Source organism: Pelobates fuscus, chromosome 2 (genome assembly GCF_036172605.1).
Source record: "Pelobates fuscus isolate aPelFus1 chromosome 2, aPelFus1.pri, whole genome shotgun sequence".
Lineage (NCBI taxonomy): Eukaryota > Metazoa > Chordata > Amphibia > Anura > Pelobatidae > Pelobates > Pelobates fuscus.
Window position 1 is genome coordinate 356303771 of NC_086318.1, and position 72089 is coordinate 356375859.

Genomic DNA, 72089 nt, shown 5'->3' on the forward strand with positions numbered 1-72089 from the left:
TAAGTGGGAAGGCGTGTAAATTTGGAACCCACTAGATTTTTTATAGTAATCGACTAAGAGGCGTCTGTGTAAATTCGGTCCTCTAGCTCGCTATATGTGGTGCTTGGGCAGTGTGGCTAACCAAAACGGATGTAGATAGTTTTAGGTAGTCCATTCAAGGTACTGGCCAATAGTTTAGTTGGGAATTGTAAATGTGTTAAAGATTGTTTAGTAAAGTGTATATCTTGTTAGATAGCGCGAGCTCAGCCGTCTAGCGAGAGTGTTAATAGTGTGTTGCTGTATTATAGTGCACGGTACCATAACCCTGTATATTTACTGACACTGTATATAAGTACTAATCATTGTCGTCTATTGCATGTTTAACACCATAACCACTAATAATTGTATTGTGACCTTAAATTGTGCTTTGACCTATGCTAACCGTACTGTAACCGCTATTTGTAAAAGACGATGTTACTGGGGTGTGTTATAGACGGGTAATTCATATATAGAGAATTATAGCGTGGGTGACTGTATAGTTTCGCCAAAGGGCATAATATTGATTATATAGTGACTGGTGTAACAGCTGTGTGTGTACGGGAATTCCCTGAGTGTTTATTGTGTTATTGTGTACGTTTCACTTGGTAACCGTACCACGTGGTGCTGTTGCCAGAGGAAACGGGTGTGACTGTTGAATAGTACGCGTGCATAGTATTCGTTGTCAACGACGTTCCATTGATAAGTATGGGCGCGTCGGAGTCAACGATTCCGGATCCCTTAGGTTGTATGGTGAAGAATTTTAAAAAGGGATTCAAAACATGTGATTTTGGGGTTAAAATGTCTCCTGTACGTTTGGTCACTTTGTGTACTAGGGAGTGGCCTACTTTGGTTGCGGCATGGCCGCCACGTGGCAGTTTGGATCCAACTCTGGTACAGCACTTACACGTGGCTGTATCGGGTAGGCCTGAACTTTACGGGCAGTTTCCTTATATTGATTGTTGGAGACAGGCCGTAAATGACTCGCCAAAATGGATTCAGACATGCCACGAGGAGCAATGTCGCCTCATGGTGGCTAGGACTTGTTTGTCCACTAGGACTGGCGTTAGGCCCATTTTGGACACGCCCCCTGAGTCCGAGATCCCTTTGCCGCCCCCTTACTTTCCTTTAAGAGGAAGTGACGCAAATGCAGGAAGTCCTGCACCCCTTCCCTCATTGCCCTCATCCACTTCCGCTTCCTCCTCCAGTACAGAATCCACCCCCTCTCGTACTAAATCTCCCCTTCCGGAACCAGAGCCAACCCCCATTAGATCTGAATATCCTGATTTGGCGCCACTTCAGACTTCCGGTCAAGCTTCTTCTAGCTCGGCTCGAAGTGTTTTATTTACTACTTTTTCCCAAAACCAAGCTCCCACATCCTCATGCTTTATTACCCCCTGACCGGAACCTCTAACTGACGCCCCTCTACGTAGCCCCATACTAACCCGACAACTGACCGGTACCCAACAATTAAAACATTATCAGATGCCTCTTCGTCTGAATCCCGGGTCAGCCTATATCGATGCCGCAGGTCAAATGGCACATGCTGACCCAGTCTTCGTATATGTCCCGTTCACGACAACCGATCTCTTGAATTGGAAGACCCACAATTCCTCGTATACTGAGAAACCACAAGCTATGACTGATCTGTTCACCTCGATAGTTCAGACACATAACCCGACATGGGCTGATTGCCAGCAGTTATTAATGACTTTGTTCAATAATGAGGAAAGGACAAGGATTAACCAAGCGGCCATTAAAGCGCTAGAGGATAGAGCCCGTGCTTTGAATCAAGCCAATCCAGCAGCATGGGCCGCAACACATTATCCTAACACCGATCCCGAATGGAATGTAAATGGTGCTGATATGGTTCAACTCAGAGCCTATAGAGATGCTATAATTGCTGGCATGAAAGCCGGAGGGAAGAAAGCCATTAATATGTCGAAGACAGTTGAGGTGATTCAGAAAAGTGATGAAGCGCCCAGTGTCTTTTATGACCGATTATTGGAGGCATACCGCTTGTATACCCCCTTTAATCCGGAAGACGCAGATAATTCCCGAATGGTGAACTCCGCCTTTGTCAGCCAAGCTTACGGAGATATTAAGCGCAAGCTACAAAAGTTAGAAGGGTTTGCAGGTATGTCTATCACCCAACTAATGGAGGTAGCGAATAAAGTATACATGAACAGGGAAACAGAGACTAAGAAAGAGGAAGAGCGTAAGATGCGTAGAAAGGCAGATATGTTAGCGGTAGCGATCGCAGGCGTAGATAGACGGGGCCCAGATAGAGGCGATAGTAAGTGGAATGAGGAACCTCTAAGTAGAAATCAGTGCGCATACTGTAGGGAAGAAGGGCATTGGAGAAATGAGTGTCCGCGAAGAGAACAGTCTGAGAGAGACAGACCTAGGACAGGTTATGGAAACTTTAGAGGCAGAGCGAGAGGTAGAGGAGGCCCCGGAGGGAGTAATGGTAATAGAGGGAGCAATGGGAACAGAGGAAGTGTTAGGGAAGATAGGTATTTCCCAGCAGCGCAAAGGTCCCGCGATAGAGAAGGTAGGGACTTTGTAGGATTGGCTGACACGGTCATGGAGGACTATTGATACCGACCGGGCTCCATCCCCCTTGGTCGAGCGGAGCCTATGGTCGATGTATCAATAGGGGGAAAAAGGAGTGCGTTCATGATCGACACTGGTGCTGAACATTCAGTGGTGACTAATCTAGTTGCTCCTCCATCTGGAAGGACTATTACTGTGATAGGAGCAACTGGAAGAAGTGATGAAAAACCGGTTCTTAAAAGTCGACTCTGTACATTGGGAGGCCACGTAGTAAAATATCAATTCCTTTATATGCCTGAATGTCCAGTCCAATTGCTGGGACGTGATATGCTATCTAAATTACAAGCGCAGATTACGTTCCTACCAAATGGAACAACATCCTTAAAGTTTAATGGACCTTCAGGTATTATGACATTATCCGTACCAAAGGAAGAAGAGTGGCGACTTTATACAGCGTTGACTAGCCAAAACCCTAGGAGTGATGAGTCCTTATTCAACATACCAGGAGTTTGGGCAGAGAACAACCCACCAGGACTGGCCCGCAATATTCCACCTATTAAAATCGAACTAAAACTTGGGGTTTATCCAGTGAGCCTAAGACAATATCACATCCCGCAGAAGGCTAAGAAGAACATACAATCATATCTGGATAAGTTCATACGGTATGGTATCCTAAAATTCTGTACTTCCCCCTGGAACACCCCATTGCTGCCTGTTCAAAAGCCCGGTACAGATGAGTATCGACCTGTGCAGGACTTGAGAGCAGTCAATGATGCGGTTGTTAGTATACATCCAGTTGTACCCAATCCATATAACCTGCTTGCTTTAATTCCGGGCGGGGCTACTTACTTTACAGTCTTAGACCTCAAAGATGCCTTCTTTTGCCTCCGAATTGCCGCAGAAAGTCAATGTATTTTCGCTTTCCAATGGGAGAACGCTGTAACGGGCTCAAAACGCCAAATGACCTGGACAAGACTGCCCCAAGGGTTTAAAAATTCACCTACCCTATTTGGTTCAGCTCTAAGTCAAGATCTACTGGATTTCGAGTCCATCCCAGGAGAGTGTGTATTGTTACAGTATGTAGATGACTTGTTGATAGCAGCAGTTACAAAGGAAATATGTCAGCAAGCAACGCACGATCTACTACACATTCTCTGGAAGGCAGGATACAAGGTGTCTAGAAAGAAGGCTCAGTTGTGTTTGCCAACTGTCAAATATCTGGGATTCCATATCTCTGAAGGTCAAAGAATGATGGGGCCAGAGAGAAAAGAAGCTGTGTGCCAAATACCGATACCCAAGAATAGAAGACAAGTGCGAGAATTCTTGGGGGCAGCAGGCTTCTGTAGGATATGGATTCCCAGCTACGCGATACTGGCAAAACCTCTGTATGCAGCTATAAAAGGTACAGAGCACGACCCCTTCTTATGGACTCAAGAACAGCAAACGGCATTTGAAGATGTGAAGAGGGCTTTGATGAGTGCCCCAGCATTAGGTCTACCTGATCATACACGACCATTCTACCTGTATGTACATGAGCAAAGAAGAATGGCTGTGGGAGTATTGACACAGTACTTGGGATCATGGCAAAGACCTGTTGCCTACATGTCTAAGCAACTGGATGCAGTGGCCAGCGGACTTCCACCCTGTCTAAGAGCCGTAGCTGCAGCCGCCCTGCTAGTAGCTGAAGCCGATAAACTCACTCTGGGTCAAGAACTTTATGTACGAGTCCCACATGCAGTACAGACGTTGTTGGATTACAAAGGAAATCATTGGTTTAGTAACAGCCGTATGACCAAGTATCAAGCAATGTTGTGTGAAAACCCAAGAGTGCATTTAGAGACTGTAAACACCTTAAATCCAGCTACCCTTTTGCCACAACCTACTGAAAGTCAACATGATTGTTTGGAAGTAATGGATGAAGTATTTTCAAGTAGACCAGATCTTCGTGATTTTTCCATCCAGAACCCCGATGTTCAATATTACACCGACGGCAGTAGTTATGTGAAAGTAGGGATCCGCTATGCAGGATATGCAGTAACAACAATAGACAAGGTGATAGAAGCTCGGCCACTGGCAAAAGGAACATCAGCACAAAAGGCAGAATTGATAGCACTGACACGAGCGTTACAATTGGCTGAAGGTTTAAGAGTGAACATCTACACGGACTCCAAGTATGCGTTTTTAACCACCCATGCCCACGGAGCTTTGTATAAAGAAAGAGGACTATTGAATTCAGAAGGCAAAGAAATCAAGTACGCAGCTGAAATCCTACAACTATTGGAAGCAGTGTGGTAGCCGAAAGAAGTCGGTATCATACATTGTCGAGCGCATCTGAGAGGAGATGGTGATGTAACTAAAGGAAATCGGATGGCAGACAGTACAGCTAAGCGTGCCGCTGAATCAGGAAGACAGGAGTATGTGGGGCATATAGCTGCTCTTATACCAACTCCACTGTCTCAATGGACTCCAGTTTATACAGCTCAAGAAGAGGAGTGGTTAAAGACTGAACCTGGAAAGTATTTGGAGAACAAATGGTATCAGTTAGAAGATGGAAGAATAGTCATTCCAGCATCACTAGCGGTAGAAATTGTCCAAAATTATCACAACGGGACACATTCTGGGAGAGACAGCACAGAAGAATCTCTCAGAAAACATTTCTACATACCAAGATTGTCCAACTTGACTCAGGCCATTGTACGAAGATGTGTAACGTGTGCTAAAAATAATGCAAGACAAGGACCAGTAAAGCCACCAGGAGTCCAGTTCATGGGGGGACTCCCCATGTCCGATTTACAAATTGACTATACAGTGATGCCTAAATCGGGTGGACATCGTTACCTGCTGGTAATTGTGTGTACCTATTCAGGCTGGGTAGAAGCATGTCCTACTCGTACAGAGAAAGCAGGAGAAGTTGTGAGATTACTGTTACGAGAAATAATACCCCGATATGGACTACCCTGCTCTATAGGATCGGACAATGGTCCAGCTTTTGTTCATCAGTGCCTACAGCAACTGACTCATATGCTTGGTATAAAGTGGAGGCTTCATATGGCATATAGACCCCAGAGTTCTGGTAAGGTAGAGAGAATGAATAGAACTATTAAGAATCAGTTGGCTAAAATGTGTCAGGAAACTCAACTTAAATGGAACGTTCTCTTACCCATAGCTCTATTGCGAATCCGCAGTACCCCTACCAGAAGGATGGGCCTCTCTCCTTTTGAAATCATGTATGGGCGACCACCTCCCGTACTTGGTAACTTAAGGGGGGATTTGAGTCAGTTGGGAGAAGGAATTACCCGGCAGCAGGTTGTAGAGTTGGGTAAGACTATGGAGGAGGTACAGAAATGGGTACAAGATAGATTACCTGTGAATATTTATCCCCCAGTTCATAGTTACCATCCAGGAGACCAAGTGTGGATTAAAGAGTGGAATAATGTACCGTTAGGGCCCAAGTGGAGAGGTCCTTATGTTGTTCTTTTGTCTACCCCTACAGCGATAAAAGTAGCCGAAGTGACTCCGTGGATACATCACTCCAGGGTTAAACCAGCAGCAGTCGATTCTTGGCAAGTTACAGCAGATCCAGAGAATCCCTGCAAGATCCGGTTAAAACGCACGACTCAGTCGGAGTGACGAGGAACTTTGTGGATTACAACATTTTATTGTTTCAGAGATTTGGTGCGTGAGTGAGAGGGCCATAATAAAGCCTGTCCGCCCACCGACGTATAGTATATAAGCCAGGGAAAGTCTCGAAGGGACTCCTGTGAAGACGAGCAGAACTCCATTCCCTGCAGCCCTTACATCCTGGAAGCTGAGGTGCCTTCGCACGGACGAAGACTGAGGATGACGACGAAAGATGTGTTCTTAATAATGTTTTTATATGTGTATTTTTATATTCAGGAAGGTAGAGGTACCGACACTCCTAGCTGTGAGGTATGCATTAAGACTACAAGAACAGGTAACCATATTTCCCAAACCCTAATTTGGCATTCACAATACGAGTGCAAAGGAGATGTATCAAGATGTAGATACCTTAATATAGAATATAGTGTGTGCCATTTAGGAGTAGGAGAACCTAAGTGCTTCAGTCCAGAGTATCAACCCCGTACAATTTGGTTGACTCTCAGGAATGGAGATCCTCAGGGGACCCTAATTAACAAGACAGTATTAGAATCCGTATATTCTTCGGGTGTTCTGCTATTTGATGCATGTAAGGCGATATCAAGTGGTAGAAAGCCGTGGAATGTATGTGGGGATCTTAGATGGGAGAGGACATATGGGTCTAACAATAAATATATTTGTCCCAGTAGTAAAAATAAATATGTGAGTCCTAGATGCCCAAATAGAGATTATAACTTTTGCCCATATTGGTCTTGTGTGGGGTGGGCAACTTGGGGACAGACAGTAGACAAGGACATGATAGTGACTAAGTTGCCTACCAGCCCATATTGTAAGTCTATGGAATGCAATCCAGTCCATATACTTATAAATAACCCCGACAAGTTCTTAGACAAGTATGGTAATTTATTTGGGTTTCAAATATATGGGACGGGTTTAGATCCTGGGACAGTATTGTTTATAGGGATAGAGACTGATACGGTATCCTCCCAAACTCATCAAGTATACCATTCCTTTTATGAAGAGATGAGTATAGATAATAAGATCCCCCATAATGCTAAAAACCTGTTCATTGATTGAGCCGAAAGTATTGCCGGTAGTCTTAATGTTACCAACTGCTATGTGTGTGGAGGTACTAACATGGGAGACCAATGGCCTTGGGAAGCAAAGGAGGTAATGTCCGGTTCTGAGGCAGTTGACCAATTAATATCTACACAAGCCGATTATCATATGAGTGTTAGAGGTAAATCTGAGTGGAGATTAAAGACCTCCATCATAGGTTATGTTTGCATAGCAAGGAAAGGAATGATGTATAATACTTATGTAGGAGAATTAACTTGTCTAGGGCAAAAAGCTTATGATGATGATACAAAGAATACAACTTGGTGGTCGGCTTCAAATGTCTCAGAACCATCTAACCCGTTTGCTAGATACGCCAATTTAAAGGATGTGTGGTTTGATCTATCCATCACATCTACCTGGAGAGCCCCAGCAAATTTGTACTGGATCTGTGGTAAGAAAGCCTATTCGGAGTTGCCACAGGACTGGGAAGGGGCATGTGTGTTGGGTATGCTCAAACTATCCTTCTTCTTGTTACCTATTGAAACAGGTGAGACTTTAGGTGTTAAAGTATATGATGTGAATCATAGGAAGAAAAGGGGACCCATAGAGATAGGTGCCTGGGAAGATAATGAATGGCCTCCCCAGCGTATTATAGATTATTATGGGCCAGCCACGTGGGCAGAAGATGGTACCTTTGGTTATAGAACCCCTATTTATATGCTCAACCGTATTATAAGATTACAGGCGGTGGTTGAGATCATTACTAACGAGACATCACAAGCGCTCAATCTTCTAGCGAAGCACAATACCAGGATGAGGACAGCAGTATACCAAAATAGATTAGCCTTGGATTACCTTTTGGCAGTAGAGGGAGGTGTATGTGGGAAGTTTAACCTGAGCAATTGCTGTCTTCAAATAGATGACGAAGGGCAAGCAATAGCTGAGCTTACTAGCCATATGGTTAAACTAGCGCATGTGCCTACTCAGGTATGGAAAGGGTATAATCCAAGCAGTTGGTTTGGTAGCTGGTATGAGTGGTTTGGAGGGCTTAAGGCAGTGGTAGGTGGAGTCCTACTGATTTTAATGTTGTGTCTACTCCTGCCGTGTCTTATACCCTTAGTAGTTAGGTCTGTGCAAAGCCTGATAGAAAATATAGCAGAGAGGAAGGCTGCTGCACAGATAATGGCAATTTATAAATATAAGGCTCTAGATCAAGGAGAACCAATGCAGGAAGATGAGTGTTGAAGATTCACATCATAAGATAAGTCTGGTCTGGTTCAAGGTAACTTGCGGTGTATGCAAACTAAGGTTAAGTGATGCCTCAAGTAATTGTGAAATATCAAGAGGCATCAAAGGGGGGAATGTGGTGGAATCTCGGTAAAAATAAATTTAGTAGGCCGAGATTACCACGTGGCATGTGTACGTGCATATTCTGACGTATCGATCAGTTGGTTGCACGAGGCAAGATACGATCAGTAGTGTACGGAGCATGTGCAAGAATACAGGATGTAGTATTCCCCTCCTCCATTGTGCTGGACAGGCCATGCGGTCAAGCAGGAAGTTAATTCTTATTTGTATTGATTGGTCAAGAGAATGTGCGGGTGGAGCTTAATATGGGAGGAGTTATGTGCCTATATAAGGAGCCTGCACTATTGTCCGGGGCTCAGAACTTGCTGTATTTTGGTGACATTAGTCCCTCTGAGTCCCGATCGGTGATCCAATAAAGAATCTCTTCCTTCCTGAAGAAACCTGTGTCCATCTCTCTGTGCTTGGCTTCCATCAGTTTCTCCGGTATCCCAATCACACACACAGGTACAGGCAGACAGTCAGTCACAAACACAGTTACAAGCAGACAGACACACATGCTGAGTTACAGGAGACAGTCACACACACAGGTACGTACAGGCAGACAGTCACACACACACAATTAAAAGCACACAGTTACAGGCAGACAGTCGCGCACACACACACACACAGTTACAGGCACACACCGAGCTACAAACAGACAGTCACACACGCTCAGTTACAGGCAGACAGTCACACATACACACACAGACACTCAGTTACAGGCACACAGTTATTCAGACACACACGGTTACTGGCAGACAGTCACATAGACACATGCAGTAACAGGCAGACAGTCACACACACAGTTACAGTCACACAGGCAGACAGTCACACACAGGCAGACAGTGACACACACAGACAAACAGCGACACACAGGCAGACAGTGACGCAATGCAGACAGTAACACACACACAAACAGTGACACACAGTCAGACAGTGACACACACAGTCACACACACACACTAGCAGACAGTCACACACACACACACACACACACACAAAAACACACTTACCTCTTTCCATTATGGGCTGAAGGGGGGAGTGGCAGTGCAGCTCCTGGAGATTAGTTAATTAATTGTTGGAGGAATAAGGGTACATCCCTGTGAACAAAAATCAATACGCCCTTGGATTTAGTTTCAGAGAGGGCGTGGAATTGGCTGGGAAAATATTTGGTGAAGATAACTTTTTTTTACATGTTTTTCTGGATTTTTTTTTTTGTTATTCTGTCTCTCACTGTTAAAATACTACCATTAAAATTATAGACTGATCATTTCTTTGTCAGTGGGCAAACATTCAAAATCAGCAGGGGTTCAAATACTTTTTTCCCTCACTGTAATTACCTAAAGGATGGAAAGGCCATATCTGGCCTAAATGTCAGACAAATCATGATGGAATATTTCCGTCATGTGTCCTTAAGGGATTAAAAGCCCATATATGGACCTGCACCAGAAAAGAACAAGTATCAGTACTAGAATCCCAGTCTTTAGAAACAGAGGCGGCTCTCTAATTAGGCGGTTTAGGCGGCCGCCTAAGGCCTCGCGCTGGCTGGGGCCTCGCGGCCGCCTAAACCGCCTGTGGGCAGAGTGTGTCAGGTCCTCGGTCAGTGACCGAAGACCTGACACCAGGGGGGGGCCCGGCGGCTTGCCCGGTATGCCGCCGGGTGCGTGGCCCCTCCTTGCTGCCCGGCCACCATCGCAGACACTGGTCTGCAGCTCCGCAGTGTGCAGAGCTGCAGACCATGTGACTCGCGAGAATTGGCCAATCAGAGCGTTGCCGCGGGTTACCACGGCAACGCTCTGAAATCTCGCGAGACTACACGGTCTGCAGCTCTGCGCTGCAGACCGAGAGCAGTGGCCACCGGACCACCAGGGAGCCCACTGGACCACCAAGGAAATCAAGGTAGGCTCTCCCTCCCCATCACCCCCCAACACACTCAGCCTCACCACCCCTAGCCCCCACCACCCTCACCATCACTCCTCACCACTACCCCCACCACCCTCAGCATTACCCCCCTCAGTCTCACCCCAGAACCCCTCAGCCTCACCTCCCACCACCCTCAGCCTCACTACCCCTAGCACCCACCACCCTCAGCCTCACCCCGCCCCACCACCCTCACCATCACCCCCCACCACCCTCAGCCTCACCACCACCCTCACCATCACCCCCACCACCCTCACCATCACCCCCAGCCCCCCTCAGCCTCACCCCCCACCACCCTCAGCCTCACCACCCCCCACCACCCTCACCATCACCCCCACCACCCTCAGCCTCACCACCCACCACCCTCAGCATCACCCCCACCACCCTCAGCATCACACCCCCACCACCCTCAGCATCACCCACCACCCTCAGCATCACCTCCCCCCACCAGCCTCAACCCCACCACCCTCACCATCACCCCCCACCACCCTCAGCCTCACCACCCCCACCACCCTCACCATCAACCCCACCACCCTCAGCCTCACCACCCACCACCCTCAGCATCACCACCCTCCACCCTCAGCATCACCCCCACCACCCTCAGCATCACCCCCACCACCCTCAGCATCACCCCCACCACCCTCAGCATCACCCCCCACCACCCTCAGCATCACCCCCACCACCCTCAGCATCACCCCCCTCACCACCCTCAGCATCACACCCCTCACCACCCTCAGCATCACACCCCTCACCACCCTCAGCCTCACCACCCCCACCACCCTCAGCATCAACCCCCACCACCCTCAGCATCAACCCCCACCACCCTCAGCATCACCCCCCCACCACCCTCAGCATAACCCTCCCACCACCCTCAGCCTCACCCCCCACCACCCTCAGCATCAACCCCCACCACCCTCAGCATCACCCCCCCACCACCCTCAGCATAACCCTCCCACCACCCTCAGCCTCACCCCCTCTCACTCTCACATTACCCCCCCTCTCACTCTCACATTACCCCCCTCTCACTCTCACATTATCCCCCCTCTCACTCTCACATTACCCCCCCTCTCACTCTCACATTACCATTACCCCCCCGCTCCCTCTCACCATCAACCCCCCGCTCCCTCTCACCATCAACCCCCCGCTCCCTCTCACCATCAACCCCCCGCTCCCTCTCGCCATCACCCCCCCTCTCCCTCTCGCCATCACCCCCCCTCTCCCTCTCGCCATCACCCTCCCTCTCGCCATCACCCCCCCTCTCCCTCTCGCCATCACCCCCCCTCTCCCTCTCGCCATCACCCCCCCTCTCCCTCTCACCATCACCCCCCCTCTCCCTCTCACCATCACCCCCCCTCTCCCTCTCACCATCACCCCCCTCTCCCTCTCACCATCACCCCCCTCTCACCATCACCCCCCTCTTACCATCACCCCCCTCTCACCATCACCCCCCTCTCACCATCACCCCCCTCTCACCATCACTCCCCTCTCACCATCACCCCCCTCTCACCATCACCCCCCTCTCACCATCACCCCCCCTCTCACCATCACCCCCCCTCTCACCATCACCCCCCTCTCACCATCACCCCCCCTCTCACCATCACCCCCCCTCTCACCATCACCCCCCTCTCCCTCTCACCATCACCCCCCTCTCCCTCTCACCATCACCCCCCCCTCTCCCTCTCACCATCACCCCCTCACTCCCTCTCACCATCACCCCCCCTCTCCTTCTCACCATCACCCCCACACCATCACCCCCCTCTCACCATCACCCGCCTCTCCCCCCCCCCCATACACACAACACACTTCAAGCAGCTACCCCATACACATAGGGTCTCAGACAAAAACGCAAACATGTCCAGAGACATACATTCACACACACAAGGATACTCTTTGTCAGACACACTCTCAGGCACATACACAGGTAGACAGTGCATCAATGTGTATATGTGACACTTTTTTTTGTTAGTGGGGCCTCATGTTTGCGTTTCGCCTAAGGTCTCATAAAGTCTAGAGCCGCCTCTGTTTAGAAACACTCTGATCACCATAGCAACTTAATTAAAATTAAGCTGTGGTGGTGCCAGGAGATCAATGGCACTTCTTAACCGAAGGGGTTAAACCATTAACGGTACCTATTTTTCTGAATTGGAATCTACTGTGCTTCCTCTAAATGAATTGAATAAACCGAATGCGGCTGGGGACAGGAGATGTGGCGCTCGAGAGCCACCTTTTTGGGATGTGGAACCCATGATATAAGTGGAATCACTAATGACTGCTCATCAAATTAATGAAAATTAAATGCACACTTGAGGTGTAACAGCTTTTTACTTCTACCTCTGGTGTTACCATTGAGCACTATTTTTTTTTTTTTTTTTAGCGGCAGTACTTAATCTTGTTAGAAAATGCAACGTGGTAACCTGTGGTAACGCTCTGAGGCACTATATTAGTGCTGGTAGGGAGATCAAGTAGGACCGAGAAGAGGAGAGTGGGCTAGCCGGTGAGGGAGAAGTTTGATCTCTACACTGGCCATGCCGTCCTGAGGAAGAATGAAGAATCCAGCCCTGTATGTATGTACATATTTGAACACACATCTACATTATATGGGTTTCTAGCACGTAGAGTCTCTCTCTGGTGTAAGAGAAAATGCGTACAGTAGAAAAGGGGGTAGCGCATTGGTGTATTTTCAAAGGTAGAAGTAGTCTTGGTGGTAGTTGAATATATAAAAGGGAAAAATACTGTATATTTATAGGGTAATTCAGAGTAAGAAGGAGTGCATTGATTGAGTATGGAGCCCTGATAGCTTTACTTTGTTGCGCCTGGTCATTATAAATCAACCCTGAGGGGGGCGTGGTCTGGACGCCAGCGAAGATGGCCGCTTAGAGCGAGTGCTCCGCACCCCGGCGACCAAGTAAAGCACTGTAATCGGCACCAGCCGAGACCCTTGAGCTACAAGTTTAGCCCTGAACTCCCCTTTTTTTGCGGCCGATGTCTAACCGCAAAAAGAAAGGCACCAGCGACGCTCCGTCCGTGGTGGACATGTTTGCGGCCCAGAGGCCTGCCACACGTGGCCCGGCCGCGACCACGAGCCCGAGCTCGTCTAACCGCGGGGATCCACCCCGGACACAAGACAACCCATCGGGGGACTGCTCCGGCGCCATCCTCCGGTCCATTGCGGACGTCAAAGGCTATCTGGCGAAGAAATTAAAAAATCTGCCACCGAGGTCAAAGCGGAAATTGCCGCCATTGGAGCCCGTACAACCCAGATTGAACAGCAACTGGGCAGCGTGGTGCAGGCACACAACCAAGCAGTCACCTTCACGAACTCCCTCCTCACCAGAGTCACAGATCTCGAATTGGAGCTGGAGGACGTCTCTAACCGCTCCAGAAGAAACAACCTGCGCATACGTGGCCTACCCGAGGCGGTGGAGGACGCAGACCTCGAAGAGGTCCTCCTCGCCTGTTTCCAGAAGAGCCTCCCCGACATCCCTGCTCATCAATGGCTGGTTGACAGAGTACACAGGGCCCTGAGGGCCAGGGGACCGAAGAACAGCCCGCCCCGCGATGTCATTATGCGGTGGCACTATTATGCGACCAAGGAGGCCATAATGCGCCACAGCAGGACGGTGACCTATGAATACCACGGAACCAGCTTTCAAATCTTCCAAGATGTGGCCCCTGCCACTCTCCTTCGTCGCAAAGAGTGGAAGCCGGTCACTGACCTGTTGCGAAGCAACGGAGTGCGCTTCGCCTGGGGATACCCCTTTAAGATCCTGGTCTTCAAGGGCCCTAAGCCAGCGGTGCTGCTCCCGACGACAGATGTCACCGCCTTTCTCGCCGACCTGGGATTGGAATTGCCAGCGGACTTCCAGGCCCCGCAGTCCCACGCGGGCCGTTTGGCCAGGCTGGAGGAGACCCACGGCGCACAGAATTCTTAGTGGGACTAACACTGGTACCGTGTGGGCCCGGCTGTGGACTGTGAGCAGGCCTGTACCGGCGGTTGGACGCTTTTGATGAGTATAAGTGCACACATCTAGTTTACACTGCCCTGCTTTTATTCAAGATGTTCTCAAACAGTCACCGGTAACACTGCGCTATGATAGGATGCATTGATATGGGGATGGGGGGTGGGTGGCTGGGCTGGAGGTCCCAGACACTTAGACAGCACGAATCCCTAGCATGAGTCTAGAGAGGTGTAGGGGGGATCACGGCACTACTTGGCCACCTTGCCCTTTACTATGGCATCATATGATCGGGCACACTACGCAGGGAATGCTATAATAGGCCAGGTGAACCAGAAAAGGAGAGGCTAGAGGTGATGGGAATGGCAGTGTGTGGGCTTGTTTAATGTGGCACGGGGACAACGTATTTGCATGTACCTAAAGATGCTTGGACTGTTGTGGTGCTGGTGGGTGGCATGGGGGGGGGGCCCTTGCTCCTTGAACATATCTACTTGTGTGTGTGTAACTTGTGTGTAACTTGTGTGTCTGCAAACACCCACACTACGTACTGAGTATATAGACACTGACTCTGAGAATTCACATCTGTAATTTAGCCATTTTAGCTCCCTTTCCCCCCCCCCTCCCCCCCCCCTCGGGGCGCCCTAGATATCGCTGCCACCCGAGCTCGAGGGTTTGGGGTCCTGGATTTTTTACGCTCTCAATGGGTCTCGCCGGGGTGCTCTTCGGCTGTGTTTCCCCCCCGTCTTGAGGTGATTCCCTCGACGCGGAGGTGACCCACCCACAGAGCTCCTGGCACGGCCTAAGACCAGGACTGATATTGTTTATTGTACTATTGTCTATTGTACTATTGTTTATTGTACAGTTTTTGATTTGATTTGTTTTGGTGTTGGAGTTGTAGGTATTGACGTTAACCCACTACCTTAACTAAATATTCTCACCGGGCGCGTCTGCGTGGCTGCGTAGTCTGCGCGGCTGGTTTTCCTTTCTTTTCCTTTCCCCCCTCTTTATTTCCTCATACTCGGACCCCTCTACCTACCCCAGCCCCCCCCCCCCTACACCCAGACCAAACCTACTGCGGGAGGCGGCACCGCCAAATAAGCCACACTAGTGAGACGGGAGAACGGGAGACTGCGGTGTTACCAGACACTCTGCTCCGCACCACCATTTCACATAATGACACTCAAACTAACATCCCTGAATGTTAACGGGCTCAACAGCCCAAATAAACGTAGACTCCTCTTCCGCGAACTCAGACGGCAAAAAACTGACATCGCATATGTCCAAGAAACCCACTTGTCACGCACCTCGGGGCTACGACTCACTAACCATGTGTACAACAAGGCATACGCTTCGAGGGCACTGTGTAAGAGGAATGGGGTAGAGATACTGATCCATAAAAACTGCCCGTTGACTGTAACCCAAACCTATGAAGACGGCGAGGGCCGGTACGTGGTCCTTTCGGGCACGCTTCACTCCAATACTTACCACCTAGTGAACGTATATGCCCCCAATACTGCCAGTAGGGAATTCTGGACTGACTTAGAAACCTTGATCATGGGCCTTCCTAAAGGTCTGCTAATACTGGGGGGTGACCTGAATGCCACGCCGTGCCCAGCACTAGACAGAGGGGGAGGCCTTCGTTTGCCTAGGTCTCAAAATAGGGGAGGTCAGGACAAACTCTTACATACTTTTCTCCAACACACGGGCCTACTAGACCCGTGGAGGCTCCATCACCCGAGTGTGCGAGATTATACCTTCTATTCGGCAGTACATGCAACATACTCCCGTATAGACATGTTCCTGGTCAACCCCTTAGCCATGTCGTGGATCACAACCTCTAACATACACCTCATCTCATGGTCTGACCATGCTGACATTGCCATAAACATCAAACTACCAGGCCCGCACGCCCCCTGGAAATGGAGGCTAAACGCCTCGTTACTCAGACACCCCCAAACCAAAGAGACACTACTGACAGAGATTACTCGTTATTTCCAGGAAAATGATACCCCAGACGTCTCCCCCACCACACTGTGGGCGGCCCACAAACCAGTAATACGGGGTTTGCTAATTAAGACGGCCACACACTTTAAAAAAAAGAAACTTGAGAAGCTAGCTGAGCTACAAAGCCTCCTGCGCAGGGCCGAAATGAGAAACAAACAGGGGCCCACCCCACTCACGATTAGAGAATTAACAGACATCAGGCACCAACTTAGGGAGCTTATGTTAGATGATGTTAGCAGAGATATGGTCTGCACTAAGCGTTTTTTCTACGAAAACTCAAATAAAATGGACACATTATTAGCGCGAGCCCTTAGACCTAAGCGTACGACGTCTAATAACTCAGCCATTAAAGACGCACAGGGACGTATTCTCAACAACCCTAAGGGCATCAGTGAAGAATTTACCAAATTCTATACCCAACTGTACAATCACTCCCCGGCCCTTACATTTGAGAACACAACTCACGTAGCTCAAATAGCAGAGTTTCTGCAAAAAGCCAACCTCCCGCTCCTACCGACACACAGCACCGCACCCTTAGGCGCACCTATAGAAACTGACGAAATAGACAGGGCAATCACAGCCCTTAAAGGAGGGAAAGCCCCGGGCCCAGATGGGTTAGACGGCTCCTACTATAAAGCCTTTAGAGAGCAATTGGTCCCTCGCCTAGCCGCGATGTACAAGACCTGGACAGAGGATGACCTGCCCAACGCCGACTTAGCCACAGCAGATGTAGTCCTGATTCCCAAGCCTGACAGAGATGCCACGAACGTGGCAAACTATCGCCCCATCTCCCTTATAAATTTTGATCTTAAAGTATATGCGAAGATCTTGGCCACTAGACTAAACCTCATACTCCCCAAACTGGTCCATGCGGACCAAGTGGGCTTTGTCCCCAACAGACAACTCTATGGCAATACTAGACGGGCGGTAGACAGTGTGGTGTGGTGGGCGGGCAAAACGCGAGCGCCTTCTCTGGTCCTTTCCCTGGACGCAGAGAAGGCGTTCGACAGGATACAATGGCCCTATATGTTCGCTCTACTAGAGGCAATGCACCTCCCCGCCACATTCATAAAAGCGACTAAGGCACTCTACGCCTCCCCGAGAGCACAAATATCAATCCCAGGGGCACAGTCGCCCCCTTTCGAACTAAGGAATGGTACCCGCCAGGGCTGCCCCCTCTCCCCCCTCCTCTTTATCTTAGCACTGGAGCCCCTACTACACCTCGTTCGCACGGACCCGGAGATCCGGGGGGTGCGGGTGGCCACCGAAGAATTCAAAATATCGGCGTATGCCGACGACATTTTACTCACTGTAACAAACCCTAGAACCACCATTCCTCATGTACTTGAGATTCTCGACAGGTATCACCAGGTATCTGGCTACAAAATCAATATTTGCAAGTCGGTCGGCATGCCGATAGGGATGACAGAGGCGGACATCCAATGGCTGCAGCAGGCGATAGCCTTAAAGATTAGCCACAACCCATTAAATATTTGGGGGTCAGGCTAACGCCAGTTTACGAGGACCTATATAAGGAAAACCACCAGAGAATCATTGCGGTGCTACGACGGGACCTAGATAAATGGCATGATAAGCCCATCTCATGGTTGGGTAGGCTACATGCCATCAAAATGAATCTCCTCCCACGCCTCCTTTTTATCTTTCAAGCGTTGCCTGTCGCCGTGACTAAAACTGATCTTACACCCTTACAAACCGCAATAGACAACTTCATCTGGGCGGGGAAGAGGCACAGAGTAGCAAGGCATACACTATACACCCCGAGAGGCAAGGGGGGACTGGGACTCCCAAACCTTCACCTTTACTACTTAGCTGCCCATGTAGCGCAAATAATTGAATGGCACTCCCCACCCGACACACACAGATGGTTTGACTTAGAAACTCACTTTATGGGTACTGATCTCCCCCAGTATTGGATGTGGGTCCCGAAGCCCGACCGTCCAGAGATTGGCACCTCCTGCCCCACCATCCTTAATTCGATTCGGGTCTGGAACGCTACTGCACACAAATATGCCCTTGCGCACCCTGTCTCTCCATTGACACCCTATCTTCGTAACAAAGCGTTCCCGCCAGGTATGACCCCTCGAGACTTTCGAGGCCTTGAGACGGGTGTTCAGCGCTACTGTCATCTGTTCCAGGACGGTTCATTTCACACCTTCGACAACCTAAAAATGAGGGCCCCACTAGCTAACAAAGACTACTTTTCGCTACCTTCAGCTTAGGGACTTTGCCAGGAAACCTGAAATAGCGGTAGCGGCCAGGGCTAAACCCACATTCTTTGAAGCGCTATGCCTGTCTGATGGACCACGTGCCGGCCTCATTACCCGCCTTTACGAGCAATTAAGCGCACCCACAAACGACTCCCACACACCCTCCTATATGCTACAATGGGAGGCGGAACTCCAACAAACTCTTGATAGTGGGGACTGGCAGGACATATGGAAGGCAGCGGCCAAATCCTCAATCTGTGTTACTCACCAGGAACAGTGCTATAAAACACTCCTGAGGTGGTATACCACACCAGTGAAGTTACACAGGATGGGGAAAACGCCCTCAGATGTCTGCTGGAGGGGATGTGGAGCCAAAGGTACTTACCTCCACATGTGGTGGACGTGCCCGAAAGCTGCCCTTTATTGGGAGCAGGTAGCTAAACTCCTGACTGACGTACTTAACCAACCGATTAGGCCAGACCCCTGGACGTGTTTACTAGCCAAACCCATCGACAATCTCCCACCCAGGGAACAGAAGCTAGTGAACAAGATTAACTTGGCGGCCAGACGCGCTCTGGCGCAAACGTGGCTCCAGATAGACACACCACCCTTGGACAGAGTCATAGGTAACATCAAGGAAGCGTTTCTCATGGATAAACTCACTGCGCAGGTGAGAGACACATACTCACACTTCATCAAGGTCTGGGAACCATGGGAAGTTTACATTGACCCATAAGCTCGTACTCCTCACCCCCGCCAGCCTGTGCCGTCTCCCGACAGGGGGTATCTCCCCCCCCCCCCTCCCACTTTTTTTTTCTCTCTTCTCCTGCTTTTTCTTTTCCTTCCTCATATCTCGCTAGGTGTTTTAACTTCACCACATAGTTTCGCAGATTTAAAGTTTTACAATTTCAACGTTGACCGTATAGCATGTTGCAGTGACCACTGAAATCGCCACAGTAATATTATATTCAATGAGGCTCTTGGCATATGTCATGACTGAAACCATAAGCAACAGTGTGATGTGGAAGTGAGGCCTCTACACAGGCCCCCGCAGGGCGGCCGACCGGGATGCCTGTGGGTGTCGTGACCGGCACAGCTGTCTCCTCCTCAACACAGGGTGCGAACCAAGTATGCACTTATAAATATGCTAGTATGAGACTGTCCCACCATGTAAATGTTCTGGCTTCTGCGTAAGCCACATTGCAAGTTGCCTAAATGCCTGTTTTCTGTTTTCTTTTCCTTTGCTACTGAGGGTTTCTGCGAAAGCCGTGTCATTGCAACGTCTAAGGATCATTTCATTATATGTCACGACCAAAAATAAAGAATTAAAAAAAAAAAAAAATCAACCCTGAGGATAACTGGTCTAATCTTCAATAAGGTGCTCAGTTGCGTGAGGACTTTAGGCAGGTAGGTTGGCTCAGGTGTGTGAGGACTTCAGGCAGGAATGTATGCCACTACGAAGGAACTTGTGGATTTTCAAGCAGATGTTGTCATGAATTACACAGATAATCACAAAAGAAAAAATATAGTGCTCACCTGAAAAAAATCATTAAAGGAGCACTATAGTGCCAGGAAAACAAACTCGTTTTCCTGGGTCATTAGATCCCCCCCACCCTCAGGGCCCCCCTCCTGCTGGGCTGAAGGGGTTAAAACTGTGCTGGGCTCCCTCTGTGCTGGGGAACTCTCCACCCCCTGCCGACATCAGATCCGAATGCGCATGCGCAACACGCGCGCATTCAAACAGCCCATATGAAAGCATTACTCAATGCTTTCCTATGGACGTACAGCGTATTCTCACTGTGATTTTCACAGTGAGAATCACGGAAGTGCCTCTAGCAGCTGTCAGTGAGACAGCCACTAGAGGCTGGATTAACCCTCAGTGAAACATAGTTTCTGGACCTGGCACCCAGACCACTTCATTGAGTTGAAACATTAAAACAAAATTGGAGGGATATTCACAGAGAAAGAGCAAAAGTATGGTTTTGTTCAATCCACAGCACTTAGGTGGTATGTTCCCCAAGAAGGAAATGTGTGTCCAGGCTCCAGGGGAAAAGATCAAAGTGAGTCCAGGAGATGTGTTAAAATAAACAACTATTTTATTGAACAAAATTAGTGTATAATATTTCTCAAAAGTCTTATTTAGCTGAAATGCATTAGGTGTGTTTTTACTTTCCTGTATTGATTTTATACACTGATTTATACACTAACCTTGCTATCAGTCCACCTTCTTCTCCACAACAAGCTCCTATCACTAGCAAACATTGCTTTATTTCTCCATATTTTCACTCCCATCCCAGCCTCTACGCTTACATTTATATTTTGTTGTTGTTTTTTTTGTTAATAAAGTACTAGGTTAACTATAGTTTAAATCCGGTTCAAGGATAGAAGTCCGTGGTAGATCCGAGTTCAGTGTTGGAGAATGCGATGTAATCAGTTATACTAGCAAGGTTGGTAACAATTGAATATAGCAGAGTGAGCTCAGGGAAAAGTACTGCAGCATTCAGTAGCAACAGTATAATTGAGCAACACACTGTTGCACCAAACTGTCCTTTACCAAGGAAGTTGTTAGCACCTGTTAACTGGAGGTGTGGCCATGTTAAAAGAGGAAGTTGAAGCTCTCACAAACTTACCAATGCAGCTCCACTACCAGGAAGTAACATGATCTGTTGTCTGATTGACAGGGGTGGGGGAGGGGGAACAAGGCTCAATTATAAAAGTGTTTTATTTCATTTGAAATGTGCAGATTTTGAAAAATGAAAAAAAAAAAAAAAGAGGAGAGCTTCTTTGTGAATAAAGCACTTCAGCAAACTAAAGTGCTGTAAGTGTGTGGGGTGCACCTTTAAATTGGGGTTATCAAATGAGAGGATAATACAATCAGGTTGTCAAAAGAAAAAAAAATAGAACATGGAGCATCAAGGGATAAGATAGTCATCAGTTTTATTTATTTTACAATTCCTGTAAAAAAATTGTACATAGTGTAGTTTGGTTACACTGGTTGCATACTTACAGTGTAGTTCCTTTCACTTTATAGGGTAACATACTGTCGAATCTGTATTTCTCCAGGTTTCAAAACCACAATTTAACTGAAAACTAAAAAACTGTTGAGAATATCTTTAATGGGCATACTTCGTTGAAAACATGGATTGATATATTTTTGGAAAACTTCATATAATTACAGTTTTCAAAGAATAACAGCATCTTGGACATTCATGAAACTTACATAAATAATGAGTTTTAAACTTGTAAAAACCCTATAACTTAATAAAACAATATTTAAAAATAGTATGGGAAAATGTTTCTTACAAAAACCATTTGAAAATATGTCTTAAGTCCTTTTAATTCCCCATTCAAAATATAGAGTACATTTCCTTAAATAAAGAATACAGTTTTTTCTATTTTGCTTCTAAACAATGACCTTAAAACAACGTTCTGCTCTCCACACTCCACAGAGAACAAAAGTTAGCATTTCACAGACTAAACGTATATGATAAAGAATTTTACAAGAGTTCTTCAAGTGCTCTATCATGGTGGCCTCTGTGCTAACACCTGCTTAGCATAATTGAAGAGAGCTAACTACGACCTGCTATTGACACATTCTTTTGTGTCATCTTACTTGCATTCCACACCGTCTTTGTCACATCCAGACATGTACTGTTAAAACATACTTGGACACGGCCAAACAAGATTGAGCTGTTAGAAATGCTTCCTCTTACTATATATAATTGATAATCACCTAATTTTATATTATTTTAGTTCTACTGACCTGGATATTAAACTTTATTAAGGAAAATTATTTTGTGAACAGCCATGCCTAGAACTTAATACACAAGTAAAGTACTATCTACACTAAATAGGCACAACAAATGTAAATTGTAAAGGTATCCCTTCCTTTTGTAGTTCGATCAGAATGCCTGTTTCCCAAATCTGGGTCTAGACATGAAGTTGTGCCACCAAGGATCTCCAGGAGCTACTGCAGCAACCTGGTACCTCCATTCTACTCAGCCTGAGCTTCTTCAGTGGTATTGCACAACCAGCAGCCAACTAATGGATGGAAGGACAAATTCAAACTCTAGACAAGGTTTAGTGAAGGGACATGACGAATGGTAAGTTATTGAACAACAGGCAAAGTATTTATACAGTAAAATAAGTTAAATATAGGTGGGACTAAGAAAAACTTGTGCGATGACCTGATGAGAGGCAGCAGTGACCTAATGGGAACCAAGTATTGAGCAAGTGCCAATCCCTGGTGCCAGGATGTCTGTGCTATTTTGAGGAAATGGCTGAAGGGGATGCAAACTATCTCCTGTGTGCATTCTGGGGATAACATAATACAAGGGAGATCTCCATAATGGAGGACGGGGAGCTCCCTCAATGTGCGGACACTTTCAGAAAGCTCTGAACATCCAGCAGAACTCGCAACTTTGCTAGTTAGCTCCTGTGCTTTGCAGGTAGGTTGCATTATCTACGCCCAATGGCAAAGCTCCAGGAATTGTACCTCTCTATGACAGAATGTCTTATGGGACAAGGTGCACTCATGGTATATTACACTAACTAGGATTTCCTGGTAAGAGAATCGTTAGATTGGGGATTGCATTTCAAACAGTACAACAAGCATAGTATTAACAAATACAATACCCATTAGTAAAATGCAGTATTCTCACATGATGCTAACCCTTTGTGGTCTCAGTTTTAGGTTCTCATCATACCTAACCTCTTCAGATGTCAGTAAGGATTACCATTAAATTGCCGTTCTTCATTTCCATGGGGTCAACCTTTCATGTATGCACATATACTCCTGCCAATGCTTTACTTATTAACTCTTCATTGGACTCCTTTGTCCTTTACTTGTTAACCCCTTTACAGCTAGAGGGGGGATTTTCCATCACTGGAGGCCTCTGAAGTGTTCCATTACCTCTAACTATCCGATTTGTGCCTCACTTGACCTTTACCCATCATCACCATAAATAGGCTAATACAGGGAATGTGAAATCAAATAACTCTATTAGTGGGCTACAAATTCCATGTACCCTTTCTAGTCATTTCTCGTGCTTTGTACTTTTTGACAGTTGTGGTTTGCTAACAGCTGGAATCTTCGTATTGTATTTATTTATAAAATATTTTACCAGGATGGATACATTGAGATTTCTCTTGTTTTCAATTATGTCCTAGGTCCACAAAATTATTATTATGACTAACCCATGTCTGTTACAAGTTAATTGCAAGGTTTTTAATTTTTTAAAGAATTTTAACTTTACGCCTACATACTAGCCATCCTTCGTTCTGCTCATTCTCATGTGCGCTCATTTTTCTAGTAATGATGACACACATAAACCCTCAAGATGTCACAATTACATAAAAAAACTCAAAAGAACTACAATCTACTATTTTCCAATAACGGATGCTTACAATATTCACCACCACATGGGATCAAAATGATTTCTCAAAAACCAAGTACACTTTTTTTTTGCAAATTTATTTCTGAAATAGAGTTAACATGTCTTAAACATACTTGAATTGCATCGAAAACTATAATGCAAACAATATAACAAGTGCTTTCATTGTGTATTTAAAGTGGCAGGGCTAAAACTAAACAATCACTTTTTACTTTATTGCAGAGAGACTTTATACGTTGTTTATATTCTTAAAATTCCCTAAACATTCATAAATACTGACTTTCAAATATCCAAGTTTTAAACAAACAGGACATTTAGCATTTACCATTTTATTTATTAATGTGAGAAACCAGTGCTATGTTTACAAATGAAACATACAAGCCTTAAGCATTTGTAGAACGTAGATAAAAAAAAAAAAAAAAAATCATAAAATACATATTTTCCCGAACACTCACAAAAAAATACATAAAGCCTGCAATTAAAATCTGCAAGCGGATAAAAAATGGTGATGCAATATCTATAAAATACAAACTTTGCTGTAAAAATACAAAGGCACATAAAGATATTTGAACGGAAATAATTTACTTGTGATCATTGCTATGTTCAGGGAGGCTAATGGTTTGCGAAGTTCAAACATGTATAGTTGTACATTGTTAAAGTCAATGGAAATGGCACCTGTGCATCTAAAAATTACAACAATCAGATGGGATGTTTAAAAAATACAATCAGAAAATATGCGAACATAATTCAATATGCTATTTTTTATTATGGGATCTGGTTCCAACATGTACTCATAAACAGTATTTTCTCCTGGTCATGGATTCTGAGAACTGGACAAAATCCACATGAATATATTCTTTACAACGTGTCACAAAACGTAGAAAAAAAAATAATCCTGCTTGCTCTGATGTTATGAGTTTTTTTTTTAAGTATAATAAATTACTATACGGGCTAGTTCTTGTAATTGTTGAGGATTCTTATTTTTTACTGAAAAAAAAAAGACATTTCTGGGTATTAATATCTTAAAGTCTGGCTGCGTGCTATGCCAGATGTTTATCTTTGTACCATATCATAAGGTTTGGAAAGAAAACATGAATTTAGAGTTTGTCTTTGTCCATAACATGAAGCACCTCATCCAACAGAGAAGGCCCCAAGTCAAGCTGGAGAGTAAGGAGGGAGCCAGCCAGGTCAGAGAGAGACTTGTCTGAGTTTAAATCTGTGCTCTCTATTTCACAAGGAATATGGTTGTCTTCAAACAAGTCAAGTGCTTGCCAGTCATTGTATTGTTCAGAAAGACTGGAAGAATGGCTTGATCTTCCATTTGTAGAACATGACGCAGAACCAGTGATTTTCCAAGAGCTCTCGTTGTCATACCGGTGCCCATTTTCATATGGCTGACATTTCTCTAGTAGTTTTTCTTCTAAAACAGGCTCACAGCTAAGCCTGGATGACTTAGAAGGGCTGAAGGAGTCCATTTTGGAATTAAATGTCACTGTAGATAACAAAGGCAAGACCAAAGCTTGTGATCCACCTATCGTAGGAAGGGAGATGGCATTCTTAAGAACAGGTGAGGAAGTTTCTGAAAACATTGAGTCACAAGTGCTGTTTGCTCTCAAAAATTCATTATGTCCATTAAAATGAGGATTTTTTGGTTTCCCTTGGTTACCTGGCAACAATTCATAATTCCCTTGAAGAAAAGAGATATCTCCAAAAACATCATGTTGTCCATCTTTTCCAATATGTATAGTGTGACGAAAATCTCCAAGAGGGGGGCTTATCAAGTCAGGGGACAATATATCCCTGAGTTTAAATTTTTTCCCCCTTTTATTGTTTCCGGCTTTCAGATAAATTGGTGTCTTTGCTGGCATTTTAAAAGAAAATCAGTTCCAAGGTAAAGGACAAAATAATTTCACATGAGTGGTGTTTGCACTGTAGTTCGGTCACATTTGCTTTGTTACTTGGTACATAAGCTCTATTTTTAAATCACTTGTATAAAACGAGTTCAAGAGAAACCGTATGACTTCACACTTCTTTACTTGACAGAATCTCCAAGGACTGTTGTCGCTTCCAAAACCTACAAAGGAAAGAACACACGTTATCATTAACCAGTTTTTCATGGTTCATTCATTTTGTTTCAACACAACAATTAGTAATGGTGCTGACAGTTAAAGCCTGCATATTAGCTTTATGATGTGGATTCCCTTCATTAAACAGCATAAAAGTGCAGGCTTAACAAGGCCATGCTGGACTTTCTATGACTTCACTATTTGTTTAGTCAATGCCCCTTAATCATGCGTTGTGAGCACATTTCATTTGGTAAGTTTTTTTTGTCTGCATGTTTTTTAGTAGTGGCTTTTTGGGGGGATAACTTAAACTACAATACAAACTTTATTGAAGAAAATATAAATATGTCTTTCTGTTTTAAAAATATAGATACATTACTTTCTTTACAAGAATGTATGATGGCTGCAAAGAAAACAATACTATGATTTACTGATTTGAATTCCTATTAAAGAATGAAAGCACCCGGACTCTAAATTGATTTAAATTTATCTACCAGCTATTAAAGCTGTCATGACAAATTACAGCTCGCAAGGCACTAAATATATGATTTATCATATTTCCAAATCATATGTATATTTGCTTAGTGTGCTGTATTTTATTACATACCTGCAGCTACTTAGAGCGATAAAACACCTACTTCCCAGGGGGGACATGTTGGCTTCACTGCATGCACATTGGCAACGGTAAATTCCCCCCCCCAAAAGCAAGCGCAAGGAATGCACTTTAAAGCTATATGATAAGATAGTTGCATGTTCAATCAACTAACCTCACTGCGGTGCATTGTGTAGACCTAAAATGTTGATACCTGAATTAAAGTATTATACAATATAACATTTTGTCCGTCAGAGAGATTTATATTGTTGCACTACACATTTAGGACTCATGAGACATTAAAGGAACACCTCAATGTTAGGAATACAAAACTAGGTAATCCTCACATTTCCAAACAGATGCAAAAGACACAACACAGAAAGTTTTTGAGACATCTAACTGTAACAGAACCCAGTTATTGCCTGGACCACAGACAGTAACATTGTAAACCCCCGTGGGATGTATTGCCCTCTAAAAACTTTTTGGGCTTATGGACTTGTATTAGACTGTTTCTGGCCCTTTAAATGCTCTGGGAAAAAAATCTGTACTTTTGCTATGGCACTTTGGATGCAGCAGAAGTGCAGAAAAAGTCAAAGTGGACGCCATTCGACAAACGAACACGTGGAGGCGGCCATTTTAATTTAGCCGAACGCGGTCAGTGGTGTTTTGTCGTCGAGTTCATGGAACTAAAATCGGATAATCGACGACACGAACACCGCTGAAGTTTTACCTTCTCTGGAACTCTGACACTTCGGCGGGAGTTAAATGGTGTTTGACTGTACGAATGCCACAGTAACATTGTATATTTGCACGAACGGCACCGTTCGTGCATTGAAACGGCATTTGAACTGTGATGAATAGACTGGCCGCACAGCCCAAATCTGTAGAACTGTTTTGGGCAGGAAAATGTGTGTGCGGTCGGTCAAAAGAATGAATTTTGGATATGTTGTTCCCATAATTATGCTGTTTTCAAAAATGTAAAGTTTACGCGAATGTGATGTATAATTTTAAAGTTATAAAAGTTGTGTAAAAAGTATGTTTTTCGCTTGGAGATAATTGAGTTAATACAGCCATTAAACTCAATTATCTCCCAATTATTTGCTGTAATGAATGGGAGTGTTTAACTGTGTGTCTGTAAATGATTGGTTGTTACGTTTGTGTTATCAGTGCCCAACAAGGTCCACGTGGGTGGTAACCTTGTGGGGAAATGTGTATTAAAGAAGCAATAAAGCCTCAGTGCATTCAGTTCTGCTTAACCCCGTTATTGAAGGGAACCTGCATCCAGCTAAATCACTAGATCTTTTAAGAGCTCTGCTTCTCTCTCTCTCTACACTGATCCAGCGGATGGGATATCGTGACTACTCTGCAGCACAGTCTCTCACTAGGAAAAAGGACGTCTCCAACGGCATACACCCCTCTACAACCCGGGTGGTCGTTACACTAACCACTTATAGAGCTTGAAATCTAACCATTTATTGGCGCAAATACAACAAATTCCAACAAACATACTTGGATCCAATACTTATTACATTTTTTTATATTTGCAAAAATAATTTTATAATCTGCAAAACATATCCATATCTATTTCAAGCATCCTGTGATTTCCTGGTAATGAGGGCAGCTTTGAGACACTAAGTCACCATTATTAGTCTTCCAATATTACTTACTTTTGAATAAAAAATTTCCCTCGCCCTTCTTTTGTCTTACACTGCCACCCCCCCCCCTTCAGCAATACAGTCAACTAACTGTTATCTCTACATTCTATCCCATCTGTAGGCCTCGTACACAGATCTACTGCATGCAATAACCTACATTTTCATTAAGCACTTCTCACCTACCCACCCTGCTCTCTACTTCCTTTACAACATGCTTTTAAAGGCATCTTCACCAATTACCTCCTCAATCACATCACATGCCCTAAGGCTCACTGTCCATTATCTTCAAAAGTTATACCTGCTCCTTCTTGTCTCAAGTCTACATCCAAATCTTTAGATTGTAAGCTCACTAGCCATCTAGCTTAGTACTTTGTAAATGCTTGATATCAGTTTATGAGTAGTTTCCTCCATTCCTTTCATATTGGTTTGTCAATACAGTACTGTCTATTTTCCCATATTGTACAGCACTGTGGAATATATTGGAGCTTTATAAATACCAAACGTAATTATAATGATAACTGTAACCAGGCCACAATTATTGCCAGAGGATTGTTGTCATGTGTCCCTACTAAACGCTAACTGAGTGGTAACAGTAAAAGTGTCAAACCACTGAGGCATTCTGAGAAACAGAGGTACTACCAAGAGGCTGAGGTTCTCAGATATGTTTATCAATAAATATTAATAGCAAGCAATTAGCATTTTCACGTTAGTACTATAATAAAAAGGAATCACAATACTTGCTAAATTTAAAGCATCAATTGACAATCAAATGCAAATAAAAGAGTATTTAACCTCAAGCTGACATAACTGCTTTTCTTTGATGAAAGCACTTTGATGCATTTTGTACATAAAATCAGATGTGAGAAAGCAGCACCCCACGTTTCTTTTGATGATAGCAAAAGCAGAGAGCTATGAGAAAAGGTTTCATTAAAAGCCAGAGGGCTATTTTAAGAGGTGCTCATTTTGCCTTTCTTTTCTTCTTTAGTTGGTCCATTAGTGCAGAGCTGATGTTCTCTAAGCACTTTAAATTGACACACTTATCAAGAATTTGATGTTTCATTAAACAAGTGTGGGTGGCTGGGTGAGGGGTGGGGATTTAACAAGGCAAAAACAGGTCATATTCAAAACATTACTTTTTGTAGAGTTTATTACTTCCATTTCCTACCTATTCTAACCCACCGGCATGACTGTAGCTTTTTCTCATTCTCTCGTGCCTATTCTATACACTACACTACATCCTAACACAGGGCTCGACAAATCCCAGGTGCCAGGTTGCCATGGCGACTAGAAATTTTGCCCTGGTGTCTGCGATTTGTCAGCCTTTTACCTAAAGTGGCCGCTCAGGAAACTATGTAGCCGGCCGCCCGCGGGGGCATGAAGGCGGCCAACCCAGGGAGCTTAGTAGCTGGCTGCGCGCCCGCGGGAGGTGTGAAGGCGGCCAACTCAGGGAGCTTTGTAGCCGTCCGCCAGCGGGAGGTATGGAAGCGGCAGGCTGGGGCAGCACACGAGGGAGCAGTCTTCCTGCAGCTCCTCTCTGCTCCCTCGCGCTGTGTAATGATGCCGGGAGCCGAAATATGACGTCATTCCAGCCCTGGCATCAATGCAGAGGAGCTGCAGGAAGACTGCTCCCTTGCGTGCAGAAATATCAGCCCCACTGGACCCCAGAGAAAGTCCACTCAGCTTTCCCAAAGGGAGGCTGGGTGGATTAGAATAAAAAATATAAATGTGTGAGTGTTAGAGAAAGTATGTGTATATGTCTGTGTGTGTGTATGTCTGTCAGTCAGTCAGGGTGTGCGTGTGTATGTCTGTCAGAGAGTGTGTGTCTGTTTAGTTAACTGCCCCCCTCCGATCACATGATTGGTGTTTTACTCACCTTTTTACCCACGCCGTGCTGGTTTCGCTGTTGCTTGTCCCGCCTCCATAGCTGAGATCTTAATGAACGTGAGGATATTAAAAATGTTCTCTATGGGTAACACTGAGCGCCTCCATATAGAGCACTGACACAGGACTCAAGTGGCCGTCTGAGTGACTGTCACTAGAGGTCTTAGTAGGCAGCAATGTAAACGCTGCCTTTTCTCTGAAAATGCGTTTACATTGAAAAGGCTACAGAGACAGGCTATAGGCACCAGAACAACTACACTATAGTTCTGGCAACTATAGTGTCCCTTTAAAAAAAAAAATGGCTCCTTATTTTTTTAGCTGGCTCCTAGATTCCACACAAATTTGTCAAGCCCTGTCCTAACAAATCATATAGTAAATTACTCTAATGCTTTCCTACATTAAAACCTAATTTAAACAGAAAAACATATGTTACTAATGTGACAATTCATATGTTACACAGGCCTTCAAACTGTCCTAAATCTAGGGGGACAGTACCGATTTTTGTGTTACTGTGCCACAGACTTGATTTATGGTGTCCTGCATTTTTCGACACCAAGTAACTGTCCCCAGAAAGCACAGCGTAAGCGTTATGCTAAACACATAAGGACTATGAGCAAAGAGCTGTAACAGAGCTCTGTGCATGGTCCACTATTAATGGGGCTGGCCTCTGTGACTTAAAACTGCACCAAAGTTCATCATAGTTACCACATGAAATGAAATAGCAGTCAGTTTGGATGCGGGTTCTCTTTAATGGAATTTGCAACAAACTATGGTGTGCAAATAAATATATACTGATCCATCTTTTGTTTCAGTTACAGAAGAGAAACACCATCCCTGTGATTTTGAATGGCCATAACTACGTATTCATTTAGCCTTTATGTTGAATATGCCACATATTTTATTAAATTGTATATAGATGATGTATTGAAAATATACTAACAAATAAAAGAGAGATAATCATATCGGAATGTTCATCTTCTGTAGCACATTCTGCTGCTACAGAGTTCATAACACCCTTCAGGAAATGGCTGAGTTATCTTAAACCTAAACCTCCCACATCTTTCTACAGAAGTGCTATCTTTCTCTCATAAACCCAACTGACCAATATGTTTGGCATATATAGCAAAGCTGAGAGAAAATTTTAAAATGAACCAGGTTGTGTGCTGCTCTGTTGTAAGTTCATGCTGGACCGGGTTCTATACATACAATCTTCCCTAGCTTCCTACTATCTAGATCACTCCATACAGCATTACAGAATAAATTAAGAACAGGGTTTAACAATCCTTTATTGGTGATATCACTTCACATCAATGCCTGTCAAGTCATGTGCTAATAGCAGCAGGCTAGCAGCAATAAAGCAGTGAGTACAAAAAAAGTGACTTTTATAGGACATGTTAAAGTACCCAGTCGTGCGATTAGGTTTTCAATTATTGTTATTATTAATATAGTGCCAACATATTCTACAGCACTTTACATTTGTAAAAAAGGTGGATATTTAGAGGCGAGGTAGGCCCTGCTCAAGCTTTAAGTCTATAAAGATTTGAGGTAGGCAGATATATATTTGGTGTCACGTACTGGTGAGGTGTTCTAACTGGGATTCAAACCTGGATTTTGCCGGGTCTAAGGTAGTAATGTTACCATTCTCTAACCAGCTGATATAAAACACAACCTACTGCTTCTGCAAGTATACATGGTGACTGTGACAAACTTCCCTTTGCATGTTAGTTTGCCACAAGCTCCTGGAGGAGCCTGCTTGTCAGCCTCCTGCCCACAGGCTATGGACCCTGTAAAATGTAATGTAAAAGTCTCCGTTCGTGTATTTGGACTATATGGTTCGGGAGCCGAACAGCCACACGAACCGGAGACCACCCTGGAGCTTGTCAAGCCTATATGACGCAGCGCTGTACAGATACTTTGTAGCAATTTCCACTGCAATGTTCTAAGTGTTCGTCTGGGTGGCTGCATTTCCTATGGACAACCATGAGGTGGTGGCCATCTTGTTCGCATGAACACAGGCAGCGGTGTTTGGTCGTTGAGTTCATGAAACTATTATCGGACACTGAAACTCTCGAACACCGCTGGACTTCCATGATCGCCTATGTTCGGTTCTACAACAAGTCACTGTTCGGTGGAAACGTTCCCATGAACAAGGGAAACAAGCTCCAGGGTAAGAACCTTGATTATGTTCGGTAGTTTGTTCGGTTTTTAAACTACCGAACTAGACCGACTGCAAGCCCTGATTCTCTGGAACTGTTTTGTGCATTGGACCATGCGTGCGGTCAGTCAAAATTCTGACTTCCAGGAAATTCCTGAACCCATGTACCGATCTGGGTGATTTTTGGATATGTTGGTCACCCAGATCAGGGCTATCAGTGGATGTAACTTTTGTGGGGTTTTATGTATTTTTAAGGTACTTTTGGGGTGTTTGGGAAATGTGTTTTTATTGTGCTGGAGACAATTGAGTTTAATACAGTGCTTGACTCAATTATCTCCCAGGCACAGCGGAGGGATTATCTTGTTTTGTATGGGAGTGTCCTGGACCTGACAGCCAATGTAATCGAGTGTATGTTTTTACTGTAGTCTACTCTCAGGTCCAGGGGGGGAGTGCCCCTTGCATGGGGACCTGCATATAAGGCCAGTTGTGGCTGCCAATAAACGTATTCCAGCTTGTACTCCCAGAACTATGTGTCGTCTGGTCACTGGAAGGGATGTGGGCTATTCTTTAATCACTGTTCAAGTGTGGAGGATTCACAGGGAAAGTCTTGTAAGGACTAGAGCACCCAGGACTGAGTGTCGTCCAGTGCCTGGGGGTGTCTAGAGCGAATTCCCCATTCGGCTCCACGTCCCCAGTCAAGCCACGGCGACTATGGCAGAAGTGCTGCGGTTTGTACCCTTTTCCAGCTAGGAAGCAGTCCTTGGCGGACGTACCCAGCCAGGGGTACAGGAAGCTCCATTACAATGACTGTCTCACTTAGACCACATTTCAGTACAGAAGACATTTTATTCATAAACCCCATAGAATCATATTCACTGAAAATACATAAAAATATGATGGCACTAATAAAGGCTTGCTGAATGCTTTGAAGAAGAGCGCTGGACTGTTTTTCATTTATGCTTCTACATTTGATCCGTGAGAACAAAGCCACTGCACCCACCGCATAGTCTTAGTGAGTGACAGTTGTTTTTTTAATTTTGTTATAGAAAGTGAAGGCTGAGTTCCAGCAGAGGAGACTTGATTCTGCAGGGGAAAAAAATATTTTCAATCTGTATTAAACAGGAAAATGAATATTTGCACCGTAACAAATCTACTGAACATTGGTGGTTACAGAGCATGCCCTTTAATCTCATGCTATTTCTCCCCTCCATAAATTCCTTTGGTTATGATTAACGCTAGAATTTAGACATGTAAGTGGTCACAGGTAAGCTGAATGTGGTTGCCATAGCAGAGGACAAAACTATCTTGAAAACATTTGCATTTGTATATTCTTACTAACTACCGAGGAATTAATTTTGGGACAGATGTTCTTCATTTTTCTAACTTGGTATTTTTCAGCAGTAAGTTAATGTTTTGTTTCAGTGGTGCACGTCTAATCTCTTTTCCTTGGGGAAAACATTTCACAACATTCACATGATTGTTCGGAATAATGACAAAGGACATATTATTAAAGATTGATTTATATAATTCATAAAATAAAAGTGAATTAGTGCCAAAAGCACATGATCCACACTGCATGATTCAGCGGCATAATTACAGCCTGCCAAAAAAGACAATGATCTAACATAAATTTTTAAAAATGCCAATTCAAATTATTTTTTCTAGTCTGCTTTCATAGTGTCTCATGTACTGTGAGCCACACATTCAACTGTAAAAGCATAGGTGGACCATTAGCCCTTCGGACCTTAGGGGAAAAAAAAGTCAAGCTTACGATTGCTACTAGCAGTCAAATCTGGGCAAAACCTGAATTCTGTCTGCAACAGGGGAGAACTCTGAATGCCTCAGCCATCAATGTTCCTTTTAATTGTATTTACATATACAGGGTTATTCACTAACGTGAGAATTTAAAGTGAATTTTCAAATTTAGGGCCTAGCTGATTTAGCGAATTTTTCCAGATTGACTATTTTGACCTTGACTGTAGTGAATAACCCTAATAATCTTTCACTAATTACAATCTCTAAAAAATAGTAACAATTCCAGATCTCATTTTCCAGTATGAAGAGATAACCCTTCTTAAGCAGCAACATTAGACAGCAACTCTCGAATTAAAATGGTAGTAATTTATGCTCATTCTACCCTGGAAGCTGTGTCTGCACCGGATCCCGCATGCTGAGTGGTCCATCGGGTGGCCTATCCAATTAAGGCCATCCAATGGGCATGTGTACTCAGGGGCCTGGTCGTGCGCTGGCCCCCTTTAATAATAATAATAATAATTGTGTCTATCTGTGTGTCTGCATGTGTATGTCAGAGTGTCTATGTGTCTGCATGTGTTTATCTGTATATCTGCAGGTGTATATCTGTGTTGCGATAGAGGCACTCAAATAAATGCTTGCAACAGGGCCCTCTCTATGTTGGTTCCACAATTGTATAGAGCAGCGGTTCCCAAATTGTGTGCCGCTGCAACCTGTTTCTCCGATGGTATGATTAGAGCACCGGGAAACATTTCTACTGAACAGGCACTCCTTAAAACACCAACACTGTACTGTATATTACACTATAGCGCCAGTATATGCCGCAGCGCTGTACAGATATACAAGGTAGAATTTTTTTTTTTTCACTTGGGGCACCTTGGAAGAATATTAAGGATGCCTTAAACCTAGAAAAAAATCGGAACCACTGGTATGGTGCATTGGAACATAATAGCATGTGGTCTCATTGATTCAATTTCTTCTAACAGTGAAAGAATCTAGTCTGCCATTTTCATTGATGAAGTGCCAGCATATGTACAATGTTCTTCTGGTCATCCTCTGTTACTAATAATAGTGTCACGTTGATGATGCCAATTTCCCTCTCTTGCAAAGTTGGCAATCGTTTTTGGAATCATGGATAAACACATGTAACTTTGAAAACAAACTGTCAGTACTTTTTAATTATCAATTGTAGAATGATACACATATTGCAGAGGGAAAACACAACTTCAAACTATGCAGAATTATGAAATGCTAATAAAACTCCCAGATATGCTATTGTCAACAGCAGGGTATGGTCAGGCAAGGACAGGACACACTGTGTTCCAGACAGACACTTTCCAAATTGCATTTTTGCTAGATAAAAAGTATCAAAGGAGCAGAGAATCCTCAATATCAAGAATCCTTATAGTTTTTTTTTATTCAACTCCTACAGAGGCTGGACACAGTGAGCTTCTTACTAAGACTCCCACTTAGCTCCTAAAAAGCCATTCCCAATACAGGGATTTTTTTTCTGAGAGGCAAGTATTTTTCGGTAAAAAGGCACTGTTCTGGAAGTTGAAGGGTGCCCAAAAAGGCAAAGACTATTCGGTTTCTTCTCCTCCACTTACTAGGTACAATGATAAAATAGTTCAGAGCTTATAACAATGATTGACAGGGACAGGTACCATGCCTTTGCTGGTTAATATCATTGTCACTATTTCTACATTTAATTTTATATTTTCGATACCTAAGATATGTGTTAAATATATGGGATAAATAAACACAATATTAAAAATCCTGGGAATTGACAAATGCCCTTAGATTTTCCAAAAATGAGAAGTAGCTTAGAGTAGCTTCCAGGTGTCAAGTTTAGAATTGATTAAAAAAAAGATTCCAGCATGTTATAAAAGACAAGAATGAAGATTTTCGATCTCTAGAACTCCAGATGTGTACGATTGGCTTAAGGGTTTTTTTTTGTTTGTTTTTTTTACTTTAATGATGCTAAATTTACACTTATTTAATGTATATTTAATACAACGCAAACTAAATCCTTTTTAAACTGCCAGTGCAACATAACATATTAAAAAAAATAATTGAAAATGGAAAAGAGATTAATTCACAGTAAAGATATTCCGGTATGTAAAAAAAAAAAAATCCCAGGCTGGAACTGAACTCCATCTAAAAAAGATGCATGAAGTAAAGTTAAAAATAAGTGACCTCTGAATTTTCCTTGCTGTAAATCAGTAGCTTTTATAAGGATCAAGGAGTGGCTGAAACCTCACAGCTGATCCTAGCCTTCCCTCTGTAGTCAAAGAGAACACTGGGCATATGTCAAAAAAGCCCAGCAGGTATTCATGGGATATGCATTACAGAATGTTGACAGACAACTCAAAGCGTTCTGTAGTTGATTATTTTGAGGGATCACTGTTATCTCTGATATTGCCTTTTTTTGTGACAATTTTTTTTTCTTTTTCTCTCCAAAGCCATAGTACTGGTTCTATTAGCTTTCAAAATAACTAAATTATTGTACCCTTTTAATTTTGCTTATTTAAAAAAAGAAATTAACTAATTCAGCTGCATGCAGATACATGTAGGCTTTTATGGTTTAAACTAGGCATGGAGGAGCTGTGTTAAATTAGAGGAGGGGTTATCCATCAAACCTTCTGAGAGTTAATTGAAGGGTTATAATTTCAGGAATTGGTGAAGAATTTAAAGATGATACAAATCTGTTTAGTGTAATTAGAAGGTTTCGTTGCAGCACTTTTAGTTCCCACAATGAATCATATGTATTTTATCAGAAAACGATGAAGACAATGTTTTCCCAGCTAACACAGATGTAAGAAAACGTCACACTCACTCATGATATGTGCATATTTAAGATTCAAACAGTAGAGTAAGTTCTCAGACCCCTGAGATATGCATGCCAACAGATTGATAAACAGTCATAGCACCATAACCACTTCAGCTCTCTGTTTAGATTAAGGAGCCAGTAGTGCCTTTTTTGCTCTCCCAGGATAAGTAGCCAAACTGTTTAAGAATGGTTTGACAACGTGCATGGCCAGCACGCTACTGTTCTCAGGTAATGAGTGCCTCCCTGTACCATCAGGTTTAGCTCAGTTCACTGCTTTCCATCATCATTAGAAGCAGCGGCAAGTGACCAGAAGACCACCTGCTAAGCCGCCAATCTCTTCTCAAATTTTTTGACTACTTTCCAAGGGATGGTGCCCGCTTATGGAGTTAACAGACACCTCAATGAAGTGATCTGATCTGGGTGCAGTGCTCATGTCATTTTAAAATATTTGCTGTTCCTTAGGAGAATCATTGGATTGAAGGAGATTTCATGGTCTCAACTGAATGAAAATTACACTGGAACCTAGGAACATGTTAATGTATTATGTACAGTTTATGGGTGTTAAATGTACTCTCTGTGTCACTAAGCCAGTCATCTGTTTGTTATCAGATAGAACTTGTATTTCAGTAAAATCTAGAATTCAAACATTTATCACTACTGTGAAGGAACAGGCTACGTTTTCTCATAAATAATCCACCAACTACTATTGGTGTGCCAGGGGTGTACTAGAGTATTTGGCCTTGCCACTAGCACTCAAAATATGTATATATATATATATATATATATATATATATATATATATATATATATATATATATAGTAATTCCTTGTTCATTGCTCACTGTTAAACTATTCTATACTTGGCAAATGTTACCCGTTTCAATAACAATGACAGTAATTTCTGGCAAACTTTGAACAGATGCTTTAGTTAACATACTACAAGGAAATGAGTCACAGGTCCATTTCCATCTTTTCAATTCATGAACATGCAAAAAAATAGTATTTTAAACGTATTGAACAAGAAGAGGAAATGTTACCTACTAAAAGAATGCATGGGAACCAAAATGCATTAAATGGATTATTGTTAAAATTGATACTGCAGTACAGTGTTTCTGGGAACTAGTTAGTTTACCACTCCCAGACGGTTTAAAGATTGCAATTTAATTTCCAGTCTTTCTGAAAATGCATTTCTCTTAAATAAGGGGAAAGAATGACACTTAGCCCCACTCGTTCCCTGATTTCCCCACCCCAAAGCAAAGTTACTGCACCCATTTTAGGAATAGCAAGGGAGAACTCTGTATGCTTTGTCATGCACAAACAGCGCTATCACTAATAGCTGGGAATTGTTGGGAAATGTCCAGGAATTTTCACACTTTAAGCCTACGTACAAAAATTAACAACAAAAAAAAGATTAAAAAAAACCTGATTCCCAATTTCAATATTATTCACAAGATTACGAAGTCTGAACCAAGTAAAAAGAATATTACTGTCACCAATATAGTATTTGTGTATTGTTAGTTTTTCACAAATTTACCCATTATAGCAACATGGGCTAAGTGGAAGGGAAATAAAAGAGAAAGTACCATTAGTGTTAAAGTCAATTTGAAATTGTCACTGTTCAACTCTCTGTATTGCCCATGTTTCGAATAGTCCCACTTGTGTCACAGCTGCCTTGTGTGAAAAACTTTGCCAGATTACCAAGCAGTGCAACTCTGTAGTATTATGTCAGAATGACTGGCACTTTAAATTATGTGCAAACAATGCATGCCTTGTCCTCTGCATATCGATACACAACAAAAAAAGTGCAGCATAGTGGCATGGTTATCTGCACTAGTGCAACACTAGCAACAATGTCCATATCTGAGCACCCTGCACACACCATTCTTTATGGCAGAGTACTGGTTTGGACCAGTCACCCCTTCTCTCTCGATCTCATACAGTTGTCAAGTTTGCATACTCCATTTTGTTGCTGTACTAATATCTCAAAGGGTTAAAAATCTACTCCAATCACCTGGCGATAGACGTAATGAGCTTCTACTCTTGCAGGCTGCTCTGAGGGCGGACCTGCAAGAAGAAGATTGAATCTCCCTCTTCTGCTATCATTTCAGCCTTCTCCACCTCCCTATATTTCTTATGATTTATCATTTTTTTGTTGTTTAATTCCCCACCTCTCTGCATCACTTATCCACCCACTACTTCCTGCTCCTCTCTGTGGCTCAGAGTGTGCGCATGCGCACTGAGCTGGTAAGAACAGTCCAATCAAATGCTTCGCTACGAGAATCACTTGATTGGACCATTGAAAAGGAAGCAGTGATGTCAGACAGGGTGTGGAAACCAGCAAGGCGTGCTTTGTCTGGCGCTGGATTCCAGCTAGGTTTATGCTTATTTTACAGGTTTATAAGGGGGGACCTACTAACTGATGCCCGGTAAGGCATTCTAAAAAAAAAAAAAGGTTTATTTAAAAATAATTGGAGTAACCCTTTAAAGAACATATAGCTAGTGAGTAAAGAGTTATGAAACCTGAGGAAATGACTAATTAAAACACTAAAATGTTTATACTCCTAATTTAAATTTTTTTTCCCTTAAAATGTTATAAAATAGAAGCTAAATATATATGGTCTAAAAACAATCTTAGAAGATCTCAATGTGTCTTGCATCAATGTGTCTACTGGTCTTTTAGAGTTATCCATGAACACTTCTGCGATTGAAAGTGGTCATGGTGATGGAAGTCTGTATGTGCAGCTGATAACCAGATGCCATTTAACCCTTCCACTGACAATGAAACAAGCCATTGGTCATTTTTTACAATGTGTGAAATATCTTCCCTAACGCTAACAATAAATTATTTTGAGATCCTAACACCTACCACATTGTGGACAACTTACTTAATGAACATAAACTGTAAGCATAACACATAGCAGGGCATAAATAAACTAGAAAAGTACTCCAGGAAGAAGTGTTGCATACCTCAATATGGTCCTCTTCAGGAAGGATGATCCTTTTCTAGACCCAAATCCCTCTTCCCATATTGTTAATACCTGTGTCTCTCTTAATAAAGTATTACAGCAATACATAGAAATGAGCAAATAAACTATAATAAATGTGGTTAGAAATAAGTTTGTTTGAATAAACCCCGTAAGCCAAATAAATGGCTATCAATAGTTTGTCAAGTTACTTAAAAGTTCTGGAATAGCTTCTCCACTGTCCTTTTTTAGCCAGTTGAAATTTTGGGAGGCATGTTATCAATATAGCAGTTGCTACAAGTCTAAAATCAGATTCTTTACCCCTGACATGGTGTAAACTGAGGAAACTGTGACAGGTATTTGTGTAACAGTTCTCAAGTGCAACTTACTATATAATAAAAATAATGTTAACTACCAATTTGAATCAAGTGGAAGAGGTTTTTTTTAATGGTATGTGTACTATCCAGTGGCAAAAGGGAACTTAGATTTGAGTATGTGCTTAATGACAATATAGGCATAAGCACTACTGTGCATCCTTTAGATTGTAAGCTCAGAGGCTATCTAGCTAAGCACATTGTATAAAAAAGCTTCAATGGCTAGTTATCAGCTTACGGGCAGGGCCCTCTCTCCCGTTTTTATTTTTCTGTGTATATTGTACGTTCTCCCCTAGTTGTACAGCACTGCGGAATATGTTGGCGCTTTGTAAATACCAGTAACAAATAAATAAATAATAAATCTTGAAGCAGAATAATGGTGCATTACTTCACGTACTTCTGCTGTTGTGGCATACTTCCAAATTTTAGTTGATATGAAGTAGTGGGAGTTTTTCCTGTTTGTTATGAAGCACCATATGCATTACCACTAAAAACCGATCATTTTATTCAAAGGAAGTATTAGTGCTGATAAATCAATGTTAGAACTGAATTTAAGCACACATTGTGTCAGATGGGAGAAAAGTACTGTGCATTCAGCCTGTAGCACACTCTGTTAAAACTTGGAAATGTTTTAAGTGTGTGTATATATGTTGTATTTTTTTTTTTTTTATGTAATACTTATATGTCCAGTTTTAAAAAAAAAATTTTTATCAACGCAAGAACAGCAAGAATTAACAAGCCATCTGTATTTCTAGCCCTTCCAGAGGTCTTGCATCAAAGAACATAAGTTGATGAGTCAGCTAACACAAGGGATAACTGCTTCAACAAAACTGCGTGTGAGTGGGCCTGTTTTACATGAAGGAACTTGAGATAAACCCCACTGTATATCCAACTGATAAAGTAATCTTGAAAGGTCCCTCTCAGCACAATAAAAGATTACTGCAGTGGTTTTAGTGCAAGGAGTCTTTGGGTGCAGTCTCCACATTGGTTGTCAGACTGTTTTTGACTGTTTTGAGAATCTGGGTCTCTCAGTAGCAAACGTCCAGCCCCTTTGCTTTCTCTGAGATCTTCTTAAAATATCTGTCTTGGACTCAATAATAGACTGTGAGCAAGCTAAACTGTTTGATAAAAATGTAGGAACTGCACCTAAATACTTCTTGCAAACTAATCAGTAGAATATGTTGAGGCAGTTATATAAGTGATTCTGTTTGCAAAATGTTAGATATTGAAAGACATTCTATTGGTTTCTATCCTGCTTTGAATGTGCATTTAAAGGAGCACTGGAGGAACCAAAACCATTTAAAATGATTAAAGTGGTTATAGTGCCAGCGGCCCACAGGAGACCAGTTACACATAACTACTAAATGGTTTACTCAGTAGAAATTCTCTGTTCCTGGCAGTCTACAGCCCAGCTTACAATGGCAGAAATAACAGGGGTTATGGGCAGTGACAGTCTGAGGTGGTCAATCACTGCCTTAATCCCTGGTATGAAGCATTGCTCCACCAAAACATTATTGGAGCCCAGGCAGCAGTGGGCTGAGAATCTCTGACCTGAGAGTAAACTGTTTAGTTACCTAATGCCCCAAAATTCCAGGCACCACATACACTCCAATCCATTGACGTGGTTATGAAGCATATAGTATTACTTTACAAAATAACTTACTGATCACATAAAAAAAAACAAAAAAATTTTTATGGGTGCCAGTGCAAACTTCTCATGATTGAAATAATCACTAATTGGAAAGAAATGAGAAAAAAACTTAGATCACAACAGAAATATTGCTAGTGAGTAATGCTTTAAATGTACAACAATATTCAAAACTACAACCATCAATTAAAAGAGTAAAACATAAAGTATGCAGTAGATCATGTAAGACACAAATCAGACATATGCATCAACACTCACAACCAGGAGAAAGTATAGTGACTCAGTGCCAGGCATAGGCAACCTTCGGCACTCCAGATGTTTTGGACTACACCTCCCATGGTGCTTTGACAGCATTACGGGTGTAAGAGCATTATGGGGGATGTAGTCCACAACATCTGGAGTGCCGAAGGTTGCCTATCCCTGAGTCAATGCATTTTTGTGTACAATGATTATGGTGTGAATCTGCTCCAGATGGTGTTTTAAGGATCCTAAGTGATCTTTGCGACGTGTTGGGGCACTCACTCATAAAAACACAATTTATTGAAACATCGAGTATAATCCATATAACTGTAATGGCCTCTTCCATTCGCTTGACAAAAATCACAGTGTGGGACCAACATGTTTATATATTTACACACTTCTCCAACTCTCAAAGGGTTACAATCACACAGCACAAAAGAAAACTGTTCAGAGACGTGAGCAGTCATTTTCTTTTTTTTTTTTGCTTGGCACTAAACCATGTTCGCAAGAAACTCCTGGAATATAAATGCTTTTGATAAAAAAAAAATATAATTTGAGGAACATACTTAAAATGCGAATGGGTCTCATATGTGATTTATTATTAACCAAGGGAGTTTAACAATCACAAAAGGCAACGTATCCAACCTAAAGCAGTCAGGATGTGTTTTACTGTATCACAGCTAAAGCACAGCCAGTGAAATTACCATATATAGTAACATATACATGAATTCATTTACCTAGCTTCTCAGTGACTGAGTTTATGAAACATTAACAAATGCCAGGTGCAAGCCTACAATAATAAAAGCTCAAGCACATTTGATAGAGCTCATTGCTGTCATTCATGCCATCTGTTTCCCACTATAAAGATTTTTGTCATCTCTACGGGTTACCAACTATCTTTTCTGTCGGGGGCAAATATGACTGACAGCAGATGTGACATAAATGCTATTTTGTTTCCCTTCTTCACATATATGAAATTACATGCACTTACTAAGAGAGAGACTAATGTTAGGTGGTGGAGAGTCAGCATACCTAAATCTAAATGGAATTTACAGTTATGTCCTTAAATATTTGGATAGCAAAAAAGATACATGAAATTTCAAATTTAAAGGAACACTATAGCGTTAGAAATACAAACCTGCATTCTTAACACTATACAGTAGTGGCTCTGTTCTATACAGCTCTCCTTGTGTCCCAAAATAACTAGTAAACTTAAAGTTGTACTCACCTCTTTCCAGCACCAAGGTTCGGTCATTGAGGAGGCATGGCCTACTGTTAACACAAACAGAGTTATTCATTAAACTGAGAATTCAAAGTGAATTATAAATTATAGGCCAAAACAGCATATCTGACTAGAGAATTTTTCAAATTAACCTATTCTGGCCTTAATTTTTCAAATTCACTTTGAATTCCCACTTAAGTAAATAACTCTGTATAAGTGCAGAAAAAGGCTGCCTGGTCACCATGTTTTTTGTGGGACACTTGTGAATTCCTATTCTGTCAGGCAGGGATTACATTTGCTGACAAGCAATAAATATAATTCATGATGTCCTCTGGACTGTAAGCTCGTTTGAGCAGAGCCCTCATCTACCTACTGTTCCTGTGTCACTGTGTAATTGTCTCATTTATTGTAAATGTCCCCCCTTTCATAATATTGTAAAGTGCTGCAGAATTAGTTGGCACTATATAAATACCAATAATAAAAATAATAATAATAATGTCCATCATGTATCACAATCATTAATTCAGGAATTTTACACTTGGAGCATGTGAATTCTACCAGCCTTGCCCTCTAGAAAACAGAATAAAAGGGTCCTGCAAAAAATATGGCAACTCTGTCAAAATCTGCGAACATTTATCAAAGGTAGGTGACATTGCGGGAGGCAGGCAGAGAGGTAAGTAGCATCAAGGGAGCCTCGGTGCTGGAATAAGTCAAATAGTTCCTTTATTTTTTATTTTTTTTTCAAGAGGGGAAAGACCTATATAGATCTAGGGACAGGGACACTATAGCTTTAGAAATACAGGTTTGTATTCCTAGCGCTATAGCGTTTCTTTAAATAACTACTTTATCGGTTTAAAACAGAGGTGACAAAAACGTGATAAAACCACAGCTTCCATGATGCTTCGTAATTTTAAACTCATGCAAAACATCATGGGTGTTGTAGTTCTACAACATCTACCTTTTGGGCACCCCTGCCTTAAAATGTTAAAATGTTACACACATTTACATATATACGATCTAATGAAGATTTGAAATACTGCGCTGTAACATAATGACTACTTTCAAACATTTCTGTGTAAGCATTTAGTGGATAACAAATGCTTGTAGCTTTAGGTGAGTGAATGATGCTGCACGAGATGTTGATCACCAATGACAAGATTGTGTGGCATGTTGCTTGCTCATGCTTTAAACTAACCGTTGATGAGGCTGCAGCTTGCCATTCAAGCATTTATTGAATGAATCCTTAAAGAGAACACCAACAAATTAAAACCCTATTTCATCAGATTTTTTTATGCTAGAGCTAACAAATATTTGTGACGTGCTTTTCCCATGATCCTCAGCCAGCCTGAGACATTAGCAATACAAATACTATGTATCTGGCTTACAATACATGGGAAGCCAGAAACGCTGAGCCTTGCATGATCCATTTAGCAGGAAGGATGTAAATATGATGCTATTGTCACAGATCTGGTCAGATGCGTCAGCCCTTATTTCCCATTCACAGAATCCCTCCAGGATGTTGTTTAATTTAAACAACATCCTGGAGGATATCCTTTGGTATCTGTACAAAGCACCACAGTGTTTACAGAAAAACAACCTCAAATTAATCTGTTGTTTGGTTTACATTAAACATTTCTGGATTATAGGTTATAGACCATAATATAATCAATATTCATCTAGGTATAAGGCGATCAAATTACTAACATTATTATTATCATCAGCTATACCACTCTTACACTTGTAATACAAATCATGACTTATAGCAGTGTCTTCCTAAGGAAGTAACTGGATAAAGGTCTATTGCAAATAGAATTCTGAGGTAATCATGTGAATAAATGCTATGTTTTCAGTAGTGTTATTTGCTGGGTAGCGAGAAATTTGCTGCAATATTTTTTTTATTTTTTTTAAGTGTTTAAGGTTATTATGCTATGAAGCAGAAAATGTAGGTGTCATTTTGTTTGTAGCACTCTTTGCATTCCCACACATGCCATTAGTCACATAATTTTTGGTGTAAAATTGTGGGAAGAAGAATATAAATCCACGTGTCTCACAATTTCAGAAGCCCCTTCACATATATTATGGGAAGTGGACAGAGCAGTTTAGAGATACAATGTCTGGTGATCTAGAAAAGTAAGCAGGAGGTCTAGGCCCGAGGTGACCAAGTTTGCTCTTTCTGTTTCCTCTGACAGAACTACTTAACTTTCTGAGGATGCAAGAATACTATACTCATGTCATAGAGTCTATCTTTAATACCATATACAGGAAAGAGAGCAATGAATATAACTGCGCCACCACAGTACCAATTTCCTGTTTTCTTAGGCAATCATGTAAAATTGGTTGCCAAGTCCCCATGCCCTTTGGGAATTGGAAACCAGTACAATTACATTCTTGCGAGTTTTCAGTAAATGCATATTGTATCATTTAAAGGGATACTATAGTACTATAACATTTAAAGGGATTCTATAGTGCCCGGAAAACAAAGCCGTTTTCCTGGCACTATAGAATTCTGCAGTGCCCCCCTCCCTCACCGCAGAGCTGAAGGGGGTCACTCTCCTGAATCCAGCGTTGATGTCCCTCTGTGCTGGGTCAGGCTCCGACCACGCTCCTCTCCCACCGGCTGACGTCGGCAGGGGAGACCTAATGCGCACGTGCGGCAATGGTCACGCTTGCATTAGGATTTACCCATAGGCAAGCATTATTCAAGCATGCAGAGTGTGAGGACGTCCAGCATCAGATAACTGACCATAGGTCCGTTTCAAACCAGGAATCCTTCTATTGGTTGTCTGGTAGACAGCCACTAGAGGTGGAGTTAAAGGGAATCTCCAGTGCCAGGAAAACGATCCAGTTTCCTGGCACTGGAGGGTCCCTCTCCCTCCCACCCACCAATCCCCAGGTACTGAAGGGGTGAAAACCCCTTCAGTCATTTACCTGAGGCAGCGGCGATGTCCCTCGCCACTGTCTCCTCCTCCGCGACGCTCCTCCTCTCCATTGCGTCGGCCGGTGGGCGAGACTGATCCCGCCCACCGGCTGAGGAGACCTAATGCACATGCACGGCAATGCCACGCATGCGCATTAGCGCTCCCCATAGGAAAGCATTGAAAAATCATTTCAATGCTTTCCTATGGGGATTTGAGCGACGCTGGAGGTCCTCACACAGCGTGAGGACGTCCAGCGAAGCTCTAGCACAGGTTTCCTGTGCTATAGAGCAGGAAGTGACCTCTAGTGGCTGTCTAGTAGACAGCCACTAGAGGTGGAGTTAACCCTGCAAGGTAATTATTGCAGTTTATAAAAAACTGCAATAATTACACTTGCAGGGTTAAAAGTAGTGGGAGTTGGCACCCAGACCACTCCAATGGGCAGAAGTGGTCTGGGTGCCTGGAGTGTCCCTTTAACCGTAGATAGTAACATTGCACCCAGATCACTTCAATGAGCTGTAGTGGTCTGGGTGCCTATAGTGTCCCTTTAATCTCATCGAACTGGTTATAGTGTCTGGAGCACTCCGGCACTGTGCCTCCATTTAGTGTTAGGCAATTTTTAAGCATCTTTCCTAATACATCGTGCAAAAAGATCGATGATATCACTGTGTATAGTTCAACTGTATTGGTAAAAGCAAACCTAGACAATGATACATTATTTTGGTTTTTATCATGTATACATTTGCCAGCCAGATGCTTTTAAGACACATATGCCATACAGTGTCTAGGAGTTGTGGCTTTACCTGGAAGTATAATGACTATGGTATCTGAACTCATAATATATATACATGTGTTGGCTGTCTGACTTATGTAGATGTTTTTAAGGGACTCTCAAATAGTGCATGACAAACCTCTTTAAAATTAGCGGAACCAATATATCATATGTTATGCATCACAGTAAACATGCAAGAATCTCATTTATCCCTTTATTCATGGAACACCTTCATTGGGACAAGAATCCCCTATCTATTTTACCTGCCATGCCCCTGATCCATATCCACAATTTCAACAGATACCAGTGAATACATTTTTGACTTAAAGAAACACTCCAAGAACCATAACCTCTACAGCTTGCCTTGGCGCCCTCTCAAGAAGTCAAATTCTTTTTGAATACTATATCAGCTGATCGCTCTCAGCCAATAAGCTAAGCCCTACACTGTAGTGCTAAGCATATGAGAGCTCATAGAAATTCCTAAGCAGGCTTTAACAGAGGAGATGGGGAGCTGCAACTGGGGGACAGCAGGTGAGAAGTCAAATCATTCCAAAATAGTCTGACTATTTGCAATGGAGGGAGGCAGAGTGCAAGCTGTAGCAGTTATAGTGATTGGAATGTTTCTTTACAATTATAAATCAGGGTCATCTGCCAAGCCAAACAGCTACGAAGGACACCTACCACAACCCCACATTTGGACTGCCTTACATTGTTTTAATATTTATTTATTTTTTAATTTGAATTTGATGTAAGGCAATCTAGCTCATGCACAGCAATATTTAAATGATACGTGCATTAAAATCAAAATGTGCTTCTAGACTACTTACTTTGTTTCTTAAACTGATTATAGGAAGCTCAGATACAAAGGATTAACAGAATTATACATTTCCTTTACGCCTGGGTTTTACAAACCCCAGGAATCAGGAAGCTATGACTGCTAAGAAATGTTACTGCAAGAGACAATGTTTTTGACTTTTTCATGCCCCATCTTCTACTGCCTCTAAGAGAGTCAGTTTGGCTTCCAAATTCGCCTTTCTGATTCACACATGAAACACAGATACTTCATGAGGATGCTTTAATTGCAAAAGCTGAAAGGGTCTACAAGGACATTCTCACAGGAGGATGGATCAATAGATCAATCAGAGGTTTAGTCAGCAGAAAACCTCAAGATATAACCAGTCTCACTAATTCCAAAAAACCCTTAAAAAGTCATACAACACAATAATACACACACAACTCCACAATGAAAATGTCCGCACATAAACTCTCGCTGTCTCTTGCAAAAATATATCTCAATCTGGTAATGAAATTCTTACAATACTTACACTAAAGATATGCAAACACAACTCTTAAGTGTGCATTTGACAATCTCCACCATCACATCACTATAATGGATGCAAAGTCTGCAGAAAACGTGCGTCCTTGCCCATGAATGTTCATAAGCGTCTCCTCCCTATTCACCACATCAAAAAGAAAGGCTAGTCATTTATAATTTGCCAGCTACACTTATTGGTGAATGAGACATTGTTTAATGAGACACACAAATGAATGTATGACCGAACGAAATTGCTGTAGAAAAAATATAGGACTAATTAACCACTAGCTACAATCAACAGCACCCACACCTATTTGATTCATAATAGCAGAAATAATAAATAATACTACGCTAAATGTGAAATTGCAATAATGAGTTTACATAGATATCTCTGCCTATTCCTTGATTAATGCTGGCAATGCACAGAGCATTATAATCAAAGAATAAAATGAGATAAAATATACATTTTTTTTTTATATACCAGTGAGAAGACACGAATGCCACTTTCAATGCAATGTATAGAAGGTCAAAAAGATCAATAAGACCAGTGAATTCTTTTTTTTTTCTCCTTCATATGTTTCAGCTGTTACACTGGTTGTAATATCTGGCTACAGAGATAATGAGGACAGATCTGAGTATCAAACAGCTCCACAAAACGCATTGCAGTATCCCCCCCTATTTTCATTCATTCAAACAGCAAACCAGAATTGTCCCCCTCTCTCCATACTGCAGTATGTCACCATGCAACATAAGCACTGAGCAACATTCAGAGTTAAAAAAAAAAAAAAATTGCAGGCCCTACATTTATCAGCTTGAGATATACATCTGAATGTTAAAAAAAAAATAACAAAAAGATAATGGTGTTTGCAGTTTGTTAAGCAGTTATCAGCAAAATGTTAGAGCTATTACCCAGAGGAATGGCAGTTAGCGAAGCATGCAGATTGGATTGCTCTCTGCCAATATCTGAATACATTGCTTACTATTCTGTCACAGTCAGGCTCTCTAACTAAACACAGTCATTACAACATCTGCACTACATGAATTGCTGTGTCATCTTAGCCTATTCACAAGATCATGCAACTAAAAGACCTCCAAGCCATCGCTTGGCTCAGCTAAACTGAACCCCTTACAGGTCTTAAGTCCACACGTGTACTCTGAATATATAATTTTTTAAATTCTGTATAATAGGAAAATATTTAACTTTTATATTATATATAATTTTCCTGCTGTCACCAGCATTTTTGTAACCTCTATAGGAGCTTGTCACTATTTATCATTGATGTATACAAGTAACTCATCAATCCATTTGACAATACCCGAATAAAGATACATTATGTTGTGATAAAATGGGGATGTTCTAAACTAAGCTAAAAAATCTCCCCCAGTTCTGCTTTGCATTTTTTTCAGAGCCTTTACACACCAGGGCAATCCATATGCTTGTGAATCACATTTCCCATGATGCTGTTTGAGCATCAAGGGAAATGTATTTCACAGAGGTTTGTGGAGCCAAGGTTGTCCCTAACCGGACAACAAAAAATCCTAATTATTTATATATCGCCTACATATTCCACAGCGCTGCACAACAGTTAAAACAAGACAAGCAATTCTAACAAAACATGTATCACATAGTAGGTGAAGACAAACCTGCCCAAGTGAGCTTACAATCTAAAAAACATAAATAATCCTAAAAAAACAAACACAAAAAAAACCCTAATCATTTTGATGCCAGGGGTGAGTAACATTTTGCAAGAATGTATACATCAGGCACCACATATTATTACATAAGCTAAGACTGGAACCTTCATCTGTATATAAAATGGAAACGTTTATCTGGTTGGAGTAGTGTTTATAATCAGCAACCTAGCAAATTTATCCAAAGCACCATATTAGGAAACCATTCCTAATGCTCCTGTCATAACAAAAGGTAAAATATATCTCCATATTTCTAAATTATTCTACGAATGTGTAATATGAGCTTCCATCAAACTTGACATTTTGTCACCCAGCTCTCGTATGCCAGGTTCTTATTAATACATGGTGATGACCCCTGCCTTAAGGCAACTGGAATGCAGACTTACAAGTGCCAGATAGCAGCAGCACAGATACAGTGACTGCAATGCACTCACCGGGCAGAATAAGGCGCTTTTAAGGGTACTTTATGGATTGCTCCTTGTTAAGCCTTTTTGAAGTCAAAAGTCACTTATTAAAATACAATCTTATTTTCATTCACTGTTTTACTGGATGGGCAATAGCATAACCTAATTAAACCTCAGAGAGCAAGAGGGATGGACAAGTCAATGTGTGTATACCCTCTGGCACTAGAATGGTGATAAATCATGCTGTCACTGATTTATAAAAAAAAAAAATTCAATAAAACAAAGCATACTAAAATTGTACAATACCAATAGGAAGAATACAGATGACAATCAGAGAAAGCCTAGCAGCTCAGATGAATGTGTAAAAGACACTATAAGAATAGTAACACCCCTGGATTGGACATCAAACTGATTTTTAAATCCCAGGCAAAAGGCATATGTGAAACTCTTATAATTAACACTGCAATCGATACCCCCAATGTGTCTCCATGAGATCTAGCCTGGAAGTAGGGTCATCAGGCTCATACAAGGCATGTAAAGGGCATTATTCTTGTATCGACTTACACTGAGATCAGGGCGCTGTCTGAGTCTATCTTCTCCTGTCTCCTGTCCTTGTCACATTGTATATTCTTCCTTTACACGAAGAGTCCAAACCAGCATCGCCTGCAGTTCAACAGCAGCAGTCTCCTCTCTCCTTGTCTGCCAGCGACTACAGACTTCAGTGTTACAGGCACAGGAGCAGGACAGCTGAACCCTTTAGACACCACCCTTCTGCAGGAAATTTGGGTGCAGCAGCCACAGCAGCATCTCCACCTGTGACAGCTCTTCAGCCCCTCCTAAGACCAGCTTCCAAACGACCCCCTTCTTGGCTTGTCAAAATGTGTGATTTTCTTCAATGGGAGGGAAGGTGGGATGTTTGATGACCATCAATTCATTAACGGTGAATCTGTAAACATGTAGCCTTTGTGCTACCCTTCAAGGATTATATTTGGGGAATGTGGGAGGGGAGTGCGTTTAGCCACCCATACAAAAAAAGAAAACAAATTCTGGGGTGTTTTGAAAGGATGCTGCTCTTGAATGGATGTTCACTGGAGGGTGGAAGCAGGTAATGGGCTTCTTGAAAGGGAGGGGTGGATGTTTTAGGCACTGCTTGGCTAGGGCAATGGGGGGAGGAGCAATCATTGGAGAGGGGCAGACTCTGTTAATTAACTTGGCTTTACTGAAGGGTCCTAAACAGACAGTTCTGGGCTTGTGTCTGAGTACATTCTCAGCATGGAAATAGTTTAACTCATGCTGTGCGGAATTGCTGAAGGATTACTGCATACTTGTTAGATTCATCATATTTGGACTATGCATAGTTTCTGTAATTTATGTGGCTGTGTTTTGCAACAACAGGAGAGTGGTACAGTTCTAAAAATACACCCACTTATATAGTATCTGAGGCATTCTGCAAGGGGAAAACTCCTGCTCACATTGCTATATTTTTAACTCCTTATTGTTAATATTTAAATAAGATAGTCCAGATTGTCTTCATTTAATGCACTCCAAAACTTGTATTATTTTGTTTTTATACCTGAAACTTTACCAAGATTTGTGGTTAGAGGGCATAAAAGGTAAAACATGGGAGATGGTTGGAAGATAAAGAGCCAATGACAATTCTATACAAATTACATCACAGGCATAGTAACAGCATCACAAAATGTAAGGCAGTCCAATCACAATGAAACCAGGAAAAAAAAAGAGGTATACAATTGTAGATAACAGCAGAAATTCTCAGTTTAGAGTAGGAGCTAGCATTGAGGTTAGTAATAGCCAGGCTTGGTGCAAGAATGTTTAGCACCCTAGGCAAAAGTCCATGTTAACACCCCCTTGAGTGCCCCACATCTCCCTTCTGTCTGATATCCTATCTTTTTTCATCTCTCTAGTTCTCCCTCTGCAGATCTTTTTTCTGTCTCCCAGCCTCTTTTTTATTTATTTTTTTAAATCCTTGTCTGTCTTCCCCAACTTTCCGTCTTTGTCCCACTAATACTCTACCAGTCTCTCTCTCTTTCCCCTTTGTTGTATTCATCTTAAAGGGACACTATAGTCACCAAAACAACTGTAGCATAATTAAGCAGTTTTGGTGTATAGATCATGTCCCTTAGTCTCACTGCTCAGTTCTATGCCAATTTAGGAGTTAAAGGGACACTATAGTCACCTGAACAACTAGAAACATAGAAACATAGAATGTGACGGCAGATAAGAACCATTCGGCCCATCTAGTCTGCCCAGTTTTCTAAATACTTTCATTAGTCCCTGGCCTTATCTTAATGTAGTTGTTCAGGTGAGATCTATAGCTCCCTGCAGGCAATCTAATGTAAACACTCTATTTTCATAGAAACAACGCCCCTCGGGCCAAATCATAGTTAGTCACCTTGCATCGTGGCATAGAGAGGGCCTCACCTGTCACTCCCATTCTATCTTATGTTTAACTGTCACCGAGAGGCCAACACCCCGCCACAACGTTTCGGTGGCCACGTTATCCCCTCGCGCCAACTCATAGATAGAGCCTCTCATGCCCCTTGGCATCTAGCAGGGCCTCACCTGTCACCAAACTTAGTTTTAATTGTTTTGCCTTTTTTGGCATTAGCTAGTATGCCGGCACACATTGGGTTTCTATATGCTGCTTATTCGCTTCCTTTTTCTTACTCCTTACGGCCTGACCACCTGGACTCTGACGTGCTTACCCTACACTCCAGTTACGGTCGGCCCCACGGTACTCACTTGTCCACCCCCACATTTTCTACACACGTTCGTCAGGTACATCCTTTCTCTCTCCCTTCCCTCCCCTCTTAGTTAGCTGTGGCTGGCTGTCAGGGTCCTAGGTGTCCACTAGTTGTCATTCCCCCTGGCTTCTTCGCCTTAGGTTAGTGGTCCCGCGAGGCCTACACCCATCCTCATACTCGGAGGTACAACGCCCCTCGGGCCAAATCATAGTTAGTCGCCTCGCATTGTGGCATAGAGAGGGCCTCACCTGTCACTCCCATTCTATCTTATGTTTAACTGTCACCGAGAGGCCAACACGCCGCCACAACGTTCAGTGGCCACGGTATCCCCTCGTGCCAACTCATAGATAGAGCCTCTCACGCTGCTTGGCATCTAGCAGGGCCTCACCTGTCACCAAACCTAGTTTTAATTGTTTTGCCTTTTTGGCATTAGATAGCATGCCAGCACACACACACACTCACTTTGAGTATTGGCGTCTGCTGCTCTGGCTGGATCCAAGCCAGACTTCCTGCACCTTTTTTCGTACGATCTGTCCTGTACCTCCTCTACGCATTCCACGTGGCTCTGCCTACGGCCTCTCCCGTAGCCGTTCCCTGCGTTTCGGGGTCTGCTTGCCGTCTACCAGCCTTGTTAGCTCGTGGTCGTCATCTTTCACGTCTGGCTTTTTCTACTATCACTCGCGGTACATGGGTGAGGGCCTTCTTCTACTTGAAGCTCTTTTTGCGTATACTGTTACTGTCTTTTTGCTATGTGGTCTGCGATTGTTTTTCTCTTCTCTTTTGCCACCTCTAACTTGCATTAACTCTACCTATCCAGTTTACAACTTCACATGCTGTACAGGTTTACTATTCATACGAGATTATTACCATACTCAAGACGTTTCAGGTTCCTGGGGAAATGGCAAATCTTACAGATTTCCCATCAGCATCCAATTATTTCAGTCACTATCAGTCCTAATAGATGCCTGTCCTTACAAACCAGGCACCAACTTTCGATGTAGGGTAATATCTGCTTGATTCAAGGATAAATCCGACCGCCATTCTGGGGTCAAGAAGGATTTTTTTCCCTAGCTTGTTGCAAAATTGGAAGTGCTTCAAACAGGGTTTTTTGCCTTCTTTTGGATCAACCGCAAAAACAAATGTGAGGAAGGCTGAACTTGTTGGTCGCAAGCCTCTTTTCAACTATGTAACTACATAACCTTGCAGTTGAGCCGCTATGCCTGCTTCCATGGTGTCTTGGGTCCCATATATTTACCACAACCAACACATCCATCTTGCAGCATTGTCTCAGGTAGTCTCAACTATTCATGCACACTATTGTTTACTTTCTCTACCCCACACTTAATCTACCCTAGATGGCCAACACGTTTAATAAACCTTACTTCCCCTCGCACAATTAAGAGTGCCGGTTAAAGTTCCGGGCACCTATTTATTCTCTCTTTTCTAATCAAGTCCCAAAATCACAGATATCACTACTTGGGCCAGTCCTCACACTACGACATACTTACTATTCTTTGGTTCGTTGATCTTGAAGTTAGATTTAATCAGTCCTACTATTCTGGTCACCTCTCTAGGATAGGGTGGCATCCATGACTTCAAACTAGTTCCCTTTGGTCTGTATATATTTAATCTCTAGGTCAATGGAAGTTCTCAGCATATTCCCACATATGTACCACGTACCGCCAAGATTTTCGACAGGCATTTACCATATAGCTAGGCAATTAAGGTTTTCTTATCAGTTGTTGATTGTTCTGTGTTTCTGGCATGTATCATTTTTGCCCTCTTTTATTACAGGCCTACCGCGACGTCGGTTCAGGCACACCTTAACCGACTTTTCCCCCCTTTAATATGCTACTCTTTGTACGCTTCCTATACGGCCTTATTTGCCCCTCACACAAATGCAAAGGCTTGGCCTGCAATTGTGGGAGGGGCATGTTACCCTATTTAAACCCCCCTACTCACCTTCCTCCGTCCCGTACGTGCTTTTAGCGTTCTGCGTGTCCCTCTATCTATACTTTTCATTACACCTCATGGGTGGGCCCTCTTTTATTACAGGCCTACCGCGACGTTGGTTCCGGCACACCTCAACCGACTTTTCCCCCCTTTAATATGCTACTCTTTGTACGCTTCCTATACGGCCTTATTTGCCCCTCACACAATTATATATATTTATACACACTCACACATAGCTAACTACTCACAGGGTACTTAGCTACACACATATTTATAGACAATCCCAGATTCATACAGACATACATCTGCACAGACACTGTTATTTCTTGGAGGGAAATCCCCCTTAAAGGGACACTGTAGTCACCAAAATAACTTTAGTTTAATAAAACAGTTTTTGTTTATAGATCATTTCTCTGAAGTCTCACTGCTCAATTCTCTGCCATTTAAGAGTTAAATCACTTTTGTTTATGATTATGCAGCCTTAGCCACACCTCCCCTGGTTGTGATACAGCCTGCAAGTATTTTCTTTTCCTTTTAATCATATATTAACTTAGTTTAGAAGTTTTTATCTCCTGCTATGTAAATTGAACGTTAATTACATAGAGCAAGCTCCTGCAAGGTTTAGCAAGCTATTAACAGTGCAGATATGAAATTCTAAATAAAACAGAATTTGCACTAAAGGAGGTGTAAACATTAGATCTCATTAGTAGGAAGTGTTTAGGAAGGCTGTGCACTTTATTGCAGGGAGTAGTGACTAGGGCTACATAAACAAAGTGTTTTAACTCCTAAATGACAGAGAATTGAGCAGTGAGACTGCAGGGACACGAACTATACACCAAAACTGCTTCATAAAGCTGACATTGTTGTGGTGACTATAGTGTCCCTTTAATGCCTAAAGTGCATCCCGCCTAAAAGTGCTGCCAGGGTCCCATAAACCCACCCAGACCCCTTATGGGATGACCCTGCTTACTGGCAATTTATGTGTAGATCAATTGCTGTCAGTATAAAATAAATGTGTTCCATATGTATCTATGAAGTATGTGCAACTTTTAGACCAGCAATTTATATTCACAAAACAAAGTGCAAGCAATCAGCATCCTGCAATATATATACACTTGTAAAGTACAAAAAACATGGTCTTACTCATATCATGCAGATTTCTGTTGACAATTGAAACCACTTCTATGTTGATCTTTTGGCGTGCCTCAAAATATGACCGCAGTTTCATACCACAGCCACTCACTTGTAAAGCCTAGTTTAAAATTATAATTGAATCACGGGTACAGTCTATAAAAGAAACCTGTAATAGCACAGTGCTGCTTCAAAGGTTATAATTTACATGACGTCACAGTGGTATTTTTGAACCACGTGCTTCCATCTTATCCAGCGTAGTTTTAACGCCTTCCTAGAGGTGGGTGGGGTAGCTTCAACCAGCCACTACACATGTTTCTAATGTGTATTATATATAAATGCAGGTTAGCCATAATTATTTTTTACTTTATTAAGGAGTTAACGTCAGTAATGATTTACTGCATGTGCTGTCATTTTTGTAATATCTAAATCTCACCCAGGGGAAATCTATGAGCTATGTGTCATCTTTTTTTATTATTGCTAATTTATTTAAATATGGTGTCAACTGATGAAAATTAACTCCCACTGTTGTTAAAAATATCTATCAGGAGAATTTATAGCAGACAATGGCTAAAACAAGTCTTATACGAGACTGAAGTGAGTAATACTACCTTGTAGTGTACAAATGACATTTTCATAATGAGACTTTATAGACCAATTTGGCCTATAACTTCTAAATTTCCAGCCATTTTATAGATGGAGGAAAAAATAGCATAATCACTGAGTGGTTTTACATTTAAATAACATTCACTGTCTTACTCTTTCAAAACTTGTAAAAAATCGTCTAAACTGTTTTTTTTATCTGACAGGGTTATTTGTTAGAGGGTGAATTGCCAGGAACTCAAAGTGATTTTAGGACAAAATAATCAGTCTAAAAGCATAGCTGTCTAAGAATTTTGAAGAAAATATCCTCCTGATAGCCTGTAGAGGCGCTTTCCTGTGAGGATCAAGTTGGATTCAGTTCTCAATCAGATGCTTCTAGAGTTGCACTTGTCTGGCGCAGCGCCATAATAAGTATCTCTGATCTGTACAGTCAAGCAATGAGGCCCTTTAATGGTGAGACAGTGCTCCTGTCAGATGGGCTGTGCTGGGAGGAAGTGATTACAGGTCACTTCCTCCTACCTTACAGCAAGAGCTGTGCGTGTTAGGTGAAGGCAGAGAGTAGGGGGAAAGGAAGGAGAGCCTGCAACAGCCCCAGACTCCCACCAGCCAAATCCACTGGACACCTGGGAAGAAACCCTTCTGCACCCAAAAGGTATGGAAACAGGAGGGTGACTAAAATATGGAAATTATGACCGCCATACTAAATAAACACATGTAACATAGGCTCCTCATGGCTGTGACTTTAAAATCCATTAACAAGCAGAGAAGCCACTATTTTGATACCTGCAAGTTGAGAATTCATATTTTAACAACTACTGGTACTGCTGCATAGTCCAAGTACGGGACATCTCAGTCGCTGGTGGGAAATATGAGATTGCGGCCTTTAAATGACGGAAGATCTTTAATTGCTAGATGAAATGCATGACTAATGTAGAGAAATAAATAGATACAATAAAAACAAGTGAATGTTAAGAAAGAGTTGTATACCTATTATAGAAAGAGTAACTTTGAAAAATAAATGTGGAGTTTATGATTAAAAATATGTATTTTTTGTAAATTGGACTTTTATTATCAGATGTTGCTTAGCTAGTGTATAGATTCTAAACAGAATAAGCAACGATGACAAGAGAAGCTCCCACTGATGGATAAGTATGCTTCTGTAAATTCTTTATAGTAGATAATATATTTTTTAAAGTAATATGTTTTTTGGATGATCTACTAGCATGATGACGTTTCTGCAGAATTGTTGAGTGAATTATTGGCTGACGTGCATGGTTGATACATTTGTACATGTGGTTTAACTAAGGTTAAGAAAGACATGAAAGCTCTGAAACTGATAGGTGAAACTTTGAAGGTGATTAAGAAGGTCAGGCAAAGATTGGAATGATAAGGTCGAGTTAGGTCATCTTTAGGAAGAGAGAATGCGTTGCATGTTGCAATTTGGGACATTGATAAACCAACGCAGGACAGAGATTATCAGGCAGAATTTAAACCACTCTCTGCTGTTTGGTTGCTTCTGATAAATGAATATCGAAACCTAAAAGTGCCATAAAATAGAAGAAAGTACCATAGATGTAATAGATGTTTTTGTGCCAAATAATGCACACCTATATGTTTTTCCCACTGTAAAATTGCATGGGTTCTGTAAATAAAATTAACTTTACATAAATCAATTTAAAGATATTCAATTTAGATGATTTAGTTTAGAAGTTTTTGCTGCTAGGTTAAAATATTGTAGCAAAGGAAAAATGTACAAAAATAACCCAGCATAATTTATAATACTGCTGAACCACCCTGTGTACTTACACACCCTTTGTTAATACAACAAATATACATATATTTGTAAATCTTAAGCAATATCCATTCAGTGTAAAATGTAGGTCAAGTGCCAGAGACACAGACAATAAATACATATAGGGTTATTCATTAAAGTCTAAATGTAGTGAGGACTAGGAGAAATCTAATTTGGTACCCTCTGAACCTGCTGCCATTCTATAGGATTCACACATTTATCAGACATTGCATTTTAGTAAGGTTTACTCTAAATAAATCTGGTAAAACATAGAAACATAGAAAGTGACGGCAGATAAGAACGATCTAGTCTGCCCAATCTTGTAAATACTGTCATTAGTCCCTAGCCTTATCTTATAGCTAGGATAGCCTTATGACTATCCCACTCATGCTTAAACTTCTCCACTGTGTTAACCTCTACTACTTCAGCTGCAAGACTATTCCATACATCCACTACCCTCTCTGTAAAGTAATACTTCCTGACATTTTTCAAACACTTGCCCCTCTAATTTAAGACCATGTCTTAGTGTTGTGGCAAATTTGTAAAAAAAAAAAAAAGTTCACCCATTTTCTTTTTTACAGATGAGACTACAAAACTCCACAATATTTGCTTACATGTGCTTGTGGCAGCACAAGTATCCGGTAAAATAATAAGTTAATAGAATAATTACAAGTAAATAAATTATTGTGGCCAGCCTAAGGCACACCCTTGCAATAATCATGCTGTCTAATCAGCATCCTGATATGCCACAACTGTGAGGTGGATGGATTATCTCGGCAAAGGAGAAGTGCTCACTAACACAGATTTAGACAGATTTGTGGACAATATGTGAGAGGAATATGCCTTTTGTGTACATAAGTCTTAGATCTTTGAGTTCAGCTCATGAAAAATGGGGGCAAAAACAAAAGTGTTGCGTTTATAATTTTGTTCAGTGTATAATAAGTAAATGAATAATACATAGTTACATAAAGGGGCATGTGTACATCAAGTTCAGTCTTCCTCACATTTGTTTTTTTGCTGTTGATCCAAAAGAAGGCAAAAAAAAAAAAAACAGTTTGAAGCACTTCCAATTTTGCAACAAACTAGGAAAAAAAATTCCTCTTGGCCACAGAATAGTAGTCAGATGTATCCTTGGTTTAAGAAGCTATTGCCCTACAGTTGTAAAATTATATCATTGAATATTCTGTTTTTGCAAGTATGCATCTAGTTGATGTTTAAACATCTGTACAGACTCTGATAAAACCACTTCTTCAGGCAGAGAATTCCACATCCTTATTGTTCTTACGGTAAAAAAAACTTTCCTTTGCCTTAGACGAAATCTTCTTTCGTTCAGTCTAAACGCATGACCTTGTGTCCTATGTAAAGTCCTGTTTGTGAATAGATTTCCACACAATGGTTTGTATTGGCCACGGATATATTTGTATAATGCTATCATATCCCCACTGAGGCAATGTTTTAAGAGGTTTGAATTTGTTACCCTTTCTTCATAGCTGATATGTTCCATTCCTTTTACTGCATTAATTTTGTAGCCCGCCTCTGCACTTTTTCTAGTGCCATAATATCCTTCTTTAGAACAGGTGCCCAAAATTGCCCAGCATTTTCCAGATGTGGTCTTACCAGCGATTTATAAAGGGGCTAAATTATATTCTCATCCCGATAATTATTGCCCTTTTTTTATGCATGGAAATACCTTACTGGCCTTGGCCACTGCTGATTGACATTGCACATTGTTGCATAGTTTGTTGTCTATAACAATTCCCAAGCCCTTCTCGTGTGTGATTATCTCTAATTCTCTTCCATTAAGGGTATAAGTTGCTTGTGCATTCTTGACACTGATGTGCATAACTTTGCATTTTTCTACACTAAATTTAATCTGCCATTTGAATGCCCAGTCCCCCAGTCTATCTAAATCCCTCTGCAGCAAAGTACAATCTTGCTCACATTGTAGTACTTTACAGAGTTTTGTGTCATCTGCAAACACTGAATACTGAAATACAGTATGCATGTTATAACTTAAATAAATATATTTTCATTATTGGAGTATATTGCTCCCCTCTGTGGAGTTAACCCCTTAACCCCTTCAGGACGGAGTCAATAGTGCACGTTCTGATCAAAACAAAACGTAAACAAAAACTGGAATTTGCGCTATATGTCTGTTCAACCGTAATTCACAGCTGTCACATTAAGTGCACCCACACTTATTATATATCATTTTGTTCAGGAGAAACAGGGCTTTAATTTATCAATAACTATTCATATATGGAACATAATTTATTATGAATACAATTTTAAAAAATGTGAGAAAATAAGATTTTTTTTTTTTAATTTGTATTTCCGTCTGCCATTTTAGCTGTGGATGTCATAATACTGTTTTACTGTTTTACTGCACAAAAATGCACATATTTGTAATCAGCGATGTCTCACGAGTACAACAGTACCCCACATTAACAGGTTTTATGGTGTTTTGGAAAGTTACAGGGTCAAATATAGAACGTTCCATTTTCAAATTGAAATTTGCCAGATTGGTAATGTTACCTTTGAGACGGTGTGGTAGCCCAGGAAAGAGAATTACCCCCATAATGGCATACCATTTGAAAAAGTAGACAAGCCAAGGTATTGAAAGTGGGGTATGTTTAGTCTTTTTTTAGTAGCCACTTAGTCACAAACACTGGCCGAAGTTAGCGTTCATATTTGTTTTTGTGTGAAAAAAGCAAAAAAACTAATATTTTGCCAGTGTTTGTGACTAAGTGGCTACTAAGAAAGACTGGACATACCCCACTTGCAATACTTCGGGTTGTCTACTTTTGCAAATGGTATGCCATCATGGGGGTAATTCTCATTCCTGGGCTACCATACGCTCTCAAAGGCAACATAACTAATCTGGCAAATTGCAATGTGAAAAAAATGAAATGCAAGCCTTATATGTGAATCTCTAACTTTCCAAAACACCATAAAACCTGTACATTGGGGGTACTGTTATTCTCGGGAGACTTCACTAAACACAAATATTAGTGTTTTAAAACAGTAAAACATATTACAACAATAATATAGTCCATAAAAGTGCAGTTTGTTTGTAAAAAATACAAAAAACTTCACTTTTACTTAAAATATCATCGTTGTAATACAATTTACCAGTTTGAAACACTAATATCTGAGTTCAGCGAAGTCTCCCGAGTAAAACAGTACCCCCTATGTACAGGTTTTATGGTGTCTTGGAGAGTTACAGGGTCAAATATAGTGCTTGCAAATTAAATTCTCTGCACTTTCTCCCTGTGTTGTCAGGCATGTCAATCAAATTTTAATTAATCAAATCACATAATTATGTTAAAAGATTACTTAAATATACATGTAGAATTTTAATATATATACATATATATGTATTTAAATTCTACGTGTATACTAATGTAATCTTTTATGTAATTATATGTATTTATCTATATATATATATATTTGCGGTTATTTGTATTTTATATATAGATAGATATATATAGAATGTCATTTTTAAGTGTATTTTGTTACCAATATATATATATATTAATAACAAAATACAGTTAGAATGAAATTACACATGGATATATAATTTATATTAAATTTTGTTTCAATATTTTATTTATTTAATTATTTTATTTATTTATTATTTTAATTATACGTATATATATATAATATATATATGTAGATCTATTATATATATAATATATATACATATTATATATATGTAACGTCATTCTAAGTGTATTTTAATACTAATATATATACTTATATTAGTATTAAAATACACTTTGTATGACGTTACATATATATAATATGTATATATATTATATATATAATTTATATATACATATATTATATATATAAAAATGCATTTAATTTATTTTATAATATGTTTAATATTTTTTTTTACACTACCTACCAGCAGGGGGACTGTCTGATATTTTAGACAGTCCCCCTGCTGGCAGATCCACAGCCAGGTATAGGGGGCCATGTGATCGCTCTTTGAGAGCGATCACATGGCCCCCGGGGGCCTCATTTGCCGGAGGGGGGCTGCCTGGGCTGTCAGGCAGCCCCCCAGAAGAGGATTGCGACAGAGGTGAGTAGTTGCTGGCTCCTGGGGGCTGCAGCCGTTACGGCGTTCCATCCCGCCGCAACGGCTTTAAAGCCCATTTAAAGCGCGACGGCATGGAACGCCGTAACGGCGTTAAGGGGTTAAGGACGGAGACAGTTGTACAAGTTGTGATCAAAACAAAACTTGGAATTAGCACTATATGTCTGTTCAACCATAATTCAACTCTTTCATATTAAGTACAGCCACACATATTATATATAATTTTGTTCAGGGTCTCACGAGTCTCACGAGTACAACAGTACCCCATATGTACAGTTTTTATGGTGTTATGGAAAGTTACAGGGTTAAATATAGGGCTTGTAAATTAAATTCAATGGACTTTCTGCCTGGGTTGTCAGACAGGTCCCTTGAACTATAATTAATACAACTAATTATGTAAATATAAAAGCTAAATATACACGTTGAATATAGGTACTGTAGTACCTATCCTGAAAAAAAATCTCTTGACCCGTCCTCCCCCTCTAACTATCGTCCTATATCTCTGCTTCCTTTTTCCTCAAAGCTTCTGGAAAGACTTGTCTTTACCCGTGTGTCTCATTTCCGCAATTCCAACTCTCTCCTTGACCCTCTTCAATCTGGCTTCCGCCCACTCCACTCTACTGAGACTGCGCTTATCATAGTTACTAACCTAATCGCAGCTAAATACAAAGGCCACTACTCCATACTAATTCTTCTTGACCTCTCTGCTGCCTTTGACACCGTTGATCATGCTCTCCTTCTTCAAACTCTTCAATCACTCGGTCTATGTGACTCTGTCCTCTCCTGGTTTTCCTCTTATCTCTCCCAACGCTCATTCAGTGTCTCCTTTTCTAATGACACCTCCTCCCCTCGTCCTGTCTCAGTTGGAGTCCCCCAAGGCTCTGTACTTGGTCCCCTTCTATTTTTTCTTTATACTGCCTCTCTTGGCAAACTTATTACCTCTTTTGGATTCCACTACCACCTGTACGCTGATGACACCAAGATATATTTCTCCTCCCTGGACCTCTCTCCTGCTGTCCTGCAACGTGTCACTGCTTGCCTTTCTTCCATCTCTGACTGATATTGTGGTAAAATTGTCATCTGTCTTCCTACAAATTCATTTCAACCAATTGTGCAAATTGTTGTGTAGCAGCAGACTCAAATGATTTGAAGGTTGTGATTTATGGCCACTGATAAATCCTAAGAATCTGAACTGCCCAATTTCAGCTCCAGTGAACAGCAGGCTTTGTAATGGGTATAGGTCTTGGAGTGTTCCTTTAACTTCTTTTTCGCTTTGATACAGTTTTCCGTGCTGCAAAGAAACTTATTATTCTATTCAATTTTCTCCCTCTGTATCTCTTCAGAAGGACTGTAAATTAAAGTCCCCTCTCTTCTCTAACAGTCTGCATCACCTATGTAGGTCAAGCTTTTTTATTGTATTGTAGCAGCCAAGCAGTAAGGAAGATAAAAAGAGGGTTTTAAACACACCAAGTACATTACATGAATTATTCACAGTCTGCAGTAGTGACCTTAAATTCACCATAAAGTAAATATATAGATATAAATAATTCTATTTAAAGTATGCAGGCATTATGGTTAAAAACATACAATATATTTACATTCTGATGCTAATTAGTAAATTTAACACACTACATTTCCATCAGGATCCTTACATGTTTCCATAAATAGAATATTTTAATCGTAATGTGACAAAAATAGTATTGCTGCATCTATGCAAACATTTCTAAACCTGATTGAAACATTTTAAGATATGGATATCATGATTTTAATTCCCTAAATATTTTTGTGAAAGGCAAATAAATAAATTACATAAAAATTAGATTTTGTGTTTTATCCCTGAACAGCAATCTATGCACAGATTGTTTTAACCTATTTTGTATGCTTGCTATGCAAATACAAGTTGTACTATTTGTTTTTAACAAAAATAAGTTGGAGCGAAAATAAATACTTACAGTCAGTTTATGGGGGAACTTCATGTGCATGCACATTCGGCCTTCCCCATATCAAAGCATTGCCTCAATGTCTTCCTTTGGGAATTTTCTTCTTTTTTTTTTTTTTTTTTTTTTTAAATATGATATTTATTGAGCATTTTATATATAACACATAGACACCATTACATAGACACCAATCCACAGGGATTGTTTTCTCCTAAGTACAACCATATAATATAATAATAATATATCACTCATTCATAAACATTGAACATTGACAATAAATTACAATTATCATACAACGTTACTAATACAAGACAATGCAACCAAAGAGAAAAAGACAAATTCAAATTGCCAGGAAGAGAGGAGAGACTCCATAGTTAATAAATTATTCAGAGTATGAACAGTATTTAAAGGGAAACTCCAGTGCCAGGAAAACAGGTCCCCTCTCCCTCCCACCTCCCATCTCAGGTAGCTAAAGGGGTGAAAACCCCTTCAGGTCACTTACCACTTACCTGAGACCCCGCCGATGTCCCTCGGCGGTGGTTTCGGGTCGGCGTCGCTCCTCCCAGTAATCACGTCAGCCGGTGGGCGAGACTGATCCCCCCCTCCGGCTGAGGAACCCTAATGCATTAGGTCTCCCTATAGGAAAGCATTGAAAAATTATTTCAATGCTTTCTTATGGGGAATTGAGCGACGCTGGAGGTCCTCACACAGCGTGAGGACATCCAGCGACGCTCTAGCAAACAACATTTTTGCTATAATCGCGGAAGTGCCCTCTAGTGGCTGACTTTCTCTCCTTTGGGGATTTTCAACGTACTGGACATCCTCATGGAAAGCATGAGGATTTTCAGTGTGGTTTCACAGAGTCGAACTCCATGAAACTCCACGAAGCACCTCTAGTGGCTGTCTGGTAGACAGCCACTAAAGGCAGTCTTAACCCTCTAATGCAGCGGTTCCCAAAGTGTGGGTCGCGACCCAATGGTGGGTCGCAGGGCGATTCCCAGTGGGTCGCGCTGACCCACACATCCAGGGCCGCCGGCTAGTCAGGCAGACTGACACCAGGAGGGAGCCCGGCGGCTTGCCCTGTATGCCGCCGGGCTCCCTCCAGTCAGTCTGCCCAGCAGCTCCGGTCTGCAGCTCCGCCGGGTGCAGAGCTGCAGACCGTGTGATAGGTGTCTCGCGAGCACCCAGAGCGTTACCATGGCAACACTCAGGGAGCTCGCGAGACTTTTATTACACTGTCTGCAGCTCTGCACCCGGCGGAGCTCAGACCGGAGAGTTACCCCACTGGACCACCAGGGAGACACTGGACCACCAGGGAAGGTAGGACACAGCCCACAGACAACCCCCGCCCCCCCATGTAACCCCTTCACCCCCTGCCCCCATGTAACCCCTTCACCCCCTGCACCTCCATATAACCCCTTCACCCCCTGCCCCCATGTAACCCCTTCACCCCCTGCACCTCCATATAACCCCTTCACCTCCTGCCCCCCATGTCACCCCTTCACTCCCTGCCCCCCTCCCCACAAACTGTAACCCCTTCACTCCCTGCCCTCCCCCATTGTAACCCCGTTACTCCCTGCCCTCCCCCAATGTAACCCCTTCACCCCATGATTTCCATGATGTTCCAATGTTATGCACCTAAAGCTTATTGCCATGCTGTGCCAAGTTTATGTATTTAAAGCTGCCATGATGTTCCGAATTTATGCCTCTAAAGCTGGTTGCCATGGTGTGCCGCTTGTAAGCCTCTAAAAATGATTGCCATGGTGTGCCAATTGTATGCACCTAAAACTGATTGCTATAGTGTGCCAATTGTATGCATCTAAAGCTGATTGCCATGATATGCCAAGTTTATGCATCTAAAACTGATTGCTATAGTGTGCCAATTTTATGCATCTAAAGCTGACATAATGTTCCAATTGTATGCCTGTAAAGCTGATTGCCACGGTGTGCCCATTGTATGCCTCTAAAGCGGATTGCTATAGTGTGTCAATTGTATGCCTCTAAAGCGGTTTGCCATGGTGTGCCAGTTTTATGCCTCTAAAAGTAATTGTCATGATGTGCCAATTATGTGCATCTAAAGCGGATTGCTATGGTGTTCACTTTTTAAAATATGAATTAAAAGCAAGTGGGTCTCGAAAAATTACCGTTTGAAAAGTGGGTCTCGGACCATAAAAGTTTGGGAAGCCCTGCTCTAATGTAAACATTGCAGTTTCTCAAAAACTGCAATGTTTACATTGCAGGGTTAAGAGAACAAGGACACTGCACCCAGACCACTTCAATGAGATGAAGTTGTCTGGGTAGCTGTAGTGTCCCTTTAAGCAAGGCACTTTAGATCATGATGGTCTGTAGCAAAGAGGTTAAAATGTAATGAACCCCTTTATCAATAAACTGAGGAAAGAAATCCAACATTCTTATGTGACTCTGCTGTGGTTCACAGAGAATATGAACTATGTGTCTGAAAGGACTTGAGTCAACTGCTAGTGATGTACAAGACTATTTGTCAGAAAATGAATACCATTCACAGAATTAGAAACATCTGGAAAGAAAGCACTAACTAGACTTGGGTAACATTGACATGATCCCAGCAGAGTTGATAGTGTAACTCTTGAGAATCTCATTAATTATTGCTTTTACAGTTAAGACTGGCTAATTGGTATTATTTTAACTGATTCCAGATTTCTTGTGTGATAACGGCACTGACAATCTCTCTATTTTACCATATGCTAGCTTGATAAAAATGTAGGAAATGTAGGAAATTTGATACTTTTGCATACCTTTTATATATTTTGACTTTAGGCAGATCAGCTTTGCCTAGAATCATGTAGCACCCACTACAAATCGTTATTATTAATATTATTATTATGAAGATCAGTGCATAAAACAAGCAGTAGCAATGTTTTGATCTCCAGAGGTGTTTATCAAGCTAGATTCCTTGGTTCTCCCAACTATGTTCAAGCAGTTTGGCACAAATTGAGGATGTATGTGTGTGCACTGTGACTTTTTTTTTGTTCATTATAAATATTCCCTTATTAAGGTCTGCCAATTTGACTTAGATGTTAATACTGTTAAACTGTGTTCTGAAGTTTTTTTAAATATGATTTGATGGGGTAACCCAGGGCGCCCCATTTATAAATTACCATGTTGGTGGCAGCTTTTATAGGTTTGGGTAGTATTAAGGGGGATTTCATTATTATTTCCAGCCTAGTGCAAACATATAGTGATTTTTTTAATCCTTTCACCCACTGAGTTAAGGGAGTTAAGAGTTTTGTGACAGCCGTCATCGTCATTATTCATAAATCAGATGCTTCTTTAGACAGACTATGAAACCTACAATAGATGAGTGTAAAAGCTTACTTGTTTTGGGTAGCAGATTATTTTTGTCATTATTGGTTTCTGATTAATATCCTGATTCTGATTTGGACTTGAGTAGCTGTACATTTCATGGATCGAATTAATACATTCAATGATTTTATAAGCAGTATTTGTTTACATTGTGAAATTATTCTACTCTTACAAGCCCTATTTACAGGCCTTACTGGTAGCAGAGACAAACCCTTTCCATAATGTACCATGTTCTTTGTATTGTACAGGGCCGGTGCAATAATTCTTGCCGCCCTAGGCAAAATAAAAATGTGCCGCCCCCCCCAGTGACATTGCAATGCCCCACCCATATGATCTGCCATATGAACTAATTCCAGTACTGCACACATTGTGTGTTTACATTAAAAAGCCTGCAGAAATAGGCTATAGACACCAGAACCACTTCATTAAGCTGCATTGGTTCTGGGGACTATAGTGTCCCTTTAATGTGAGGTAAATTATAGATTAGTGCCACTAATAATATACTAGATTGCCTACTTACAACCAGATGAGGATAGTGATGGGCTCTGGCTGCAGTTTGGCTCCACTGGTCTGGTGTAGAACAAGATCTCTGGAGGCTGTTTGTAACTGTGGTCACAAAATTCAATGTTCTGGGAGAACGTGAAGCAGCTCCATTTTTTGGGGCCCCTTACACAGCTCAAGGTCTGGGCCCCAGGTCCTGACAGTGAGTATGCTCATAAGGCCCACCCATAAGTCCACCTATATGTTCCACCCATGAGTTCGCTCAAAGGGAGTGGAGTGTGTAGGGGATGTGTTATGTGTTATTGTAGAGGATCTAATGTGTGTGCTTATGGAATGTAATGTATAGGGATACCAGTTTGTGTAGGTGATGCAGTGTGTTTGTGTGTAGTGGAAGCATTGTGTGTTTGTGTATAAGGGATGTATTGTGTGTTTCTGGTTGTGTGTAAGGGATGCATTATGTGAATCTGTGTTTGTATGCATAAGGGATGTAAGGTGTGTGTCTGTAAGTGTGTGCATTGAGTGTGTGTAAGAAATGCATTGTGTTTCAGTGTGTATGTAAGAGAAGCAGTGTGTGTTTGCATGTGTGTGTAAGGGATGCATTGTGTGTTTCTGTGTATGTGTGCAAATGATGCATTGTCTTTGTGTGTTTCTCTGTGTGTAAGGGAAGCATGTTGTGTTTCTGTGTGTGTAGGGATGCATTGTGTGTTTCTGTGTATGTATAGGGATGCATTGTGTGTGTGTGCGCGTAGTCTGAAAAAGCTCCCTGTCCTGCCCCCTGTCCTATAGAGCTCTCCCTTCTGTCCCTTAGAGCTCTCCCCTGCCCCTTAGTGGTCTCTCCTCTCCCCCCACCCTCCCCTAGCGGTCTCTTCTCACACCCACCTACCCTCCCTGTGTTCTTCTCACAACCACCCTCCCTCCCTGTGTTCTTCTCTGCCCCTACCCTCCCTGTGTTCTCACCTCCCCTTCTCCTCACCCCCTCTCCCTGTGTTCTCCTCACTCCCCCCCTCCCTGTGTTCTTCTCACTCCCCCCTCCGTGTTCTTCTCACCTCCCCTTCCCTGTGTTCTCCTCATCTCCCCTTCTCCTCACCCCCGTGTTCTTCTTACTCCCCCACCCTCCTCCCTGTGTTCTTCTTACTCCCCCCTGTTTTCTTCTTACTCCCCTTTCCCCTCTTCTTCTTATCCCCCTCTTCTACTTACTCCCCCTCCCCCTCTTCTTCTTACTCCCCCCGTTTTCTTCTTACTCCCCCCCTTTTCTTCTTACTCCCCACCCCCTTTTTCTTACTCCCCGCCCCCCCTCTTCTTCTTACTTCCCTCTGTTTTCTTCTTCCTCCCCCCTTTTTTCTTTTTACTTCCCCCCTCCCCTCTTCTCGTTACTCCTCCCCCTTACCCTTACTCCCCCTCCCCCTCTTCTTCTTACTCCCCCCTTTTTCTTCTTACTCCCCCCTTTTTCTTACTACCCCTTCCCCTCTTCTTCTTACTCCCCCCTCTTCTTCTTACTCCCCTCCCCCAGTTCTTCTTACTTCCCCCTCCCTCCCTGTGTTCTCCCAACCGACCCTTCCCTGTAGCGTGGCCGAGCTCCTCTTCGGTCCGCGGTACAGGAACATCCGTTTCCTGTACCCGGCCGGACTGATAGGAAGTGCACACTGAGTGTGCACTTCCTATCAGTCCGGCTGGGTCGCAGATCGGAGAGGAGTTTGGCCACGCTACAGGGAAGGGGAGGTGAGGAGAGAGGCAGTGCTGCAGCCACCTGAGGCTCTCTATAGAGCGCTCAGGCGGCTGCAGCATTTAAAGGGCCGGCGATGGGGGCACAGGGCTCCCTCTCCTATATGGCGCCCTAGGTGGCTGCCTAGTTCACCTTATAGGAAGCACCGGCCATGGTATTGTAATGAAGTCATTCCATGTCTGGGCAAGGAGAATAAATGTGCCTCTATTAAGATTAAGTTCTCCCTCTTGAAATGTTGTGTTTCCACCTGTATATTTGTACTCGGTGTGGATGATATAAACTCAGAATCAGAAGTACGCCTCATTCCCTAGTAGTCTTGTTTCAGGGGGAGAAAAATTTTGGTTCTTTCGAAACACATCAGTAAAAAAAATTGTTCTGGTCGGAAGAATTTTATTACATGACAGGAGACTTCCTAATTTGCATAACTTTCTTTACTTATGCCTCCAGCTGCACAAGTCAATCAAGAAACTTTTATACCAATCGGAAACAATCATCACATCTATATAAAGCCCTGACAGGCATATCACTTCCTCTTTCTTTGCTGCTCCAGCCAGGCACAGGTCAGAGTATTTTGTTCCTAGATCATTGACATTGTCTATATGGTTGGATTGTACTGCATTATTTATTCTTATGTTACTCTTATTATTCTTCATTCATTCGTCGCCTCCACCTGTCTACCCTCCTTATTGGTAATTGTCATTAAAAATGTTCACACTCTGCTGAACCTTTCCTCTCGCTCCCTGTCACTCCTTATTGAATCACCATGGCAGCTTTTTCACCACGATCACGCCGATTTTGGCAAGTCTGGGGCTAGCAAATAGGGTACTGTGGGTGGGGGGAGTGTGGGGCTCGGTTTTCATACCGGCGGGCCCGATTGCAGGCAGAGAGCGCACACCGGCTAAATTTGCACACGAACGGCAGCAATCTTGGATCTCGCAGTCCCGCGAGATTCACGTCAACTGTTTTTTTTGTTTGTTTTTTTTTTACAACCAGATCATGATTTCCCTCCCTCGAGATTATGGATGAATGGTAGGTGAGGAATCTCCATCAGAGGAGGACAAATGGCAGGATTTGCCACGAGAAGACATGGACCAATTCCATGGAATGGTCCGAGACGGTCATTTTGACAATAGGGGTTCTCGCAAATCATCCAATATGCTAGAGGACGGTGCCTTCCTCGACATGCTGGGCACGCCCATGTTTGACCACTGCACGATACGACACCCAAGATCGTCTGAGTGGGGATTGCCAGAACACCTGGCACAGTTCATCCACTTCTGGCTGAGAAAACCCATGGAGAAGGAAGTACGTGATCAGCTCAGAGTTTCGCTTATCCGGGTTATTCAAGATTTTCGTTATGTTTCCTGATGTTTTCATGACTGTTTTTCGCATCAAAGAAAGAGGAAGTGATATGCCTGTCAGGAATTAAATAGATGTGATGCTTGTTTCTGATTGGTTTAAACGTTTCTTGATTGCCTTGTGCTGCTGGAGGCATAAGTAAAGAAAGTTATGCAAAATACTCGCGCCCCTGTCATTATTAAAATTAAGATTATAGGTACACTAGGTTAGTGTCATTATTAAAATTAAGATTATAGGTACACTACGTTAGCATAATCTACAATTTGGTTTACTCAGCTGTTCAGTTTGGCTAGTCCAGAGAAACAGGGTCTA

General features: G+C 42.1%; 1 protein-coding gene across 1 annotated transcript; it reads right to left on the bottom strand.

Moving 5' to 3' along the window:
• Positions 1-24187: 24187 nt before the first annotated feature.
• Positions 24188-51696, bottom strand: CDC42EP3 (CDC42 effector protein 3). The gene is made up of 2 exons (XM_063441366.1): positions 51134-51696; positions 24188-26170 (listed from the first exon to the last, which is right to left on the bottom strand). Exon 2 carries the CDS (start codon positions 25962-25964, stop codon positions 25194-25196), a length of 771 nt encoding a protein of 256 aa, XP_063297436.1. The 5' UTR covers positions 25965-26170; positions 51134-51696; the 3' UTR covers positions 24188-25193.
• Between the last annotated feature and the right edge of the window lie 20393 nt (positions 51697-72089).

Excerpts from the sequence above, each read along its gene's own strand:
- CDC42EP3 (XM_063441366.1), bottom strand. The coding sequence starts at position 25,964 with ATGCCAGCAAAGACACCAATTTATCTGAAAGCCGGAAACAATAAAAGG.